Source organism: Mytilus galloprovincialis, chromosome 5 (assembly GCF_965363235.1).
Source record: "Mytilus galloprovincialis chromosome 5, xbMytGall1.hap1.1, whole genome shotgun sequence".
Classification (NCBI taxonomy): Eukaryota; Metazoa; Mollusca; class Bivalvia; order Mytilida; family Mytilidae; genus Mytilus; species Mytilus galloprovincialis.
In genome coordinates, this window is record NC_134842.1 from 84,635,284 (window position 1) to 84,707,372 (window position 72,089).

Consider the following 72,089-nt stretch of genomic DNA (forward strand, 5'->3'; position numbering starts at 1 on the left):
CAGAATCCATATATTTTGTCATATAGATACATAAACTGATTACTGAAGACTAAAAATGACTTCCAACAAACCGGAAGTGACCATGTATCTCCCATTCTAAATACAAAAGTATATAGAAACTATATATTTTTGGAATCAGTGTGAAAGAAGCTATCATATTAGACCGGAAGTGACATTCATTTCACCGGAAGTAGCATATTATCTCCTTTATATCACTTAAAAATATGATTAAACCATTATTTATCGTATCAGTATGAACAACTATCTTCTTATCAAAATTTCTTTGATATGGAAAGACCTTCAATTGTTCTCTGAACAATTGGTTTTTAATTATTATTATTTTTTTTTTTTTTTTTTTTTTCTTCCGCCAAATTTTGTTCTTGCGATAAATGTTTGTTTCGCAATATGTCGCTTAGATATTTCTCATATGGTATCGTATAGTTTATGCGCTTTTAAATTTCACCCTGCTAAGGCGAACCATTTTCTTTGTAAGAGTTATCTCCCCTTTCACTGTTTATCATCAGAGTGCATCTCCTCCGTAACCGTAGAAAAATGCGACAAATTTATTTTATAAAATTGCTCGTTATATCCTTCGCATGATTTGTCCTATTTTAACCGAAGCGATATGAACACTCCTTATGAGAGTTATTCCCCCTTTTGCATTTGATATTAGTAATATGCATTTCTAACTGGTAAACCATAGGTAATAGAGACCTAGGGTCTTTTGATTTAAGGTCCTTGGTCCAAAAAAATGAAAATTAGGTCAAGGTCAAAGGTCAAGGTCATATTCTAAATTTTGATTTTGGCTTATTTTCACTCATTTTCATTAACCTTATCAGATATCGACAAATTATTTTTACTAAATTGTTAGTTGCGACATGTCGTAACATAATAATTTTGGTTGAAAGGGTGCGTAGACAATAAATGGGAGTTTTAGCCCCTACCACATCTAAAATTATGCGTAAAGTGATATTACTTATTAACCATACATATTAGAGACCTAGGGTCTTTTGATTTGAGACCCTCAGTTTGTGACCTTGAAATTGAGGTCAAGGTCATAGGTAAATTTGGCGTTTTAGATTATGACCTTTGGTTAAAATTCATATCTATACATCATAAAGCCATAGGAACTGACATTTTAGACTGATTTTTAATATTTTAATATCAAAATAGATATTTACTGGTGGAAAGACCTTCAATTGTTCTCTGAACAATTGGTTTTTAATTGTAACTGTTATGCTGTAAGAACCAACAATACATAATATACAAATGAACGATACTTGTATATAAAATGTAAGAGTTAGTAAACCATGATCAAACTGATTGCATTGATTTCCTGCCTTGAAAAGTACTTAATTTGAACCTTTTTAACTGTTTCTAAACGTTAATACACTGACACATAACAATTTAAGCTCATTTAACACATACGCACTCGAATAACCCGGACTGCTCTCGAAAAACCCTAACATATAGATATTAATTTAGTATAAAAATGTATTTTTCAATGCAATTACAAGAATCTGTGTAAAGTGTCTGTAAATCAAAGGAAATATAGTTTCCGTGTATGCATTTTCTTCGACATTTAAATTGGAATGTGTATCAAAATGGTTTATTCTGTATTTTTGAATAAAACATTGTTAGCTTAATTTAACTTTTAAACAAAAAATAACGTCTTGTTAGAAAAGAAGACTGTTTGTTTACATTTTTTTATCATGTTCACTCGAAAAAAGTGGTCACACTCGAAAACTCAAATCACTCTGAAAACCGCGATCCTAGTCGGAATTTAGACCTACCTTGATCAGTGTTTATTAGAGATTTCCAATAAAATGACATACGTACCTAACTCGACGTACGCACGTAACGGGACCGGTTATTGCTAACCAATTTATTATGTTAAATGCGTTATTCAGGTTTTAATTAAGTATTTCTAAACTATGATACCCATTCGTAATAAATTTTATCAACATCAAATATTTCTAAGATGATGAAAAACGAAAGAAATCATGATTTTTATGTATCACGTGATTATTGAGTTTCCCGCCTAAACTTCACTGTCATAAGACCACGTATATATACGCATCTTTACCTATCATACGATTCATTTGAGTTGTCTTTCATGGTTTTGACCATGACTTTGTTTTTCCGTTATACTTTTGCAAAATTTAATGAACCTTTCATTATTTGATATTTTTTATTGCTTTTGTTTGTCGTTATCAGATTAATGTCTCTTCTTCTTTTCGTTTTTTAATGTTTTATAATATTTAACTTCCGTGGGTTTTTATTATAAGATCGATTTTTTTTAGCAATTTCAGAAAAAGTGAACTCAAAGTGTTAATCAGAATGCGTCTCTGTTAAAGTTGATAATTGGGATGGCATCATACTTTATTAAGCATCATTTCAAACACTCGCTTCTTCTGCAGTTAGTCTCCTTAATTTACCATCTCCGATTTTTTTTTTCGATAGGGAAAACATACGTCAACGGGAAGTGTATATTTAAAAAAAAAATAATACAGATCTTGTACTTTTTTAAATTCTAATAGTTGACATACACTTTTCTTTCAAATGAAAGTCAACGAACATTAAAAAAAAAGAATATTGTAATTGAAAATAATGTATGTAAATACATATGTACATCAATCGTTATATAGATTGTAATTTGGAAGGTGTACTTGATTCGCAACTGATAACTAATAATCCGCATATAAACATTGACCACTGTGGATAGTAAACTATCAATTTATAGTACATAATAATTGGCTAAAAAATATCCTGTCCCCAAGTATCTCTGATTAAAAATGAATGAAAATGCCAATTTACATAGTTGTTACATTTTTCAGTCTTTACGTGACTTTTTTTTGTACTCTAACTTGTCCAAATAGAAGTAGATTTTAAAGTATTACGTATATTGATTGATTTTGCGGAATTTTTTAGTTTCCCTTTTTGTTTCGCTTTGCGGGTATATATATAAAAAAAGTGACAACTATGCCACAGTTCCATGGACAGGATCACCAGTGAAGGTGTTACACGACTGAACAAAACTTCTTATATTCATAATTATATACTTGTACATGGGATTGACTGGTAGCAGGCTGGCTGGTTTACTCGTAGAAAGACAAGTGTGTTTTTATAGTGGTTACGCTCTCTTGTTAATACCTAAGCATATGAAAATGCTGCTCTAGGTGTTGGGCATGTATAAAAAGGGATATGCATTTATCATTATCATTTCATCATCCTTAATATATGCTAGTATGTAATATTTGTCGCTGGATAAAAGACATACATAAGTATGATCATCCTCATAAGTACTATAGCTTGAGGCTAAATCTCCGTCGTAAGTACATAGAGAATAATAAATGGCAAAATCCGTATCATATGTCGTATCATCCCGAGACATCAATATCAGCCCAAGGGCCTTTAGGCCCGAGGGATGATATTGGTCGAGGGTGATACGACATGTGATACGGATTTTGCCATGTATTATACACTTTATCATATATTTCAACAGAAGAGTATTATATTATATGAACTGTTTTCTGATCCATAGCACTGAGTTACCTTCAGTTCTACTTTTGTCTTGTTTCAATGGCATTAAAAGAACTGCTCAATTACTTATCCGAAGCACCTGGGTTACCTTACAATTTGCGTGCTGTTGTTTTAAAAATATTTTGTTTATTATTGTATTAATTTGTGTGTTTTGTATTTTTCATAGTTGCATTTAGAGTGCCAAAAATATGAAAACTTGACGTTCGTGACGTCACATACAATATGAAAACTCGACGTTCGTGACGTCACATAAAAAAAAACCAAAACTGACTTTATGTAAAAAAAAAAAAAAAAAAAAAAAAAAGTAGGGGTGTGATAAAGGGTATGCGATAAAGGGTGCGCATCAAAGTTGCGTGATATGGATTAAACAGCAGGCTATTTATCACATATGCAAAATTACTTTATCATATGTTTAGTACAAAATACAGCAATTTTGTATATCTAATAAAGGTTCTTTTTTCCAGTCTGTATCACCTACCCTGTATCGCATACCCCGTATCGCATGGCTAAACCCGTATCGCATACCCCGTATCGCATGGCAAAACCCGTATCGCATACCTCGCATGACGTCACAATTTGAATGACGTCAACGTTTGACATATGACGTTTAGTTGCTGTATTTCCTGGCATAGGAACAAAAATTATGAGTTCCGATTAAAAAAAAAAGTCCTATCATTTCCAAAAATTATTACCCAGTAACTTTACGATCGATTTTTACATATAAAAAAGACACAATAAGATATAGAAATACATGTATATGAAGTTTTATTGTTTATTTGGTCATAATTTTGGTGAAGTTTGTTTTCATTACCTGATGGATTAAACACAAATGTTAATTTTTGCGGTTTAAGTTATAGATATTTCATATCTTTTGGACAGTTTTGTGGTGTTTCGTAAATTATACCATAGCTTTTGTTGAAACCCCGGCATTAACCTCACGAGACGAAGTCGAGTGAGGTTGCCGAGGGGTTTCAACAAAAACTATGGTATAATTTACGAAACACCACAAAACTTTCCAAAAAATATGAAATATCTGTTTTAACCTATTGTATCTTTCGCTGTAAAAAAAAATGTGTATTTCATATATTTTTGTTTGTTTACATCGAAATCATTTAAATAAGAATCTGTAAAATAACCCTTTTCGGACCTTACACTTAAGGCTCCGCCTACTTTTTAAAACAAGCGCGGGCTTCAGAAGCAGCGGGTATTCAGTTTGAAAATATTTTTTGACCGCGATGGGTGCATCTTTACAGTGGTAGCGAAAAAACTGTTAAAGATGTTCTGGATAAGGACACCAGAACTTTCTAGTACAGATTTCTGATATTTTGGAAGACCGCTGCAATCCCAAACTTACGTACAATTGAACTGCAAAGGGTAGGTTTTTTTAATTTTATTATTTGTTTTAAAAATGTTCTAAATGTTTTATTTTTTTTAAATTAATGATTTTGAGGAAATTAACTTCACAAGAATCTGTCTGAGAGTTTGTATGAATTATGCCACTTTTAACATTAAACCAGAAGTCAATGAGGGAGTCCTGATCCCGCATTCCCGAGCTTTAAAACACGAAATCCCGAAATGCCAGGCTTAAAAACACGAAATCCCGAGGTTCCGAAATTCGAAAAAAAAAGAATTCCTGGACCCCGAAAGTGTCAATTCCGAAATCCCGGGTTTAAAAACACCCGATCCCGGAGTGCCGATAAAGGTCATATCCACCCTTGCTTTGGCGTACATTAATTAAATGGGATTTCAAAATATTCTCGATTAAATTCATTGACATGCGACGATATAATTTAAAAAAAAAGAAATCACTTCAGTATATCTAATATATATATAACTCGTCTAAACATCAACCCAACAATGTTAGATATATATTCCTGTTTAGAGTAAACAGACGTTGTCTAATTTTAACGGTCAAACATAGAGTATAGCCTCATGAAAAGTCTAAATGTCAGCAGTGTTTAATAAACCGGGTGTGGATCAAACACTTTTAAAGTGGGTGTGGGGTAAAGCATGCCATCATTTGAAAATATTGTTAAATAGATTATCCGTTTACCATATTTAATGTTCTTTAGGAGGCGCGTGCTTCCTCCCCCCCCCCCCCCCCCCCCATCCCCCCAAAAAATCACCTAAAAACTAAACCGCCTTGCCAAACAAACGGTTAGATGTGATTCATGTAAATGTAGCTGTACAGTTGAGCCTATAGAAAGTTAACCATTTAATTTCCGAAAATCAACATATTTTTTAACCTTTTTTTGTTAGTTCTAGGAGCGAATCTTGGTTCATTTAAAATATAGGACAACAGAGTTGGTGTATGTGGGTTCGATTCCCACCCTAAGCAATCATTTATTTCAGCTGGTGCAAAGCGGGCAGTTTAGCTTAGTGGCCCCACACTAACTTTGTTGCTTCTATCAAAAAATTCAGGCGGCCGCGTCCAGGTCCTGACATTTTTTTCTTTTGAATTCCTTATACAACAAAACCATGGTATAATTGTGAAAATTATACCATGGATAGCTATGGTATAATTTTCGGTTATTGGGATTTATACTCGAGTTGCACTCCCATAGGTTACATTGTACAGCTATAGGTTAATGAGAAAAAACATCATAAGTTTAGACGGACAGGAATATTAAATTTCCGTATTATATGTATAGTGTATCAAAATATTACGGAACCAAATTAAGGTTACAGCTAAAAAATATTTTTTGAAGAACTAGCAAATAATTAAGTTAACTCACGCAGTATGCAGTTTTTTTTACAAAAAAAGTGAAAAAAAAGATAAAAAGAACAACATAAGAAGGATCCAAATTTCTTTCTGATTTCTTATGTTACCCAGCCACCCCACACTAATTGACACGTCAGAGAATCAAACGTATTATACAACCATACGATTAGATGATTTAAATATATATGGTCAAATACTTTCAATCTAACCTAGATTGTCAAAATCTTTTCCGTATGAACTTGGTGAATATACTGAATGTATGGTTGGTTAGCCCAAGGTATAGTTCATATTTAAAGTACAATCTACGTACTTGTTCATATTAGAAAACGGATTCACTCAACATGTATTTTCAAATGTTTTTCATTTCATATAAAGAGAAACGCATCTGATATTCAAAATTGTTTTTACTGGAATACGAGATATCTGAGTATGCCGTGTGTATATATCAATGGAAAGTCTGTTAAAAAGAAACTTCAAATATAAGTATCTATAAAAATTTCGGATAACAAGTATCCTTCATTAGTATATGATTATGATGATGTGAAATGAAATGAATCACATCAATCTATTCTGATTTAACTATAACAATATAATATTATACGTCAATTAAAAACCAAACAACGCTTATATTTCTAAATTCATAAATAGTCGATTTCAATACCTTTCTACTGTCCACACGAACCCAAAGTGAAAAAGAAGAGTGATTTTCTGCCTTATAACATTGAATAGCATTTCAATTGAAAAGCACGAATTTAGTAAAAATAATCAATGAAAACTTTACAGGTATTTACCTATCTTATATTCAGTTCGGGTTTTTTTAATAGGACATCACGGACGGAATGAATAAATAGAATAAATAATCGTATTACGTATGTCAATGGTATGTATTAGACCGGCCGCGATTCTATTAATATCAGTGATAATTCTTCAATCTGTTATGGACCGACTGCGATTCTATTTATATCAGTGAGAACTCCTCAATCCGAAAAACCGCAATTCTATTAGTATTAAATTCATCAATCTGTAATACCGGCCGCTATTCTATATATATATCAATATTTATCAATCCGTAATACCTGCCGCGATTCTATTTATATCAGAATTCATCAATCTGTAATACCGGCCGCGATTCTATTTACATTTATATCAAAATTCATCAATCCGTAATACCGGCCGCGATTCTATTTATATCAGAATTCATCGATCTGTAATACCGGCCGCGATTCTATATATATCAAAATTCATCAATCTGTAATACCGGCCGCGATTCTATTTATATCAGAATTCAACATTGTTTAAAAATACGTTAGGGATATCTCAGGATATTGACTTTTTTACAGGTATTAAAGTGTGGAGGAAAAACAAATACAGTCTTTGCGGCATAACACAGTACATCAAACAATTTAAACAATTTAAAGATGTCATTGGAAAAAAATCCTCGCATCTTTCGAAAATTCCACATCAGAGTAGTGATAGTTCATCGCATCTATAGTTAAAATGGATCGCTTTCAATATCGATATGCTATATTATGTTGCTTTTATAACACTTATTTGAAGAATAATGCTTTTGTACATTAAAAAGACATATCACAATGAAAATATGTTGAAAATTACCTTCAAATCAATTACATTGGTATTTTCAAAACGTAAACAAATGCAGTTTCCCCTTGATCCTTTATTCTACAATAGACATGATAGATATACTCGCATATGATAGTGAAAATGAACTAGCTGGATTCGCACTTTACAGGATGTGTTTGCAAGGTGGTAAGATCTCCAGAGCGACAGGTTAATAGAGTAGAAGACGAACAAGAAGACGTAGACAACATTGGGCACCGAGATGTCTAAGTGAGGCAGTGGCTGACACGGCGACAATTGTATGGGCAGAATGAGAGACTTACATCAGCTCAACAAGGAAGATCCCAATGGTAGTAAAAACTTCTTTCTAAAAATGACACCACCAACAGAGATTTGTTACCGGATTGGTACTTAAGTTGGATAGCAATATACATAAATTTTATAACCCCTTTTCCCCTGCTTCCTTACAAATTAAGCTTACTGTATGTAGCATATATCTGCTTATGTATGTAATCAGTATTTTCCATAGATTTTATATCCAGTATTTGAATATTTGAAGATAATTTCTTTTTGGTGTATCCATGGCAAAAACCTGCATGTATTTGCTAAAACATTTTGAAAAGGGGGATTAAGCTGTCACATATTTCCCCAAAAATCTGGCCAAAGTAGAATGTCAATTCCTTGGAAGATTTTTTTTGAAACTGTTAACATATATCTATCAAGAAAAATCATTTGTCATTTTTCTCATCATTTGTAAAATTGCGTAAAAAAAATAAAGATTGTTTGTGAACATTTATTTAGGCCGCGCCGCATTTGTGTCATTGTCCCAGTTCAAGAACCGCTGGCCTTTGTAGTCTTGTATAAATTTTTTATTTTCAATGAACCAGTCCACATTTTTTATCTAGGGGCCAGCTGAAACCCGGCTTCGGCTCCGGGTGCAGTATTTTCTCGCTGTGATTTTGATCGATTCGGTGTCTCTCTGACATATTCCCCATTTCCATTTTTAATTTTATTTGACCATACGAACGGTGACCTATAGTTGTTAATTTCTGATTCATTTGGTGTCGTGTAAAGAGTTGTTTCATTGGCAATACTTTTTTTTATACAGGTAAAACATAAACGTGATATTCTTATAAACCCACTCCGAAGGCTAAACTAGTTATTAGCTTTCTAAATATTAGTGTTATTGCACAATTACTTTCATTATGACAAATCTTCCGTAGCCAAAATGCAAGATAAACTCCCCTTCCGGAGGACCTGAGATCGTCCTAGGTTTTTTATGGGTTTCGTGTTGGTACGTTTAGAGTTTTCAGTGTTGTGTTATGTTGTCTTCTCGTCGGTTTTCGTTTTTCGCCATGGCAGTGTCAGTTTGTTTTTTACCTTTGAATTTTATATCTTTTTTTTTTTTTTATCTTTTTGTTAATTTTCACCCACCTTGTAAACGTACACACACGGACTCAATCTTTCGTACAGTTGAAATAAACAGTGACAATATAGTTTTGTTAAAGCTAGGTTCACACTACCGATCAGATCAACTCGACCAATCCCGATCAAGACAAATAACGTGATTGGGAGACTGGTCTGACTCAATCGACAAGAATGTTCGGGATAGTCTACCTTGCTCGTCATCGATCTGTCTTTCTACCCGAGAGTTTTTGACGTGTCAAAAACATTCGAGTAAGGATCGAGAAGCATGTCACTCGAGAAGAGATCGAGAACTCGTCGAGTAGCCGTCGAATTGATCGGGAAAGGATCGTGTAGAGATTATGTTTGGTCGAAATACAAAACTTTTACGGAAGAGTACTCGATCATTTCAACCTTTACTTGACTAATTTCCGATCATTTCCAGATTAACTCGACCAATGCCCGATCGCTTCCAAAAAACTGCGACTTGTGTATTTATTTTATCCCAGACAAACTCGACCAATACCCGATCCCTTAGCGACCACATTAGACCACTCTTCGATCTCTACCCGGCCATACACAATCACAAAACTGCTACACGATTATCTAAAAGTGTGTGCAGATCTGATTAACTCGTATAACTCTGCTTCCGCGAAAATATATTGGCAACATTATTTTTAACTGTACATAAAATCCTCCATGGACAGTACGAGTCTTTACTTTAGCAAGGAAAGGTAACATTTTAAAAGAGAGATAAACGACACCAAAGGAACAATCAAACTCAGAGGTCGAAAACAAACCGACATAGGCAGCCATAGCAAATAACGGTAACCGGCGAGAAGACAAATAGCAGTCTACATAACATAAAAAACAAAAAACTTAGCAACACGTAACCCAACAAAACCTGGAATGATCTCAAATGTTCCGGAAGGGAAGAAAATCCTGCAATTTTGGCACCGGTGGATTTTTCAAATATTACTTGAAATAATTATGCAATAATATTCATTGTTAGACTGCTGATGGCTATGTTATGTTTCAAAATTGGTTTATAAGAACATCAAGATTATATTTTACCTGTGCTATTTACTATTTTGTCTGTCCGTATTTTCCGTTTGTCCAGAAATGTTTGTAGCATACAAAAAGAAGTTGAGGTACAATTGCCAACGAGACGGACAGACAAACAATACTACACAAAAATAAAGTCTGAGTCACACGAACGCCACCTAAAACTAGAATTGATCTTGTGTGCTCCAGGAGGGTAAGCGGATCCTGCTCGACATGTGGCACCCGTAATGTTGCTCATGTAGGTACAAACCCGGTTATAAGTTGAATTCTGTAGGTCATATTCGAGAAAGACCAGATTGTAGTAACGACATTACAGGCGGAAACCCAGATAAAATAGAACAAAAGAATCGAAGCTCTTTGTTAGAGAAGGCGATAAATGCTTACTGTAATGTTTACTATAGTAACACATTTTTTTTTTAAAGTTAATAGAAACAAATAAAACGATAATTTTCTTCTCAATTACAAAGTGTTTTATCTTAAAAACACCATTTGCATAAGTTTTCAATTTATCTATTACATAGTAATGCAGAACAATTAGATATCAAGTCGACGCCATGGGTATCTATCATGTTGGATGTAGAAAATGCATAACTTCCGATTTTTTTTTTAAATTACCACGGACGGAGAACATATTTATCTTGTAGTTCAGTAATTTTCGCGTCTGCCCTTTCCATTATTAAAGAATTCCGAAAATGGGTAACAATTGTATTGAGGTGTATATTATAATTTGTCTTTTAAACGTCCAAAGCAAGAGTATTTGATATATCATCTCGCTTCAGATTCTATCGTTTTTATATATCAAAGCTACAGTTTGACTTTACAACATAAAAAAATCACAGTACGAAAAGATGAAATATATGGGTCAAGTGAAATACCTATCTAATGAGTTACCAAAACAGAGTAGGTGTGTTCGAATAGCTATTGTTTTTATTAAAAGTACTTGACGACAGTCTTTTAAGTTGGATGATAAAAATGCATATCTTCGAAAAAATATATTTTTTGTGTGTGATAACTAACTAAGGGTTTATAATCTTCAACCACTGAAAATTTTAGACTGCCCTTCCACGAAATATTTAATTAGAATTTTTTTAAATGTTTAAGAATTTTCGAGAATTCCACCCGACAACCGATCAGACAATAATTTTAAGTTGAATCAATGCAGACAAGATCATTAACTGATGCTCATTATCCAGTAGATACAGTTGTCTTTTAGAAAACAACTGACATATAAAAGGATCGTAATGGTGGTATGTGGATTTTATCGGTTTTCAAGAGCAAAACTGGCAGCGCGTCATCCCTACAATGGCTTCCATTTCTACGATTGTGAAAATGAACTGGCGTAATGGGGAGATAATTTTTACGAAGAAGAATGATCAATCCTGACTGATTAGGAATATATCAACTGTTAAACGGATATTCCATAACGGTCAACCAACATTTAATGGTGTCCGAATAATTTATGAATGAAATATTTCAACTTAACCTCTTGGAACTCTTGATTTAGTAGCTTCCTTGTGATCAGCAACCATCTATCAAGGAAATCATGGTAAGATATACAAGCCTTCACAACTCACTAACTTGTCACCAAGACAGTCTTATTGACCAAAAGTTTTCCTATCAAATTAGGTAGTCGCTTAGAAATCTGAATGCACACGTTTTGCCGTTATTCATATATTTACATTCTTCTCTAAACACTAAGGTTATATACTATAAATACTTACAGGAGGTGTAATACAATTGGTTATAGCTGTAAATTTTCTCATTTTTAATATGTATGTTTGAAGGTATTCACAGGGCCATAACTACATTGAGGCAAATGAGGCAAATGCCTCATGTTAGAAATTTCAAAAAAATGAAACAAAAGATTGTCTAAATATCAAATTGTTTTCACGGAAAGTGTCTAAGCAGAAGCAAGTTCTCTTCACTCGCTGGTGTCGCCCCTGCATGTATTTCGTGATCTACGTTTCTGTTTTACTTTTAGTTTTCGGAGTTGATGGTCTGCTGTTTGAACTTCTGTGTCCCGGGTTTGTCTTTTGCTCATTTATTGTCCTACTTTATGACAATAGTCAGAGTGTTGATTTTCATTTGTAAACGTGTGGTTTTGCAATGTTGCATGCCCACCGATCGGGGATGATTCCACTATATAGTTTAGGGCCGCTCAGCGGCCCTTTTAGCGGCCCTTAAATCGGCCAGCGGCCCCAAAAAATGTACATGAAAATGAATTCCCAATTCAGGAAAATAAAATAAAAATCGATATTTTCGGAGAAGTTTCTGAAACCGATTAAGGCAACTATAATTTTTCAAAGTTTGTTGTCAAAACGTTTTAAAATCCGGATAAGAATGCTAGCTGTTTACATCGCATTTTATTAACAACGATTTAATTATGCCAGTCAAAATGTGGCAAACAATTTTATCAGCCGAATTCAATTGATTAATATGTTATAGGAGTATTCGATCTTTTAAAAGCAGATCGCCCAGCAGATTGATAAAAAGAGGTGTCAAAGCAGACCTCGGCAGAGAGAAAATTCAAATTTTGATATAACATTGATGGATAAAGTTTAATGGGCGCCGATCTCGTAAAAGCAGATCGCCCAGCAGAGCCGGTTATATGATATGATGAAAACTTGTTTTGTAAAAGAAATTATTTCCTCAAAAGACAAAAGTTTGAGCGCTTTTTTTGAAAATAATGTTGATGATAGACCATTCATGAAATACGATGTCATCATTATGGAACTATTTCAAAAGGTTTGAAGATGATTCAAAATAATTTTAAAGAATACTGATTCATGCTTTAAATATCTTATCAATTGAGTATATGGACTTTTGTAATTGCTTTTCTGAATTTGATAATTGACGAGTCCAATTTGAAATCCATTTTAATAAAGGTAAATTTATAGAGATAACCTTCTGTTGAAAAAATAACCGATGAATGATTTTTTCAGTGGTTTATGTTAGCTGAAATATATGTGTTTGTAATAAGCCTAGGTGACTATAGCTAAGATGATAGACTAGTGCATCATGTTCAATGATATTCATGTAATAACAGTAGCCCATCCAGAATTATTCAAACTGTTACAACTTACATGAACACCAGTGTACAGGTTAAACTTAATAATATACATTTTCCGTTTTTACAGGTAAATAATGTTATTTCGACTTAGATTTTATGCTTAAAAAATTCCCAATTAGAATAAAAATTCCCAATTTGGTGTTCAAGGGACCCATTTGAAAACACCTAGAATCATCCGTGCCGATGTCCAGATATTGTGCGAGAAAATATTTTAAGAATATACAAGACACAGAAAAAAAGGGTCGTTTCTGCATGGAGAATTGAATTTGATATCAAAGAATTCACAACTGGCTTCTTTTGGTTGATAAAACTAGATAGCTGACATGGTTTAAATTAAAGTAAGGTCACCAATTTTCTGGTATCAAATAATTTGAAAAAAAGCAATAATGTATTGCCATATGACCATTTCCATTGATGGGTTAAACTTGCATTAAGTCATGTTCAGACCCTTTTACAGAAAATAAAGGAATATGGAGTAATTGTGCACGAAACCTAATCGCACACCAAGTCAATGCATAAAAAAATACAAATAATCATTCATTTGGTCAAAGTTGCTAAAAGGTCTTTAACAATAAAATAATCATTAATACCGTAAAACAGGGTCAAGATGCATGCATGGGTCCTAGTGTCGACTTAAGCAGTACTAGTATTTAAAGCATAATACTGCACTGTCACTATATTTCAATCTAGACATAAAAATATCACCAGTCTAAGCACAATACAAGACTAAAACAGACAGACAGATCCGTTAATGATTATGAGAATTACGAATTTTGCTTTGTACTACATATCGGTCTTTTAATGTTGTCCATAAAACCTTAAAGTCTTAAATTACAATGAGTCTATGTTTTTGCTTTCAGACCAGAATATTGTCAAACAAAAAGCTATAAATTAGTTGCGTTTCAATGTCAGAAAGAGTCCGGGAAACGCTCAGAATGCTCGATTTTACGTTATTTTTCTCAGAGCTTCTGGGGGGCTTGGGCGGCCCCAGTCCCCTCGCCAAAGATTTTTCGCATCGCTCCGCTCGGCGATATATTTTGCCTCACTATTTGAAGAGGCTAGTTACGGCCCTGATTCCTATAGGTAACAGACTTTTCCCTGTACTGATGTGAGTAAAATTGTACGGCAAAAGTTCATTTAATTGATAAATTATACAACACTCACCTGTTGTGTTGATGACATTTATCGTAAAAACTCATTAATACTCTAAATATACTTAAAAAATAACTCCAAAGGACTTACTTTGAACAACTAGTAATATAAACACCAATAGCTGCCCTTTCATACCCCTCATTGGGGAATCCAGAAGGGGTCCGGGGATTGGAACCCCCTTTTTTTGGGGCCGATCAGTGCATTTGAATGGGGACATATAGTTTGAACCCTGCCCTTTTTATCCTGGTTTGGGACCCTATTTTTAAAATGGCTGGATCCGCCTAACTCTAGATATTTCAGTTTTATAATTTTCCACGAGAAACTCTACACATCAATTTAAAACAGAAGGTAAATTGTTTGTTCCCTATTGTGAAATCCGTCCTTTTGTATAACAATGATTTTCTTTAGAATCATTTAACGTGGTATACATATATATCCGAAGGCGTTCGCAATGTCCGTGTCTGTAGGGATGTTTTGGATTCAAATCAATGTAATCTATACATAAAATTTAGAATGGAAATGGGGAATACGCAAAAGAGACAACAACGCGACCAAAGAGCAGATAACAGCTGGAGGACACTTATAGCTCTTCATCACAGTGAGAAAATCCCGCACTCGGAGGTGGTCCTCAGCTGACCCCTAAATTAAATTGTGTACTAGTTCAGTGAAAATAGATGTCATACTAAACTCCAAAGCGTAACTGGTCAAGAAATTCGTTACGACAAATTACAAAATAAAATTGAGAATGGAAATTGTGACAATATCAAAGCGACAACAACCCGACAAAAGAGCAAACAAAATCTAAATCATATAGATAAACTAAAATTTAAAAAAACATAAAAGACTAACAAATACCAGAGGCTCCTGACTTGGGACAGTGCAAACATTCAACGAGGTTGATCATGTTTTGTGAGATCTAAACCCTCCCATTATACATCCAGCCAATGTAGAATAGAGAAATACACAAAATCCGCACAGTAAAACTCAGTTTAAAGAATTCCGAGTCTAATGTCGGAAGAGGTAACAAAACGAACTAAGCAAAAAGACAATGATATACATAAAGAAAGAAAGGACTACTAGCAGTTACTGATATGAAAGCTCCGAACCTCAATTAAATTGATTGAATAATTGTGTCTTCATCATATGAAAGCCAAGCACAATACCTTTACTAAAGTCTTTCATAGATTCAAATATTTGGTTTACAAGTTTTGCTATACATGTACACATATGTATATTAACTGTCCTACATTTCAATACCTACATTTTGGCAAGGCAAAGGACATATTTCTCTCTGACTGTTAATAAAGACGTCTTTACACAAAATCCATTAGGAGTTGGATGTGTACTTATTCAGATCTGTAGTCTTAGATACGTGATTTTAATTAATTGTAATACACATATATACTTATTGGTTTTGAACTAGCTTTGAGTAACTGCGAGTACGCTCAATTCTGTAAAGTGTGTCTTTTGTTGATGTTGCTTTGTGTCGATCTCAAGAGTTAAGCACTTTTTAACTGATTCTTATAGTTTGTGCTTATGCAGTGGCGTAGCTTGCATGTATGCTCAGATGCTCAAGCATCCACATCATTTTGACAAACAAAAATAGCAGCAGTTCAACTCGAATGTATCCAAATGTAACACGACTGAGGATATGAGGATAACACCCATTCATTTTCGAAGCAGTATGCCTGGTCTTTCATTTAGGATAATTTTAGTTTATGTAAACAAGATAGTCCAATCGTAGAATAGTGTTTGAAGTTAACTTTTGCTCGTAAAAAAAAAGTCTACGTCATCGGCTAAGGCAAGCGGAGAGGATGATGATACGCAGACCCGTGGACATGTTTCATCTGAAATTGAACCTAGTGGAGTGATGGCTTCTCATCTGTCTATAACAATTAACAACTAAAACACCATATATATATCCTGATATCGTTTCTTGTGATATGCTGAACGACGTGATACAAAAAATCAATTTGTAATAGATCGTGATGATTCCTAGGCTTATGAATTTCCGTTTCTATTTAAGTCCAAATACTAATTTTATTTTCAATCAGTAATGAACAAAGATCCAATGTTCCCCGCCATGCACATTACACGTCATATGTTATCTATCAAAGAGCAAGGAACAAGGGAATAACTAAAAATAAAAACACTTTGTTTTTTCTTTTTCTTTTTTATTTTCAATATCTTAAGAGAAATAAAAGCTTCACAGCAAACGAAATGGGATTTCCATTACAATTTATATTACAAAGGGTCATAACTGGTTAAAAATATTTGGTTACGACTTATTTTCGAAAGTGTCAAAGACATTGCTGATAATATAAGTTTCACTAAATCTGGCAAAAATTGTACACATGACTAAGAGTGCTAACAAGACCGGACGGTCGACGCCCGGTATTTTTTTTATGTCTCCTGCAACGCGTTTTGCTAACTAATCAAGAATCAAAAACACAAGGTTGTAGACTCAAAATCCTGGAAAGGGGAGTCACTTCAGTTCCTATATTCCGAAGTTCCTTAATTACACAGAGGTGCCGCTGTAATGGGGCCGTTTTTGATATGTCATATATAAGATTGGGTGGCAAACTTTTACATCAAATATTTATGATTTGAATGATTGTAGTTTCGAGGAAGCAATAAAATTCGGTGGAAAATATAAATATAGGAATTGGTGGGTATTTTGAATTTAAACAAAAATCTAACAAGTGTCTGATTGTGAGTGAGTACATGTGCTTAAAAAAAAAATCTGCATAAAAAGGTCCAAAAATTTTTCGCATCGCTCCGCTCGGCGAAACATCCACATCATTTCAATCCTGGCTACGCCACTGTTATGTTTTGGAGATTCACCGCTGTCTTAGGTTTGTGGAAAATAGAGAGGATTATGCATTGATTATCATTTGTTGTTGTATGTCTTATTTGTTTTTCGTTTATATTAATTGATTTGTATGCTAATGAGTCCGATTTTTTCTCGGTTACAATGTTTCACATTTCTCATTTTGTGGCCTTTCATTACCTACTATGCGGTATGGGTTTTGGTCATTGTTGAATGATGCATGGTAACATACATGTAACTAACTTCTAGGTCAATTTGGTCCGAGAGTTGTTTCATTGGCAACCATAACACATCTTATGTTATAAAAAAGATATATGCACGTAATAAAACTTTATCTTTAATCATCAGATAAAAACGCAACAGAAAACATAGATGTGCGTCCTTTTTGTATAGCCTCATTTTCAGCTCTACGGTACATATGTTTTATATACAGCTGGTCCCCTTTCTTCAGCTTTCTGACAATATGGACGGTACCAGTATTCATATTACTTCCGTAAAGAAAGGCTAGTTTTTCGTTGTTTTTCCATAGATAGCAATGAAATCGGATTATATTGTATGATCTCAAAGTGCTTGAAATAATATAAACTCCGGGTCTGGGTACTGTGAACACTCCCGTTTTAGGATCATAACCATCGCCTCTGTTTATGTCCACTGCAGTAAATTTAATTACTTCATCACTGTAAAGTCTTAGAAGTCCACCGTTCTTGAAGGCACCACTAAATACAGGTCCTTTGGCTATAAATATTAAAACAATTATAAAAGGCCTTTTTTTGGTGCAATACGATGGAGGGCTATAATGTAAGCAGAATTTTGTTGTGTATGATAGTAAAACATCAACCCTAAAGAAGAAATTTTGTAAGTACTCATTGTGTTGTACACTGGAGGCTGATTAATTATAATATTATCACATGGTATTTGAATTCAATGATTTCGACCTCCATACAATTGTGGGAACTATATTTTTTTTTTTAGACAGTGTTAGAGTTTATATATCACAACTCATTCTATTCTTTATGCCCGTGGTGTCTGTATTCAATGAGCGTAATTATTTATTGAGGCAGGGCTTTGTTAACCACATGACTTAAAACCTTTTCTAAATTATACCATATCAAAATACATACAGATGAAAATGAATTTTTGAGAATTTTTTTAATTTTTTTACGGGAATGCTGTTTACCGAGTTATGAAATTTAGATATGACCCAGGTACATTTACTTTACGTGGTTTCTGTTTTGTTGTTTGATGTTTAAATACTCTGCCACATCCAGTCTGTGTTTTCGTATTAGACATTTTCTGCTTTGTATCGATCTGATGAGTTAAACACTTTTCAACTGATGTTTATAGTTTCTTCTTCTGTTGTACTGTTACTTATTGTGTCTGTAGGTATTTTGGTATTTATAGGTATTCTGATTCATACTCATGGTAACATATATCAATACTATAATGCACCACATAATATAGTAGATGTCTTACTACCAAAATAAATACATGTACATATAATCAGTTAACTCACTTACATAACAGAATACAAAGTTTAACGTTTTAAGTGAAAATACCAAATACATGTATGTTTTTTTTCTTCAGAAAATGGCGATGTACAAATTACGCAATATTCTTACTCATGTTTAACGTTCCTCTTCTCTCGGTGTTAAAACAAAACAAAATGCCATTATCATACATATGTTTTTCAGTGGGAAGATATCGACCATTGTTTACTTACACGTTACACTAATCTTTGCCAAGTTCTTCGTAAGAGCAGAAAGTTCTTTACTCATCTTACTCCTGTATGACGTCACCATTGTTTTCTGTTTGTCTGATTCGGAATTCAAACTTTTGATGGTATCCTTATTTTTTTGAATCTGGGATCTCAGTTGGTTTTGCACACCTACGATTTTCTTTAAACTTTTGCTGAATTGTTTTTCTTGACCACTTTCAAGACTCGAGATCTTTTCCTGGAGCTGCTTTTGAGCCGTTTCCAGTCTGTCCAACTGTTTGATAATCATCCAAAATATGGGGTTGTTATTTACATTACCAGGCACATCACGATTAAGGCGTCGTCCGTTTATTGGAGCCGCCTGTACAAGTACCAGGACAAAAGCAATAGATAAGATCTGCATCTTCTTAATTCAGATGCTCAAAATATTCCAAAAACAACAGTAAAATTGAATATTTATCCAGATTTTGCAGATCGCGTGACAATTTCAAACATGGTACTCCAAAGATATTGTATTGGATGACATTTGAATTTACATGTACCTATTTGATTTCAAAATTTTATCAATATTCTTTTATTTATTGTTTTCATTTAAAGCAACAATACGAATTGAATTAACATATACATTAACTTTTTGATTTCATAAACAAAGTCCCGAACTAAAAGTAAGTAAATACAATGTGTATAGCTTAGTAATGGATGGCAAAAACTGTTTAAAAATGACAGTCCATTGGCGGATCCAGGGGGTCCGGGGGTTAGAACCCCTCTTTTTTGGTCGATCAATGCATTTGAATGGGAACATACAGTTGGACCCCCCCCCCCCCCCACCCCCTTTGTCCTGGGTTGGGACCCCTTTTAAAATGGCTGGATCCGCCCCTGCAGTGGAACCTAAACATGGTTGTCGCATTTTCCAAATTAGTATAAGAAAACATCACTGATTTCGTCATGCCAATTAAATTACTTTCAAACTCTGGATCAGTGAATTTTGATTCATAAAAACCTAGTGGACTGACGGTTCATCGCCTGTGGTAAATTTAGGTTAAATTTCAAATTTAGCTGTGCTCGATTTGGATTTAGGGAAAACGGTAGTATTTTTTCGGATTTCAGGGAAAACTGTATACTATTTATTTTTCTATAGCCGTTAATACTAACATTCTCAAATTACCAATTTTCATAATAAAAACAGTTACAAGTGGTATTAGTACTTTAGTATTCTAGTTAACAAATTGAAGTCAGATACAACCATGGTCATATTCCAACGGAGCTTTTTAATGCCATAGTCATTTTACATGAAATTTATGAAAAGTTTGAAGTCGTTTCGAATAATTCTCCAAAAAATATTTCAATGGCTTTCAAAATTTACATTGTAAATATAGAATAAAGGCCTTTTTGTTTTTGATACTGACTTTATCACGGCGAATATCAGGTGAGCCCGAAGGGCGAGCCTGATATTCGCCGTGATAAAGTCAGTATCAAAAACAAAAAGGCCTTTATTCTGTTTATCGGTAATTTATCAAAATTGTAAAAAAAAAATATCAAAAATCTGTTTTAATAAGCAAATAACTTTTGGCACTATTTTACTGCGCATTTTTATAAGTAGTGCGTCGCCCATTCATTTGGCGCGTGACGTCAATCAAGTTTAAACTGCCTTGCTGACAAGATGGAAGAAGCTGTCGGAGATTTTCTTCAGAGAAAAACAAGATTTTATCCATTGAACGGTAATGTCATGCAGAACAATATGAATTAAAAAGAAGAAGAGCATCAATGTAAGTGAACATAGCAACCTTTATTCAGTAAATATCACGTTCAAATCCAACAATGCCAAAATTTCACTTTGAGTTGACCTACTTCCCCATCGGCATTTTTGCCTCCAAAATGTACACATGTGACTTTTACGGCGATAATATAAAGATAATTTAATTAAGAATTTGAACATTTGCATTAAAAAATCAGACGAGAGGCAAACATACTTCCCTTGTTATTGTTTGTATTTACAAAATGGCTAGCCACTATAGTCTATAGATTTCATCACATTTTTAAAAAGTCTAATAAGGTCACTATTCAAAAAAGCAATGACCCCAATGTTATTTTTAAACGACTGGAAAATATTATTATTTAGATAGTCCCCCTCCCCCTCACAAAAAAAACAAAACACAATACAAGTTATTTCAGTGTAAATATAAATAAAAATAAACTTTCTTAACTGGTATTTCATTTTCAATATTCAGTAATTATATAAATTTTTTGCAAATCAACAGAAGTCAGAACTAATATTGGTCCCTAATTATAACACAATTTTTTTATTCATCATCACTGTCAGATTCGATAACAAATTTTCTCTTGCGTTTCAAATGTTTGGAATAAGAAGGATCATTTTCTTTGTCAGGTTGTGCCATTTGTGGGTTTTGTCCAAAATACATATTGAAAGTTCCACCTTGAATTATAGTACCAGCTGGAAAAAGTTGATTATAGTTCATTTGGCTAGAATTTTTCATTTTCTGTTGAAAATTATTGTTACATGTATTTGTATTTGAGCTGTCCATATTATCGGCAACATTTTGTCCATTGTTTTGTACATTAAAAATTGTCTTATCTTGAATTGGAAGAACGGCAGTTTCATTTTCATTAGTTGCAGTATATGGCCGGCATGGTTTATTACAACTTGAGACAGGTGCAGTTTGTTGTTCATTTGGACAAGTTGGTTGTGCAGTGAGAGTTGACACAGTACATTCATTGGTGTTGGTTGAAGTACATGTAGATGATATATTTCGACACAAGATGGACAACATTTTCTTTTGGGTCTTAAGACTGTTTTTGGCATAATTGTTCAAGCTTTGAACTGACTTATGGCCAGTGTGTTGCTGTACCGAAGTTATCAGCACACCTTCATCCAATAGTCTTGTAATGGCAGTTTTTCGGCCAGAATGATTGGTCAATTTTTTATTTTTTTCAACATTTGATTTAGCCACAGCTTGTTTCATTAAATTTTTCAGGGATTTTTCACCCAAAGGTTGATTTTTATACCAATGTTTTGCATTATCAGATCTGTTGACACCTAAATAGAAAGGTGAATCAGGTTGGCAGGTTTCTGTTGGTCTATTGCTATGATACTGAAAAAGAAGGAATATTTATAAGTGGACATTCATAAAGAATAATTTTAATGGTATTTTTAGATTTTCTGTACTTGTCAGAATTGTTACGATAACACATAATAATGTTTGTACAACAATGATGTGACAAGGATTTTTTTTTTATACTGGGAGCAAAATTGTTTCTTTATTAGTGCTTGTTTTCAACTGTGAGTGTCACAGCTTTCCAAATAAGGATCAGGTTTTTAGGCCAAACAAAAAAGTATAAGTGTTTACTGTTACAAGCTGAGAAAAAGAGGGTTGGTAGTAATTTTTTTCCATTCGACTATGTGATCAAAGGTGTTATTATAATAGTGATTTGAATCAAAAACAGTAAAAAATGAAATGGAAGGGGATAAAAATAAGGTTACAGTAAACACCTTTACATTTTTGGTCTGCACTACATGTATCACAGATCTGCTAGTAATAGAAAAACAACAATGAAAGTTTTCTCGTTTGAATTGTTTTACAATGTCATACGGCAGTGTTTTATAGCTGACTATGTGGTATGGGCTTTGCTCATTGTTGAAGGCCGAATGGTGACTTATAGTTAGTTACTTATGCCTGTGTCATTTGGTCTTTTGTGGACAGTTGTCTCATTTGCAATCATACCACATATATTTTTTATAATGAATGAAAAGTTTGAAATCTAATCATTGTCAGTTTTCTAAATTTTCTTTTGGTTGCATAATTATATAACATTGAATATAAATGGTTTTCACAAGTTTGTGTCAAACTTCTACAATTGTCAATTCTTCCTGGTTACTGTTTATGTGCTGCATTTATATTTGATTGTAGTACTTCTCAGTTACTGGATAGATTGCAATTTTTCATCAAAGGAGTTATATGTTGATAATAAATGGAGTTTCAAATGTATTGGTTTGAGTAATAGGACGTGGCAACAGGTCATTTCATGTACATGTAATTTCTACTTGATTTAAATTTGCTGTTTAATGGATATGGATGTTCATTGGATTTTTGTGGTTTACGTGATGACTAGTTGTCTTATTTGTATTCACATAACATACATGTATATATTTTTTGAGTTATTGATATTTATGAATGTTTTTTTTTTGTATGCATACCTTGGCAAATAATTTTTTTACTGAAATATATTGATAATAATGACCTTTAGATATGTTGATATATGACATTTCCTCTCATCTTCGGGATTGCTCCAGGATTTAGGAGCATATGCTCTTGTATTTTTTGTATTTGAGCCATCTCTTGTTTTAGTTAGTCTTTCATTGAAGCTTAAGCACTGGTTTTCATTTCTGTCAGTTTCCAGTTTCAAATCTCCCCACTTCAATTGTCTATGTTCGTGAGAACCACGTAGTCCGAAATGAATGGTATTCATATACCAAATTGTACTTAACAAACTGTCCGGATCATCAGTACCAAAACCCCCTGATCTGTACAATTCCTCCTCGTCTTCAGACTCCAAAGCTTCTGCAGCATTGGGATGGTTTCCAAGGCCTAGCTGTTTCAAATGCTTTTTTTTAGCGGTTAAGCAATCCCGCGATTTCTTGAATTGGTCATCCCTCATGATATCCAATGGATATTCTTTCATTTTTAGGTGTTTGTTGATCATTGACTGAAAGCCATCAAGACTTCCAGGTTGATATTCTCTTTCAATTTCTTGAATGTCATTATTGTTTTTATACGACCGCAAAATTTGAAAAATTTTTCGTCGTATATTGCTATCACGTCGTCGTCGTCCGGCGTCCGAATACTTTTAGTTTTCGCACTCTAACTTTAGTAAAAGTGAATGGAAATCTATGAAATTTTAACACAAGGTTTATGACCACAAAAGGAAGGTTGGTTTTGGTCCCAACGTTTTAGGAATTAGGGGCCAAAAAGGGCCCAAATAAGCATTTTCTTGGTTTTCGCACTATAACTTTAGTTTAAGTTAATAGAAATCTATGAAATTTTGACACAAGGTTTATGACCACAAAAGAACGGTTGGGATTGATTTTGGGAGTTTAGGTTTCAACAGTTTAGGAATTAGGGGCCAAAAAAGGGCCCAAATAAGCATTTTTCTTGGTTTTCGCACAATAACTTTAGTTTAAGTAAATAGAAATCAATGAAATTTAAACACAATGTTAATGACTACAAAAGGAAGGTTGGTATTGATTTTGGGAGTTTAAGTCCCAACAGTTTAGGAATTAGGGGCCAAAAAGGGACCCAAATAAGCATTTTTCTTGGTTTTCGCACCATAACGTTAGTATAAGTAAATAGAAATCTATGAAATTTAAACACAAGGTTTATGACCATAAAAGGAAGGTTGGTATTGATTTTGGGAGTTTTGGTCCCAACAGAATAAGGGGCCCAAAGGGTCCAAAATTAAACTTTGTTTGATTTCATCAAAATTGAATAATTGGGGTTCTTTGATATGCCGAATCTAACTGTCATGACTGTGTATGTAGATTCTTAACTTTTGGTCCCGTTTTCAAATTGGTCTACATTAAGGTCCAAAGGGTCCAAAATTAAACTTAGTTTGATTTTGACAAAAAATGAATCAGTTAGGTTCTTTGATATGCTGAATCTAAAAATGTACTTAGATTCTTGATTATTGGCCCAGTTTTCAAGTTGGTCCAAATCGGGGTCCAAAATTAAACTTTGTTTGATTTCATCAAAAATTGAATAAATGGGGTTCTTTGATATACCAAATCTAACTGTGTATGTAGATTCTTCATTTTTGGTCCTGTTTTCAAATTGGTCTACACTAAAGTCCAAAGGGTCCAAAATTAAACTTAGTCTGATTTCAACAAAAATTGAAATCTTGGGGTTCTTTGATATGCTGAATCCAAAAATGTACTTAGATTTTTTATTATGGGCCCAGTTTTCAAGTTGGTCCAAATCAGGATCTAAAATTATTATATTAAGTATTGTGCAATAGCAAGTCTTTTCAATTGCACAGTATTGCGCAATGGCAAGAAATATCTAATTGCACAATATTGTGAAATAGCAAATTTTTTTTTAATTAGAGTTATCTTTCTTTGTCCAGAATAGTAAGCAAGAAATATCTAATTGCAAAATATTGTGCAATAGCAAGATTTTTTTTTAATTGGAGTTATCTTTCTTTGTCCAGAATCAACTTAAATCTTTGTTATATACAATATACAATGTATATTCACTTTTTACTACCAACTGATCAGAGTTCGCGAAAACTTCGTTTGACCCGTCGGTCATGGGACCGACAAAGCAAGATTATTTGTCAGTCCTACAAAATTTTAGCCAGTCCTAAAAAAATCTGTCAATTTGATCCTAAAATAAAAATAATAACATATTTTATCCTAAAATATCTTTATTATTATTTGTTTTATTTTTCACAGCTACGAACAAATTGATAATGAAGGACCAGTTCTGTTCTTCTGATTGTTCTTAATTAAAGTCATCTTCACTATCTATTTCATCAAATGAATCATTTTCTTAGTATTTGTTAACTCCATCTAAGATTTCAATCGCCGATTGTTTGCCAAGAACAAATTTAGCAGGCCACGTGTAGATAGGCACTTCGGTTTCCATAAGTTTCAGTTTGTTTATAACAGGAAACCAGTACCGGAAATTAGCAGCAGGTACATCTGAAGACCGATGTAAACACATATTGGAATTAGTTGCGTACAACTAATTACCGATAAAATAGGAACTACAACGGCCGTTTTTACATCGGTCATCAGGACCGGCACTAGGTTTCAAAATACTGGTCCGAGCCTCATTTTGACCGATAGGACCGACAGGACCGACCATTTTCGTGAACTCTGACTGATAAATTATAATAAATAACATTCAGTGATAACAAGCAGTTTTTTTTACATCTTAATATTTTATGATGTATTTAAATGAGTAGTTATTGTTGCAAACTCCATTAGAAATTTTAATTGAGATTAGTTTTGGAATAAGGGAAAGGGGGATGTGATTAAAAAAATTGGGTTCAATTTTTCTCATTTGAAATTTCATAAATAAAAAAGAAAATTTCTTCAAACATTTTTATGCCCCACCTACGATAGTAGAGGGGCATTATGTTTTCTGGTCTGTGCGTTCGTTCGTCCGTCCGTCTGTCTGTCCCGCTTCAGGTTAAAGTTTTTGGTCAAGGTAGTTTTTGATGAAGTTTAAGTCCAATCGACTTCAAACTTAGTACACATGTCCCCTATGATATGATCTTTCTAATTTTAATGCCAAATTAGAGTTTTTACCCCAATTTCACGGTCCACTGAACATGGAAAATGATAGTGCGAGTGGGGCATTCGTGTACTGAGGACACATTCTAGTTTTGAGAGGATTAATATTCAACAGCATAGTGAATTGCTCTAAGAGAAAACAAAAATTTTAAGTTCATTAGAACACATTCATTCTGTGTCAGAAACCTATGCTGTGTCAACTATTTAATCACAATCCAAATTTAGAGCTGAATCCAGCTTGAATGTTGTGTCCATACTTGCCCCAACCGTTCAGGGTTCAACCTCTGCGGTCGTATAAAGCTACGCCCTGCGGAGCATCTGGTTTACTTTTACTTCTTTCCGAATACCTACAAAAAATTCTTGCAGGTACTGGTCTAACTCTTGCGGTTGCATCGTATGTATTTCTCTAAATTCTGCCTTGACATTTATAAGATATTGTTGGAAAGTTTTAACAGCTGAGTTCATTTTCCTAATGGTATTTGAATTTTCTCTTTGTTCAATAAAAGTTGCCCTTTCATTTTCATCATTTGTAACAAATCTACTGTGAAATTTTGCGTTTTGTTCAGCCATACTGTTGAGATTTTCTTCAGATATATTGCTTAAAAACTTTTCAAAATCACAATTTGGTAGCTCTGAAATTTGTGCTGTAAAACTATCATCAAGGAAATCTAGATCAGGTATTTGTTGGAGTTGTAATGTTTGTGGCTGGGTTTCAGTTTCAGTAATATTGACTTCATTTTCTTTATTTTCATTTGGTTTTATTGGCGAGGGGGTTTTAGCTGGTTTAAAGGTGTAATAATTAATTTGTGGTTGTGTATATTGGACATCAAATTGTGGAACTTCATAGTCTTCCAAGTATAGTGGGTCAAGATATTCGTTAAAGACGGCAGAGTAGGGATCCATGTTTATGAAAGCAGACGATTTTTTTAGAACGTGACTTACAATACTATTTAGGTTTTTTTTAATTATAAGTATTTTTGGTGTTTAATTTTAAAGAAAATATCTTTTTCGTATCATGAAGCATTTTATTTAAATACTTTTTGTCTTCGTTGGAAGTAACACGATGTTTCGATTTGTTTACATTAGTTGCGAGAATGACATAACTTTATAGTTCCGGCAAAGCGGTTAATGATATGCGTGACGTAACGCGTTTTCATTGGTTACCAAAAAAAACATATTCTTCCGCACTACTTTAGCGCATGTCAATTGCGAACTGACCCAATAATTTTCATATCAAGGACAGTACACTGATACTGACATAAGCGAGTACACATCAAAGGAAAAATGCCCAAATTACCGATAAATATAGTTACACAGTTGGAGTTATTCATTAATAAACCAATTGTAATTATTACCCTATTATCCAATCTTAGCGCTCCCAAGTTGACTTCATTCACCTACAAAAGGCCAAACCTAAATCCGGGAAAATGAACTACTAGTACCACTTTATTTTCATTCAGTATATTCCTTCATTGTTAAATTCTGAGCATAAGTAGATAAACAACAACATAAAAACCCAACAAAAAGATCAAGAGGTATATATCCGAACTGTTATTCGCTTTGGAAGATTCTGTATACCGTAAGGTTGTCGGAATACCAATGGGAACTAACTGTGCAATACTTACTGTGACCTGTTTATGTATTGTTATGAGTTACAATTTATGACTACATTTAGCAAAGACCATTCGAAACAACAAAATCTAATTACACTTTTAGATATTTGGATGATATATTGACTTTCAATAATGACGACCTCAGTATTTTTACTAAAGAGATTTATCCTTCTGAAAATACTTTAAATAAAGCTAGTACTTACAATGATCACTGCTCTTACCAAAAAAATATATTTTGCTTCTAGAAGTGTTAACAAAGATGTAAATGTGCCACAATTTTTGGTAAAACCTTTGTTCACATTCCTGTTCTAAAAGTATTTACTAGAACTTTTGACATGTTCATGACCCAATAGTGAAAAATATTTGATACCTTATCAACATATATCAGGCCACACCAATTAAATTTCTTGTTCAACGGATTTTTGGACTCCAAAATTTGGGGCGAGCGAGCGATTTCAAAATTTTGATAAAAAAATATTTAATTTGCAAATTTTTGAGGCGAAGCTTGAAAAGTAAAGGCGAGCGATTATAATTTTTTTTTGTAAACATAAAATGGTAGGTTTTGACAATATTAAAGCTTGATTTATCACTTGTACTTTGACATTTCTTTAATTTCTGAAGTATTTTTTCCCTGTTCACCAAGAAATAATTAAATCTGGTCTATGTATGTGTGACTAACAATGAGATAATTCTCCATCCAAGTCATAATCAGTTTGGGGACAACCCCTTAATGTTATAAATATCCCTTTTACATGTTTTATGAGGGATCAATATAAGTTATAATATATTTGTTTGTACAAAAGGGCTCATATTTTCTCAAATAACTATATATCTATCTGGTATTAAATGGTCAAAACATGTCCAAGAATTTTGTAATATTCCTGGACTTTAACCATGTTAACACATTTACTTTAACAGTTTAATATTATTCAAGATAAGTGGGCCCCTCTTTTAGAAAAAGTTGTTTAAAATATGATGTAACTCTCCTCTTTTTGAGTACAAAATTCTAAGTTTTCAAAGGTTTTGTATCTAAGAACTATACAAATCCTTGGTATTTCTATTTTCTTTTCTACATCAGTAAAATGACCCCTTGTCTGAGGGAGGGTTGTTCTCAACCTGATAATAACAAACACAGGTAAAAGTACGGCCTTTTACACAGGGCTTTGATACAGACCAAACAGCAGGCTATAAAGGACCCCAAAATTATAGCAAATCAAATCAAATCAAATATTTTATTGCCATATAAACTTTACAGTTTGTGACCAACATATATTAATACAATAAACACAATAAACATAAATACATACATATTAAACATACAAAATATCAACAGCATTAAAATTTATAACAACAAACAAGTTGTTGAGTCAATTAGCGTACACAATTCGAACAGGAAAACCAACGATCTAATTTATATATCATGTATATATCCAAACGGGAAAATACCAATGAACAACATCAACAAACGATAACTGCTGAACGACAGGCCCCTCAATCAATCAGGACAGGTGCATAAACATGCAGCGGTTATGGATAGTTTTGTTTCGCCAGCATACAATATAATTGCAGTTGAAGGCAAATCCTTCAGAAGTTCTTTGTACTTTATTCTAACAACGAACATTGTTTGATAGGGAATATAAGTAACGGGGAAAGTAACCAATTTTTTGTTCTTTACAGGTATTTCCGCTGTTATAAATTTATATCGGAGCACTCCCGCTTTGGATAAATAGGTTTCATGCTGAAACAAATATTCTCACAGATATTTACAAAGTGTGGTGGGGTGCTTTTATGTTTGAAATCGTTATATACAGGTTAGACTGTGATTTTAAAAACAAATGTTGATATCTTTTTATAATATTTACAAAAATAAACAGTGCGGGAAATGGACATGATAACATTTCCGGATGCGGGAAGCGGGAATATAAAAAAAATTAAAAAAATCTGTTTTGAAAAAAATAGGTGCGGGCGGGTCCGTCGAACAAGAAATCAAATTGGTGTGGCCTAACATAGTTTTAAAAGTCTTGAATATGTATTTTTTCTATTTTACCAAAATAAATGTTTTTTGAAGACTTGTACTTTGCGTTGTATTTGACTTCATAACTTTTTGATTCGAGCCGTCACTGATGAGTCATTTGCTGACGAAACGCTCGCCTGGAATACAACATTTTAATCCTGTTATACATCTTTGATGCGTTTATTGTATATCTCTGTAAAAATTACTTTGTTTTCCAAATCTAATGGTCGTTATTTAACCAGACTAAAGCTGGCTGCTCTCTTGATTGGCTGCTAAGAGCGGCTGCCAGCTCGAGTCTAGTCGTTATGACGAATAAAATTGAACACGCCGACGGAAATCATACCTGTTTTGATAGGTATCTGAGAACAACAAAATATAATTTTAATGAAGGATCGTATTTTTTGTAGTTTTTTTTTCAATTGTCACAACCTTTGTCGATGTTTCAGTTGCAAGCTTGAACATAGCGGACTGCTACTCTGAAATTCATGTTTAATAACTTAATTTTTCTCAAATGCAATTATCTTTTTTATACAGTAACACGTAGACGAGTGTCTGTGATAAATGATCGAACGTTGTTACATAAATAAACTCCATTAATGTCTAGAAATTGAAATTGAGAATGGAAACGGGGAATGTGTAAAAGAGACAACAACTCGACCAATACAAAGACAACAGCCGAAGGCAACCAATAGGTATTCAATGCAGCGAGAACTCCCGTACCATTCCTAATGGCACAGGAAATGTCATTTACATTGCAGATTTAGGAAACGTATTATCTTTCTTTTGATATTTCCCTATTATTCTTTACATTTAGAAACCTTTTCTTATATCATATGAACACACACATCGTTAGGATTTATTTTCTGTCAATATTGCTGTTTCCAATTCATTCATTGTAGTAAAAGAACCAACAACCGAGGAACCACTCGAATTAGAAACCTTACTTGACAAATTATGATCGTCAAAATCCGAGGAGTACAAAGAAGCATCCTCCTTTACACTGAATACCGACTGCATTTCTATTGGAGAAAGAGCCATTCTGTTCGGAGTTAGTATGTCCGATGGGGTTATAGAGTTTCTTTTTAAAATAGGTTCTGATATTTTAAATTTTTTTGTCTCATTTTGCTGGTTCATCCCCTCAGATATGGTATCAATACTAACAGAATGATTGTTTTCAGATATACAGTCACTCACACCAGATGACGTCATGTCTGATGTACTGGTCTTGTGTAGTGACGTCGAATGACCAACTTTCGATGACGCATTAAGAGTTTTCTGCTGACGAAAAAGACTCATCAAATTTTTCCAAGGACGTTTCTTCGTTTCTCTAATAGGTTCTTGTTTTTTAATAGTGTCTGTGTTTTTTATTTGAGGAAACGCCAGTCTTTTACGTCGCCCATAATGATAAAATTTATAAATTTTCTTTTCACGTCCATCACGTTTCCGCTTCCGGTATACACAAAAATCAGCAGAAATCCATACAGCCACAATTATGACTGTTATTCCCATGATTAACACAACAAGTACGTCTTTCTCCATTTTTGGTAGATCATTGACTCATAAAGGTTGATATAAAGATGCCTTTATTCTGGAAAAAAAAGAAATTTTAAATAACAACTACAAAGGCTACAAATGATGTCTTTAACTAGTATGAACGTATTTCATATACTATTGAATTAAAAACTATTGATTTCACACAAAAAAAGGTATTTTAATTTACATGTAACTAGTTTCACAAATATCATACAAAATACATGTACATCGTTTGGCAGGTTTAAGCTATACATGTACTTAGCTTTACAGGTATCCGATATACTTGTACGTAGTTTCGCAGATGTCAAATATACATGTTCTCAGTACCACAGATGTCAGATTTACATGTACTAAATATCACATATGTCAGATAAAAATGAAAATGGAAATGGGGAATGTGTCAAAGAGACAACAACTCGACCATAGAACAGACAACAGATATATACTTATACTTTTTATCACAGATATCAAATACTAGTATACATGTTCATGTACTAAAGTTAAGCAATTTTCAGCTAAATAGACGTTCTTAGTCTCGTAAATGTCAGATATACTTGTACTTAGTTTCGAAAGACGCATGTGAGATTGATATATGTACTAAGTATATCTCAGATGTCTGATGAACATGTAATTTGTATTACAGATATCATATATACATGTATTTAGTTTAACAGACATCGGATATATACATGTACTAAGTATCCCAGATGTCAGATATACATGTAACTAATATCACAGACATCAGATATACATGTACTTAGTTTAACAGATATCAACTACATTTATACATGTACTTAGGTTCACAGATATCAGATAGAGATGTAGGTAGTTTAGCAGATGTCAGGCACACGTGTGCGTAGTATCATATATATATATATATCAGATATACACGACTGTACTTAGTTTCACAGATGTAAGAAAATTATGTACTTACTTTCGCAAATGTAAAATTACCCGGGATGTCAGCTTACTTGTATAATGTAATGGAGTTTCATATTAGATTTCTATATATCCATGATTTATACCTTAAAAAATAGCAATAACATTGACATTTATTTATGAAATATTAACAAAACATAATTCAGAGAAATGAAATTGTCTTATAATAAATTTAATTCAATGTTTGATAAAGTATATCTTAATGTCAGGTAATACCGTATTCTCTTGTTAATTCGTATAGAGGAGATGATAGAAATAAGAAGATGTGTAATGAGTGCCAATGAAACAAGTCTCCATCCACGTCACAATGTGTAAAAAGTAAAAAAAAAATGAAATCAATACGTTGTAATTTCATGCGTCCGAAGCGCTTTTTTGGATTTGCCTTCATTAGAAACGCTCAAAGCCGAATATTTGATAACCAATGATGCATAACGACCGAACACGTTAAAGGGCTTTTTGTCAACACAGGCTTGCTCGGTTTGATGGGATGAAATAATGACAAACAGACAAATATTTAAGAATTGAAAACTGTCATTTATTTTTAAAATGACGAAGAAGCAACACAATAAAAACATGTTTAATGAAATAAATAAATCATATTTATAAACAACATATATGGTTATAATAACAAAACCTTATTGACCCATCCCATCAAAGATGGGGTTACATTCGCCCATCAGAGTTGGTGTTACATTCGAATATAAACACTGACATATTGTTTAACCAAATAAAACATGAATACTCAATACCCATTATTAAACAAAAATGAAATATTTCAATTTAAATTGGTTAAAAAATAATGAAAAATCCGAATTAGCTACATTTGTATCCAGGGAGGGATGGTAAGTATAATTTTTAGTTTTAAAATTTTTCTGCCACTTCTAACTGCAACTGAAGCGCCTTCTGGTATTATATAACATGATCAGGGGAAGGAATAACTTGGTATTTGCGTTTCTCTCCCGAATAAGGACAAAGAGTTATGCCGCTTTCCATAGTACCGCCTAGTTTGCCAAAAAATCATTTTGAATAAAATTAGCATTTTTGTCAACACATGCTTGCTCAGTTTGATGGGATGAAATAATGACAAACAAACAAATATTTAAGAATTGTAAACTGTCATAAAGGGCTATAAAGTATCAACAAAAAAAGGACTTAGACAATAGCCAAATCCATGTAAGGCTAACTTTGCCTGATGGTTATGAAACCTTAGTTTCTGTATAGTTTCAAAATTTTTAATCGGAAAATTGTAAAAGAATTTATACCAATGTAGATAGATTGTTTAGATAGGTCAACTACTATCAAAGTAAACAATTTCTATAGGTCAAAGCACGGTCTTTAACACGGAGCCTTGGCTAACACCGCACAGCAAATTATAATTAAAGGGTCCAACATAACCAGTGCAAAATATATTAAAAAAGGATTCAACGGTCTAATCTATAAAAAAAAAAACGAGAAACGAGAAAGAAGAAACATGCAATAAAAAAAATACTTACATAGGTATTCAATGCATTAAGTATTTTTTCCAGATAAAACAGTATTCCTTTTAATTTCTATGAGAAATTTACAAACATATATACATAAAAACTTGTTAATTTAATATACAAATTGTTTATATATTAAACATTTAATCATTCCACTCGATCACTACTTATTTGAAAAGAATTTATGTTGCTACATTTGTACCTAATCCGCTTTATCTGAATTTTTAAGAACTTCAAATCAATAATTTATTTGTATTAAAAGTTAAACCTTAAACTATTTCACAACACATGTGTTGCTTTTACAATACGTCCATAAAGCTAAATAAATAATCTATTTTTTCCTGATCAATTTTGAATTTAAATTTTTATTATACTACAAGTGCACGGGTGTCATTCGGTTTAACGAGAGAAATGATCGTGAAAGAATATCTAACGGCGGTCAAGTATTGAGAGACGATCGTGAAAGCTCTGGTAACGGATCGCGAAAGACATTTCATGTAAATTCTAGTTCAGAATCTTTGAAAAAATCGCTTAATTTTCAAACGCGGAACAAATCCGAACAAAAAATTATGTCTGTCAAAATGGTTTAACTTCCTCATCATAACTGTGAAATAAGATAAAGAAAATATGCAGTACTTTATGAAAAAAACACAAAAGGCGCAATGCATGTCTATGAAATTAATTACAAATAACACACTTTATATATGTACCTATAATTGTCATATTTCAGTTTATTATGATATATTTGAAATTTAATCTTTTGTGTATCTGATTGTTCAGTAAAATTAAAGTATAAACACTGGACACTTTTAATTTGCAAAACACTCATTTGCAAATCCGCCGCCGCCTCAAACAAGAGCTACAATATCATGTATACAACCAAAATGTGCGGAATTACATGGGATTCAATAATTTCATTGGTTTTATACTGTTACTTTCATATTTATTTTGCAATTTGAATTATAAAAACATGGGATTTTCAATATCCCATGGGACAGGGCAAAATCCCATGGGATTTACCATTATCCCATGGGATTTTGGTTAAATCCTATGGGATTTTTTTTGGTCCCATGGGATTATTGTAGTCCCATGGGATATTTGTTGTCCCATGGGACAAAAAAAATCCCATGGGACTATAATTATCCCATGGGATTTTTAATATCCCATGGGACAAAATAAAATCCTATGGGATTAAAATTATAAATATATATATATAAATATAAAGTTATGTGTATGTTACAATGAATGCTGTTTGGTAGTAAAATGTTTTAAATGTATACGAGTTTTTTTTATATTTTTTATATATACATATATATAATTTTTTTTAAATTTTGTCACAAACATGTTTTTTATTTGTTTATATGACAATAAAGATTATTCTTATTTTGGAATGTATAATAATAATATTTTACAGTCAAAGAATAAAGTTCTTTCACTGAAACAAAATGATGAAATTTCTAAATAAATGAAAAAATATTGTTTTGAAATCTTTGTCTTGTTTATTCTATTATGAAAAATAGAACTGAAAAAATATTTCATATTCTGACTGAATAGTTCACTCTTTTCATGAGGTAAGATTTTCTTTGTTATAGGTTCATTGCAATACTTGTATAGGCAAACGATTTGAATTATATATAACTTTGTGGTGTACATAATAGTATGCTTATATTTGCAAATTTATAATATAAACACTTTTTGTTAAAGTTTTTGCTTTCTTTATTCACAACTTGCTATGTACAATTATTCAGTCCACTATATAAGAGTGAAGTCAATAAATAATTTCATTCACTAGAATATTCCTGCAATTCTTAGACAAAACATTTTTTCAATCTGTTCTTCAAAGATCTTCCTCTGTACATCTTTATTGAATGGAGAGATTCAAATGAGAAGACAAAGCAAGTTTATTTAGACAACAACATTCTAATATCTTGTTCATTCGTTCCATCTTTCAATTGATAATTACATTGTTGTATTTATATGATCAAGTTCTTGTGCATCAATGATCGTGATGATATGACTCCTTTTTGTTTATAGTCATCATGTTGAAATTTCCTCTTTCAAATAAATGTAGGAAAAAACATGTTCCATTTCAAATTAATAAAAAAGTCGCACTATGGAGAAAAATATCAGCTTTAAGTTTTCCATTCAGTATTGATCTGTGAATGATGACCATGAAAATCCAGATTTCTGACCTACAAATACACAAACTCAAAAATTATCAGTGAAGAGATCAATAAAATGGCTATTTTATCATGTTTATGATTAATATGATAAACTTTCATTTAAATATTCAAGTACTAAATTACAGAAATCGCTTAAATTTTATAATAGTTTAGTTAAAGTACAGCTTATTTAAAATTATAATAAAAAAATATAGGCCACCGTTGAGTTAAATAAGATATTACATTTTTAATGCCAAAAAATGGCATTTTTGCACCAAAGGCAGATAATTTGGAGCTTTTTCAATGATATATGCATTTTAAAAGTCATCTGGGGCCAAACCAAATTGATTGTTTTGAATGATTTGGTGTACCATATGATAAAGATATAAATAAATTGAGTTATGAAAAAAAAATATTAAAACATTTTTCTGAAATTGTTATACCCTAGAGCCTCCTTAAATGTCATTTGATCTCTATTGGAGAAATGTCTCATTGGAAATCAGACTGCTAAGTGTTTCTTATTTTTATATCAACCCAGCCATATTATACCTGTCTAATATCAGGAGCTTGTACATAGTTCAGTGGTTGATGTTGGTTCATACCCGTCATTTTTATTTTTCATAATTTTTTGTTTTTATAAATTAGTCTGGTATATTTGACGTTTGAATTGATGCTCTGTTTCAAATTTGGTTAGTGTTGACTTTTATAGATTACTATAACATGTATAGGGTATGGGTTTTCTCATTACTTACAGGTCATCAATGGCCTCTAATAAATAATTACAATGCTTACATCCACTAAATTGAACTCTGATGGATAGTTTTATCTTTAATCATACCACATCTTATTTTAATAAATATTTAATTATTATTCAAGGACAAAATTTTTTATAACAGTGGACTTACCATTTAGGCTTTGTAGACCTCTGTAAATCTTATTTTGTTGATAATTTCTTCTGTTTATAGTTTCCCCTTTATCTTTCATGTTCTTGCCCTACACATAAAAGGGTAAACATCATTTAATGACAAAAATAACTACTACATGTATTACATAATTAGTAGGCAACTGAAAATTTTGTCTTATTTGTATATAACATCAACTTACTCATCATTCTTGCTGTTCAATATCATGAATATTATCATTATTCTATGAATATGAGGTCACAGTAAAATTAACCTTGGCAGGCAGACATCTTTTTTTATTTGATACCTTGTAGTCATTCCATACAACAAGTAGACCTATGCTTAAAAAATCTAAGGCCAAAATTAAAAATATGTTTGTTTCCCCTCCCCCCACACGGGTCAAAAATAAGCGCCCGAGTCAAAAAATTATTTTCACAAAAAATCGAAATTAATTTTTTCCTGAAAATAATTTGTTTCCATTTTTGGAAAGTGCTTGAAAGCAGAAGGATTGATAATCTAAATAAATATACTCAAATTGAGCACAAACAACTGATAAGTGGCCTGGACTGGACAAGTCAAACCATTCATGTGACCATGCTATGACAATCACATCCAGTTAAAAAAAACTAGAGGCTCTCAAGAGCCTGTGTCGCTCACCTGTTAATGTGTTTACTGATGTCGGCCATCTTCGTTGGTAGGCGGGGTCATTAGACACTTTTTTTTTTAAATAGATACCCTAGTATTATGATTGTGGCCAAGTTTGATTAAATTTGGCCAAGTAGTTTTAGAAATGATTTTTATACAAGTTACAAAAATGACGAAAAGATGTTCAATATTGACTATAAAGGGCAATAACTCCTTAAGGGGTCCTCTAACAATTTTGATCATGCTGACTTATTTGTAGATCTTACTTTGCTGAACATTATTGCTGTCTACAGTTTATCTCTATCTATAATAGTATTCAAGATAATAACCAAAAACTGCAAAATTACCTTAAAATCACCAATTTTAGGGCAGCAACCCAACAACAGGTTGTCCAATTCAACTGAAAATTTGAGAGGGGATATATCTTATTCTGATGGAAATTTAAATCTTGAAAGATTTGCCCTAAATGTCTTAGTTTCAAAGATATAAAGCAAAACCTGCATTTTACCACTATGTTCTAATTTTAGCCATGTCGGCCATTTTGTTTGGTAGGCTGGGTCAGCGGACACATTTTTTAAACTACAAACCACAATGATAATTGTGGCCAAGTTTGGTTAAATTTGGCCAAGTAGTTTCAGAGAAGAAGATTTTTAAAAAAGTTACAAAAAATTATGAAAAGTTGTTAAAAATTGACTATAAAGGGCAATAACTCCTTAAGGGGTCGACTGACAATTTTGGTCATGTTGACTTATTTGTAGGTCTTACTTTGCTGAACATTATTGCTTTTACAGTTTATCTCTATCTATAATAGTATTCAAGATAATAACCAAAAACTGCAAAATTTCCTTAAAATAACCATTTCACAGGCAGCAACCCATCAACAGGTTGTCCGATTCGTCTGAAAATTTCAGGGCAGATAGATCTTGACCTGATCAACAATTTTACCCCTGTCAGATTTGCTCTAAATGCTTTGGTTTTTGAGTTATAAGCCAAAAACTGCATTTTACCCCTATGTTCTATTTTTAGCCATGGCGGCCATCTTGGTTGGTTTGACAGGTCACGCCACACATTTTTTAAACTAGATACCCCAAAGATGATTGTGGCCAAGTTTGGTAGAATTTGGCCAAGTAGTTTCAGAGGAGAAGATTTTTGTAAAAGTTTACGGACGACGGACGCAGGACGACAGACGACGAACGCCAAGTGATGAGAAAAGCTCACTTGACCTTTCAGGTCAGGTGAGCTAAAAAAAACCTGCCTTCCTGGTCTGTTTACAAAGGGTAGACCCGGGGGAGGGGAAACAGACATTCTTTTAAATGTGGCCTGATAAAATGACAAAACCAAGAAAACTTATCATTGACCAAAGAACAATAAAATGCGGTCATGGTTTATATATGAATCTGCCATTCAGACATGCACACCTTACAATTGTTTCATATCTACCAAATATAATCTACCTGTAACTTTAAACATATGATAAACTGACAAAACAATGCAGTGTTTCATTGACCAATGAACCATGCATGAAAATGAGGTCAAGTTCATATAAAATATGACAGACAGCTAAGTGCATCTTACAATTATTTCATTCACTAAATAAAGTGGCCTCATTGCTTACAGTATCCGGAAAATAGACCAAACCACAAAAACTAAATATTTTCAAAGTTCCTTATACCCTGCCAATTTGTTATGGTTGTGCCTGTTCCAAGTCAGGATCCGATAATTCAGTGATTGTCGTTTGTTTATGTGTAACATATCTGTTTTTCAATTTTTTTGTACATAAATTAGGTTGTTAGTTTTCAACTTTCAACTTGGCTAACATGTGTAAAATCATACAAGTGTTGGGAAAACAGGAAGTTGTCGAGTGATGAATCTGAAAATGCATCACACGGTATAGCTGACTTATTTAACCCTGAAACCAAATTTCAGAAATCCTTCTATTGTAGTTCCTAAGGAAAATGGGACGAAAAATATTCATCGGACAAACTGACTGACGCAAGGATGGATGGACAGACAGGGGTAAAACAGTATACCCCCCCTTTTTTTGAAGTGGGGGCATAATTTTAATACGGGGCTATAAAAACCCATGCAAGATGTCAAAACAAAAAGAAGTAACCTAATTCTTACTTGTTAGGGGCTATTTATTTATTGTCGGTTATACATATAACAATACAACATATTAAAAAGGTCTGTAGAGCTTTTATCCGACATACATATATGACAAGCACAATACATTTGTACATGAAACATAAAGCTCATCACTGAGATAGTAGTCTCAGATAGAGGGAGGCGGGGTCAACCAAACTCCCCTATTCAATCTGAATGCAGGACAGAAAGTCACAGTCAAAAAGTCACACACTGTCACAGGACAAAAAGTCACAATTTAGTTTTGAGATTATTTTTCTTTGAACAAGAAAACACTCTTTTTGAATTTTTCTTGAAGTTTTATACATGAACATGATGTAGCAACTTTAAATTAAAATTTATTAAAAACAAATAAATCAGTGCATTAGGTTTGCGCACATTACCATTACATTTGCGCACAAAAATCATTACGTTTGTGTGCAGCTTTTGATTACATTTGCTCGCATTTTTTAACATGTAAATATAAAAAAAAAGATATAGTATGATTGCCTTTTACAGCTGACTATGCGGTATGGGCTTTACCTCGGGCTTTGCTCATTGTTGAAGGCTGTTTGGTGACCTATGGTTGTTAATGTCTGTGTCATTTTGGTTTCTTGTGGACAGTTGTCTCATTGGCAATCATACCACATCTTCTTTTTTATATTATGAACAATTTCCTAAAATTAAAAATGAATATATGTAATAAAAAGAAGATATTTCAAAATCTTTTTTCATTTATATTCAATCAATTGTCAACAAATTGTTTGTGACTTTTTATCCTATCAACTTTGTTACTTTATGCCTGAGCACAGGGGCTTGTTTAGTGGGTCAGACGAGGTTTTACTGTCAATGGCGATATAGGATAGCGATCGCCATTGACAGTAAAACCTCGTCTGACCCACTAAACAAGCCATAGGATAGCGATCGCCATTGACAGTAAAACCTCGTCTGACCCACTAAACAAGCCCCTGTGGCCTGAGTTTGACATGTGTTTGACTTTTTGTCCTGTGACTTTTTGTCGGAATGTCCTGTGACTTTCTGTTCGTTTACCTTCCATCTAAATCAGTGAACTGAATAATTGTTTTTTGCAGAAGTTCGGGGAGTGTTAAAAAATCACATGTGCAAGTTGAGAGTCAACACTTACACAGGGACTACACAATACACTCATATGCGGCTTAGCTTAGCGAAAGGTAGTGCGACGTAATCAGTCAAACAAACTTTATTAGATTAACTCTCTAAGGAACGATCGTTTCCATTGGTCAATTCAAACCTTCGACCTCACACCTTCGAAAATAGAACACACGTACTATAACGTTGAATGGACTGATTAATATTCACGTATCTGGTCAAGGTCGTTTAAAGCTTCCATCGACGTATTCTCATAAATGATTCCAATCACAATTCTAGCTTTTATAAATGTGCATGTGAAATTCATTGGTTTTATAGTTTTCTGCAATTGGTAGTTAAGTTTAAACTTTAAAATCTTAACAGTTTTCACATCTAAATATTCAATTTAAATTAAATGTCTCCTCTAGATCAAGTGACGACATCAATGTAGGATAAAAAAAAACTCTATTCAGATATTTTTTTCATTTACTCCCCCCCCCCCTCCCCAAGTTGCTTATCCTGCATTTTCTTTTACTCAATGATCCTCAATGGACTCGATGAATTAACGTTGTACTTGAAAAATGAAACCGTACTTTACTACAAACACTTCATATTCTTTTCCAAGTTTTATGTATTCGACATAGGATAGCGATTTTTTCTGATTCCGTTTACTTGAAGAAAAAAAAATCCCGAAATTGTAAGTAAATTCATAACATGTAACCAACCATGCTTTCTTAAGAAAAAACGGAGATGGCCAATCATGGCACAGGTGATGATTAAATGTAGTTTATAAACTCCAACGATATATTTCATTAGGTTTTGCTATTCTCGGTTGAAAAACGAACGTAAATTATATATTGTAAATATTTATAGACCGTTGGTTTTCCCGTTTAGATGGTTTTACACTAGTAATTTTGGGGACCTTTATAGCTTGTTGTTCAGTGGCTCCGTGTTGAAGGCCGTACATTGACCTATGATGGTTTACATTTATAAACTGTTATTTGGATGGGGAGTTGTCTCATTGGCACTCACACCACATCTTCCTATATCTATGTAAAAAGAAACAAACAGTTTTTTAAAAAGTGTTTATTCATTAAATCATTTAAATGTATCGATAAAAAGGTAAGTTTCTTCTTGTACATGCATTTAGTCATCCTTAATTTCTTGATATTTTGTTTATCAGTTTATCATACACGTTTCGTTTTGTATTTCATTTTAAATACGAATACATACTACATATATACTTTAGCGGATAGTTCAACAATGTTATGCAGCTCTATTCTTACAGTATAAAATTGAAGGATAAATGTTCATCCATTTAAAATCGAAAACAGTACATTTATATTTAAAAAAGAAGGTGTGGCATGATTGCCAATGAGACAACTCTCCACAAGAGACAAAAAATGACACAGAAATTAACAACTATAGGTCACCGTACGGCTTTCAATAATGAGCAAAGCCCATACCGCATAGTCAGCTATAAATGGCCCCGAATTCAAACAAGAGAATTGTTCCTTATAAACTACGATTTCTCACAAGTATTCATTTACTATTTAGTTCCACACATGCATAAGAAATAATCTTCGCCGATGTAACATTTCAATTTATTACAACCTGCCTTCACTGAATTCATTCAGGTGCACCAATGATACGATTAAAGTTATTTTGTTTCTATCTTTGGGGGACAATTTCCTCCGTTTATGGTACGCTTATAGCTACATTTTTGTACTGTGTGTATGTTTTATAGCATGAAAATAATAAATTTAAAGAGGGAATGTCAGTGCAACCCCTGATTAATTATTGTAATGGATCAGTATTGTGAGATACTTATTGTAAGTGACTACGACATTGTTATGATTATAACCTATCGTCAGTATGAAAGAAATTAAAAGTGGTTCATATATTCATCCGTATAAAAGCGGCACATGTATTTTATTTTATCCTTATATTTCTCATCATGCCGGGTACAAGATAATTGAGTTGCTGCATGCAAAGAACTTAGAATATTACTTAAAACAAAATATCAGTATAATATTTCGACCCCACTATTTGAAGTTAACAAAACATTTATTTATTTCTTTTGACCAAAGGTTTGTAAACTATACAAATCATTGTTTTTACGTTCGTAGTAACATAGTAAATTCCATTGTCGGTCGCCTGTGTCAATTCACATTGCTGATGTATTTAAATCTTTCGGCCAATGAAATGAGACGTAACAAGTTGTTTGTTTGTTGTACGCCAAAATGTTATCAATGAACTATCAAACGCTAAAGTCGACTGCATTTCAGTATACTTTTTCAGAATGTCAGCAAAAAAGAATCACTGGTAACCGATGAATTGATCCTGAATCAGATAAGATTTCCCCGGTACGTCTAAACACCGCTCAGGAGGACCTCCTGGGTGCACACATGCAGGACATACAAAGTGCACTCATGGCAGACCCTATATAGTCGCCGTCGTATCTGCACACATGATGGATGTATATATTCGTTATAGATCGTCATACACTTCTCATTTTAGAGTTAAATTTGCAAGCAACCTCTTAAGATTTTAAAATAATAATGCTACTAAAAATATATTATTTCCCCCAATTTTCGCAATTTTTTCGCCATATAAAATATTTAGGCGACTGTGCTTTTAGTGAATATAAACGATTACGAGGCCTCACGAATAAATATATGTGTCTCTGAAAAAATCAAACCATCTTTAAAGAATTTATTTCAGTTTGAATCGACTGTCTTTTGCATTAGAATTCCAAAACGTTAATGTTATTTACAAATGCCAATTTGTTTTCCGAAATAATAATTAAAGACGTTTAGAAATAACAAATTTTCACAGTTGGGAAATTTTCAATTCAAGTTATTTCATTTTGAAAACGTTGAGAAATATAGATCTTATTATATTTTAAATGTGGGCCGCTTGGAGATCAACTTGTGAAACCCTGCATAATTAGGGTTTGTCTACTTTCGTCTTTTTATATTGCCAAACATTCTATAATCAAGGATTTGTACAAGGCCTTGTTATAATGAATATTATCGCCAATATCACCATAATTAAATAAAGAACAGATACAATATTCGCCTAAAGAGTTTGCCATCTAACAATTCAAAATGAAATGTTGAGTCGAAACTGAGGTACCAAATCTATAAAAAGAATCACTATTTTAGTCGAAATTAAACTGTATATATTCTTTTTTTCAAAACTCCTGAAATAATTTAACATTATCTATAGAGAGCTTACATATGCAAATCTGTTTAGAAGTATGTGAGCGTAAATAAAATTTGTTTATTACCCCCCCCCCCTTTTTCCTTCTATAAAATTTAATTGTAAACGATTTTCCTTCTTAATTTGTGTTTGCTCATTAACTGGGGTTCATGCTGTCAAAAAACAAAAATGTCTCCTTCCTTGTGTAAAAGTTATTGATAAAAAAAAAGAAGCTTCCAGAAGAATAACGGTACGCCTAAACACCGCTTGAAGGACCTCCTGATTGCACTCATGACATACGAAGTGCACTCAGGACCCTTTATAGTCATCGCACACAGGATGGATGCATATATTCTTTATACGCTTCTTATTTTAGAGTTAAATTTGGTAGAATTTGAAATCGAACTTAGATAGATATGTTACATTTGTAATTCACAGAAAATAATAAGGGCACGTGTCACTTATTACACAACTACTGAGCCATGAATTATCCAATCAACAAAATTAATTGGATTATCTTTATTGTTGTTTTATACATTGTGTTGTTAGTACAGTGTGACCATGCGGGAAGTAATATTGTGACGTCTAGAATGAATATCACGATGTTTTAAGATTTTCGTCTTTTATTAAAATTTCGTTCCATAAATTTTTAAGTTTTATTCTTAATTTTATTATCATGTCCTGGACCAGTAATTAATTCTTTGCACGAGTTTGAAAAGGGAAATAAATGTTCATACTTTAAAAGAATTTATATTAATTAAAGTTTTGTATATGGAATCCGTTCTAAACGATAAAAGCCGTACTTTTCAAACAATCAAACTCATATACATGTAGTTAGATGTTATTTCTCATTTTTATCGAACTTGTCCAGGAATTTTATTTTTGAGTTATACGAATATTTTAAGAAATCCGTTTTTATTAAGTTTTTTTTCTCTAATTCAAGTCGTTTTGTCCAGTTTCACAAGCCTGAAACGAATTTCAATGCGAAAATAAATTCTGAAAATGAACTTGTCTCCGTTTTCGTCTCCGTTTTTTTTTTAAATTATGATATTTTGGGTATAATTATTTCTAAAAAAATATGTAAGTTAGATTGTAGTAGCGAGAAATTATAAAAAAGAAGATGTGGTATGATTTCTAATGAGACAACTATCCAAAAAAGACCAAAATGACACAAACATTAACAAAGAAAGACTATTTCGAAGACAGTTTATTGACACGAAATCCGTTTAAGGTGTCAGACCACCAATTACTCCCTCCAATTTAGAACGTATGTAAAAGTAGTCCTACTTTGACACAAAATAGTGCTTTTGATGTCATTGTTTACTTAAACTAACCAACAAATTTGCAGAAATGAAACTTTTGGTGAAAGGGAAATATATTAAGACCATTTTGAGCCAAAATTCACTTGTCTATGAGTTTGCATTAAAAATTCAGGATTAATGCGCTACATAGTACACTAATTTAAGATTTCCAGAAAACCGGGAGTTATTTTGGTAGTACCTGTCTTTTCAAAATCAGAAATTTATTACAAGACTTTAAACATTGGTTGAAAATTGGCATGTAGGAAGGTGATACATGTACAATTCAGGATATACCTGGTTTCCTTGAAGTTAAACTTAAGGTAAAATATTTAGAAAGCTGTGAAAATTGCAAAATTTGGTTGAACAGATAGGGATTTTTAATTGGTGGTCTGACACTAAGTCTTCGTGCACAGATTTCCGTTAAGGTTGAACTGAATATAATTGTACATAATTGTCTTCTCTTGTATAATGGTTTGTTGAGAATAAAGATATACAAATGTCATAAAATTTGATATTCAGTCAACATTGTGTTTGTTTAAAAACTTGATTTAGATAGAGAGAGAGAAAAGAATCACACTGAAAAACAAAAATCGAACTTGTTACAGAAAAAAAACGCAACTATAAAATAATTTTCTTTATTCGTGAACTGCAAAACACAACAAATTAATTTACCCGTCATCATGAAAAATAAACTGAAAAAGCACATCGAATGAGATATATATTTTATTTTTCTATATGCAAATTCATGTTAAAGGTAAAACTGAACTAAACAATACAATTCCTAAAAAACAATAAAGATAATCCATTAAGGATTTGTATACTATACAAATCCTTGGATAATCCAATCAATTTTGTTGATTGGATAATTCATGGCTCAGTAGTTGTGTAATCAGTGACACGTGCCCTCATTATTTTATAAGAATTAACATATCTATCTAAGTTCGATTCAGGCGCGGATCCAGAGGGGGGAGGGGGTTCGGGGGGGTGGGGGGGGGGGTGGAACCCCCCATTTTTTGGCCGATCAATGCATTTGAATGGGGACATGTAGTTGAACCCCCCCTTTTTTTGCCCTGGGTTAGGACCCCCCCCCCCTTTTTTTAAATGTCTGGATCCGCCCCTGCGATTTCAACTTCTACCAAAATTTAACTCTAAAATAAGAAGCGTATAACGAATATAAACATCCATCATGTGTGCAGATATGATTACGGTAATGGGTCCTGAGTGCACTTTGTATGTCCTGAGCAGTTGTTTAGACGTACCCGAAGAATAAATCATTTCCTGAACCTAAAATACATTTATCTGTAATTAAAGAAAATTCGCCTAAAACATTCTCTCATATAAAAATTCGCCTAAAACATTCTCTCATATATTTAAACAATTAATTGTAAAATAATTAATTCAACGTCAGACTTTCTGTCTGTTTACTAATACTTTTCTTGTTCAGTTTAGTTTATACCCTTAATAGATGAACGGAAATAAGTACTTTTTTTAGGAAAATTTACAACTAGATGAACGGAATTAAGTACTTTTTAGGAAAATTTACAACTCAAATTTTTAAAAACAAAATTCTACACTTTTTACCTGGATGTTTTTCTCTGTCTCGAAGCCGCAATCAAACGTAGCGACCAACACCTCACATGACGTATTCTCGATGTTGAGGTATTGACAATATACAATCACATTTATCAATATACAGCAAGTAAGTAATTTGGTGTTGAATGCCAGTAGATCAGAATTTGTTAATTGAACTTTACCTGTTTAAGGGGCACTAGCTGCCAAATTCATGTTCTTCATCGATTTTAATAAAATTCACATTAAACGTGTATATAGTGTTGAATAGTTTATTAAAATGTTGCGCACAATCTTGGCTGATATGCATAAAACCATTATATTTCATGACACTGCATGAAAAAGAAATTGACTTATCGTATACCAGAACCAGAGACATATATATTGTATCTAATATCTCTGCCAGAACTAAAAAATAAACTACAGTAAGTCCACATACACATAAGAGGGTATGGATGTTAATTAACAGAATAGAGAACAATTAAGGACAAAGAAAAAAAAAGGAATAAAGAATAGCGAAAGAAAGAGAATAATGGAAAAAAGTGTAAGTTATTAAAAATATAACTAAAAAAAGAAGACAGAAAAAAGACACCCCTCCGAGACGAGCCTTACATGCACTGTTATTACCCAAGGTTAATTTTACGGCGGCTCATTTTATTTTGGCTTAGAAATAAACATAATTGACAAGTTTCCTTCCCCTGCATTCTCGATCCCACATGTAAATAGCACGGTGATTTTCAAAAAGACATTGATACATCATTACAACACTTGCCGTCAGTATTTGAATATATGATTAAGAAGGTATAGAAGATTAATGCACGCACACTATTATCCACCACTGGCCTAAATAGTTAGTCCGCAAACAACGAGGGTAATAAAAACCCAGCACTTTGAACACAGCCACCGGCATGGTGTGAATCTGAAAGCTTCCCACTATCCATTTCTACCCTTAGAAAACTTTTGCCTTTCATTTATCAAAAAGAAATATGTTGATATTAATGGTATATAAGAATTATTGGGGAATTCAAACCATTCCTATTGTAAGTGATAAAACTAAATTTATATCAGGGTGATTGAAATGAGGAAAAAAAAAGGGGGGATCAGGAGTTCAGGGCCCCCTGTTTGGGAAAAGAATTGGTTGATTATATATGGAATCACTGAGTCATGGCAGGAGCAGGCCCCTCTTAGGCAGTCGGTGGGCCCCACTTATGAAAAATTCTGGATCCACCACTGTGGTCATGGTGGTCTTCAGTTGTATTATCTTTTTAAAAAAAAATTACACCTGTATCTATAGTGTATATTCTTTAGTGTAAATCAAGGGAAAATACTGTGAACTATCTGTGCATTGGGGCTTATTAAAAGGTATTTCGGGGCGGAAGAAAGAAGGGAGGGGGAGTCCATGGTAGGTAATCCCCACCCCTTTCAATTTGAGAATATGCTATTATCTTGTAAACGGTCCAGATCCCCATCCCTAAACCATATATATTCTTGAATGGGACGATAAAACAAATCAAATGAAATTAAAAGGAGGTTTTTGGGGGTTTCACCACTCTGTTCAATTTGAGAATGTGCTATTATCTTGTGAACGATCCAGATCCCCACCCCTAAACCATATATATTCTTGTCAGGGACAATAAAATTAATAATGAAATAAAATAAAAGTGAAGTCCCACCCCCTCTAGTTTGAAAACTTGTAAACGGTCAAGATCCCCACCCCTAAACCATATTTATATATTCTTGTATAGAACAATAAAACAAATAAAAGGAAATATAGGTTCACCCCCACCCCCACATGTTTGAGAAACTTTTAAATGGTTGAGATCCCCTGTCATCCAGTGGTTAGGTGAATCCCTGATCCCCACCGTCAAACTATATATATTCTTGTATGAGACAATAAAACAAATCAAATGAATATAGGATCATCCCCTTTGTCTTGGGTTGGGAACCCCCCTTTTTAAAATGGCTGGATCCGCCCCGGCATACCATCTAGCTAGCTATAAAGGCTTTAAAAATATGAAATCAAACAAGGAAATTAACAGTGTAGGCAACTGTTTTGAATTAAAAAAAAAGTCTTTTACATATATAACAATGTTAAATTTTTTGTGCATTTATTTTTGCTTATCGTATTTTCAATAATGGACAAAATTGCATGATTGAATATTGTAATTTAAGAAAAATCAGCATACATGATATAAAATGGGAAGTGGAAACTGGGAATTTGACAAAGAGACAACAACCCAATCAAAGAGCAGACAACGGCCGAAGGTCACCTATGGGTCTTCAATGCAGTGAGAAAAAATCGGCACTGGTCTTCAGCTCATAAATATGTATCAGAAATGAAAACGAGATACAGCTTTCAGTTGTATTAATAAAAACCTCACAATAAGTTCTGAATATCAGAATATACAGTATTGCAAGATTCTCTCAAAATGTACACATAGAGCTGAAAAACTGTCAGCGACTGTAAAATTAATCATGCTTACATTAAAGTCCATGGAGTCCATCTTAATATGCATACTCTCGTACAAAGGAATATAAGTATGCAATAGACATCAAGTTTTCAAAAATAAGAGTATCTATGCCATTAATTTACGACAAGATCTTAATCAAGTAATAATTTCGGTTTGTTTAAATATTTCGGAGGTTAGTATGACCTCCTCTTTGGTGATGATGTTTTCGTTTTAAAGTTGGGAAAATTGTTTGTACATGTACCAACAAAAATAAAAACACAAAGTCAATCTAGAATTATGTTTTTATCATTTTTTTATGTTTAGGTTGTCAGCAAGATGAAAAGGACAAGTATGCAGTTCAAAATTCAAAATGTGGATAAGTTGAGGTTCTAGGTCTTACCTTTGCAGATTTTCATATTTTGCATGAATGAAATCAAAGGTTATATGATGGACAGCAGAGAAAGAAAAAAACAACTTTTCAATTATCCTGCTCCTGGATAAATGTAAAACATCTTGTTTTTCGGTAAGTTTTATGCTCTGTTTTGATAGTGTTAGTGCATTCATCTTTCCAGTCTTTCCTCTAAATTGTAAGTTTTTGGTGAGTGTTCACCATGAATTTCAGTAAGTAACTTGTGGATTTACATGTATATACTCAAAATTTAGTACTAATATTAATGGGATTTTAGCATGACATCCTGCCAAATGCTTGTTAATCATGTTTATGTTCCAGAACAAACAAGTATTTGGACTGTACGCATACAGTTTGCCCAATTTTAAGAAGTTGGTCAAGTTTATTACAAACAAATGTACAGTACAGATCAACATAACTGAAATCTTTAATAGATTAATACAAAAAGTTTAATTGCAGTTAAAATAAAAACACAGGTTTGGTCGAGCTGGTACCAGACAGTACAAATATACTTAAATGGTCTGACTGTACACATATGGTGGGACTGTAAGTTCTGGACCGTAAAAGTAACATCCGAATACTGATATGGTCTGGAACAACTATAATGTTTTGGGATATCAAAATCAAAAATATCCCATTTTACTTTTAATAAAGAAGAAGATTATTGATGTATGTTTAAATGTATATTAAAATGAGACAGCAAGCTAACAACACAAAAAATAAGGATAAAACATACATATATTTTTTGTATCAATGTTATAATTTCCAATATGTTCAAGGTATTTTTTCATTGAAATAAAACACAAATTGAAATCTGTCTGAACTTCAAAAGCTTAAAGAAATATTGTTTCTGTTGTCTGCATTTTGTATAATATATTGCAAATTCTTGTGAATAATGGAATGTTATTATACTTGTCTAAAGTTTTAACATTGATCTTTATACTGTAAATTCATAAATTATTGGGTGCATTTATTATTGCGATTCTGTCATTTTAGACTTAAATGCGATTTTAAATTTTACGATTTTGAGAAAAATCCTGTTTAATCCATATAAATTATTGCGTTTACAACTCCGTTGCATTTTTCGCAATAAAAAAAAAACTCGCATTAATTCCGAATTTACAGTATATATATATTATGTATATAACTTGGGAAAATACCCAAATGTTATAAAGAAGAATAAATTAATTGATTGTTATATGGTATTAGAATAGGAAGATGTGGTATATATTGCTAATTTGACAACCCTCCATCAGAGACCAAGGGATGTAGGCCGTTAGCAACTGATGACACTGGACAACCTTTAACAATCAGTAAAATCCATATCGCATAGCTATTTTTATTGAAAATCATATTATTGCTACATGTATGAAAACAATTTTGTATAATCCATTACTTTAGATTTTATTGGTTCTTTTTCAGAAGGATTGAAATTCACCACCTAGAATAAATGGAGAAAACATAGAAACAAGACCAGAATCAATTCAAAGACAAAAGTTGGATCAGTTATTATTTTCATCACTCAGTCAATGATTTGAAGTTCTTTTAAATTCAAAAAAATATTGAAACCACAATAATGTCAAAGTTCTGTGCTGAATGTCCAAAAAGTGGACTATACCATCAAACAATGCTGGATGATAAGAAACTATTAATGTTTTGTGTTGAGGGATATTGTGAAAAAAATAGATTTACTTAAATAGCTACTAGTATGTTAAGCCTAACAATAGAGTTTTTATTGATTTCAAATGGCAAATAATTGTGTTTCAAGAAAGTATTCTATAATTCATGAATAAACATATATTGATACTTACATTATCTGCTTTGTTGTTTAAAAGTTTAGTTTTGAACAGTTAAAGAACAATATGCTAAATTAACATTTCCCAAGAAAAAAAGATATTCAATTAAAAAGATTCATCTTATAATAATTTACTACCAAATAGAAAACATTGTAACATACACATTACTGTTTATTTATATCTATATATTTACAATTAGAATCCCATAGGATTTTAATTTGTCCCATGGGATATTAAAAATCCCATGGGATTTTTTTGTCCCATGGGACAACAAATATCCCATGGGACTACAATAATCCCATGGGACAAAAAAAAATCCCATGGGATTTAACCAAAATCCCATGGGATAATGGTAAATCCCATGGGATTTTGCCCTGTCCCATGGGATATTGAAAATCCCATGTTTTTATAATTCAAATTGCAAAATAAATATGAAAGTAACTGTAGAAAACCAATGAAATTATTGAATCCCATGTAATTCCGCACATTTTGGTTATATACATGATATTGTAGCTCTTGTTTGAGGCGGCGGCGGATTTGCAAATGAGTGTTTTGCAAATTAAAAGTGTCCAGTGTTTATAATATGTTCTTCCCTTAAAAGCATTAATTTGTATATGAAAACCTTGAATTTGTTGAATTTCCATCAAACTTGATCGTGAAAGATCAGGCAACGTATTATTTTGATCGTGAAAGATAATGCGTGACCAGACTTTATACTAGTTATCAGAAATCTGTATTTCTTTAACCATTTGATAAACCTGCAACTGGTTGAAGCCTGTAACTATTTTGATAAGGATAAACATTAAATCTATTATTTTTTTCTATTCAACACTTTACCTCGAAAGTAAAAAAAAAACAACAACTAAAAACGTGTCTTAATAAGTGTGAAAGATTCAGCTCTTAGAATCGGTCAAGTGCAATTCAGGCAGACCGACACTATTTAGCCAACAATATTGATATGCAACGTTTAAACCAAAATGATATCCATCAAACAAAAAATTACAGTAAAACAGCATCTTTCATGAGTAATTTGAGATTGAACGATAACCAACATTTTGTGCAACAGTACTTTCTTAAGTTCTTTGTATACAACGCAGATCTGGATTGATTTAACCATATACTACAGACTATATAATGACAAATGCTGTAATGTCTCGTCTGCTTTACTTATGATAGTATATTTGCTGACCGTCTATAATATCAAGGCCGGTTTTACTAGAAATGTCAAATGCGCTTAAGATTGTCAATGGTTCATAAAAAGAATTCAAGGTCGGAATACCATGCCATAGAGATCTCTACAAATATCCTGTACACCAAATAAATGTGTTCCTATTCTTACAGTGACAACTGACAAATGTTAAAGTTATGCTTGGCCAATTAATTCGGAACATAAGGTCAAAAGTATATGAACCCTGACCGACAGCTAGACATAGACATCTTACTATTATGCAATATATCAAATACAATTGAAGTCATCATGGTCATATATGAAACATGCAGACAGACATGTACACCATACACGAAATACCTTGGCGCTATAGCATACAGGTATATATCCAAAAGGCTAAACAACATAAAACGAACATTGCCGAATGATGCATGGTAATGAGTTCGATGTTATTTGAAACGTTGCAGAAGTCGAAAATGTACATCTTACAATCATAACAACAGACAGTTATCATAAAGCTTAACGAATCCGCGATACGGACTTGACCACAAAATGAATCTTCATCCATGAAATGAGGCAAATTCGGGGTCAGGTGAATCCTGTCTGACGGACATGTAGTTTATAGGATCCAATATACAAAATGTGGGTATCCTATAACTCGTGATAAGTGAGTACTCCACATGACTATAAAAAGCTTCATCCTACAGTCATCCAACTATTTTACATTTCATTTTCTGAAAATATTAATACTTTGAAATGCTTAAACCTATTGAGGATGTTGAGCTATCTAGCTTTTCTCAATACCAATAACAAATATTAATTATGATACAATTGAAGAAGAAAAATTTGAACATCTTCGTAGCATCAGATCTTTCACGATCCTTTTCACGATCTTCAAAAATGCGGTACGTGATCTTTCACGATCCGAAAAATCAATTTTTGTGTAAATAATTCTTTATTTACCAAGTTTCAGATTATGTTTATACTAAATACTTATGAGAACCATTTGATTAATTCAAATCGAATGCCCTTATTCGGATAAAAGTAGTTTTTCTAGTCGAATTTGTGAAAAAATCATGTTTGTTTACATTTTTTATGTCATTGAAATATCGAGAAGCAATCTGCCTTTTGTTGTTTTGTAATAACTATGTACTTTTAAAACTGGATGTTCTCACATACTGATCATATTGTTGAACCATTTTGACAGACAGTTTTATTTTGTCGTTAAATTGTCTGTGTAATTAATTAAATTAGAATATTTATTGACCTTTCATATGTCTTCTCGATTAAATGTCTTTCACGATCCGTTACTAGAACTTTCACGATTGTCTCCCAATACTTGACCGCCGTTAGATATTCGTTCACGATCATTTCTCTCGTTAAACCGAATGACACCCGTAAAGTGTGAACACATATCAGTGTGGATATATATAGTTTGTTTGGATGTGTGACAGTATTTTCTGACAAAAAGAGTTCTCTACCATATTGAATGGTTAGACTACAAGTATTATTATTGGAATTTGATATAACTTACAAAATACCAAATTAAACAACTGATATTAAATATTTATTCTACACATATGCACGCAAAAAAACCCCAGTATTTATCGATGTTTTGCAGTATTTAAAATCTTATTTATAAAAGCACATCTTTTTTTCAAGAATGTCAATAATTCCTACTAACCACATGTCATTTTCTCTCAGTTGAAAAGAAATAATGGATATTGCAATTGGATTTTTATGCCTGCTTAATTTTTAACATGAAATTTTACAATAATTAACCCAACACAGATTTACTCAAATAATAAATCTATTCTTCAAAAACATCACCCGAATATCTAATTTGATGTCATCAATTTAGTTGATGCACGATGGTTCCATTTAAATTGAAAAACAACTCAATATTTTATGCAAATTTACTTTAAAAGATAAATTATCAGCACTGATTCCGGAAGTGAGCAACACTGGTTATTTCCGGTATGTTTCAGACTGTCAGTGCAAAGTCTGTGAACAGTACATGGAGATCTAAAATATTGTCAATATCTCAGTTTAATTCTAATGATTATTTACCACTTATATCGGTTAAGGGATTATTTTCGAGACAAATTATCTATCTGTTATCTTGTCTAATGTTGTCGATCAATGTTTGTTTAGAGGACTTTGCTATCAATTTGATTATATAAAAAAGAAGATGTGGTATGATTGCCAATGAGACAACTGTCCACAAGATGTCCATAAAATGACAAAGACATTAACAACTATAGGTCACCGCATGGCCTTCAAAAATGAGCAAAGCCCATACCACATAGTCAGCTATAAAAGGCCTCGATAAGACAATGTAAAACAATGCAAACGAGAAAACTAACGGCCTTATTTATATAAAAAAATAAACGAAAAACAAATATGAAACACATAAACAAACTACAACAACTGAATTACAGGCTCCTGACTTGGGACAGGCACATACATAAATAATGTGGCGGGGTTGAACATTTTAGCGGGATCCCAACCCTTCCCCTAACCGACGACAGTGGTATAACATTACAACATAAGAACAAACTATAAAAATCAGTTGAAAAAGACTTAACTCATCAGATGGACAAAATACAAGTGGACGTGTCCGGGTACTTATACATCTCGACACAAAAAGACACAATGAACAGATCTGAGAGTCCTCGTAGTTATCTGACAACTAGTTCAAAGGCACAAACAACTAATAAAAAAAATCATGCATCTAAGACTAAACTATCAATCCTTACACATCCAACATCCAATGGATTTACCGTAAAGACGTCATAAACAGCCAGAAAAAAAAACATGACCTTGTGCAATTCCAAGTTACAGGTATCGACAGATTGTAGATCCATGAATATATATATGTATATAACATACTAGTAATATTTAGTTAGCTTTTAATTTACTGATAACAAAATCAATATGTATACCAATAAAAACAATATTCAATGATCTTATTACAGTGTTGAATAGGTAACCTTTTAGAATAAGTTTATTTAAAGGAGCGACAAGTATACATGATTATGCATGCTTTCTTCATACAAATATAAAAAAAGAGTAGGTATCCCCCTAAATTTGCACTGTTGAAAAATCCCCCAAAAATAAAGCTCAGCGTTTGTCAGTACTTTTTGAAGGAACAAGATGCGACGTGTCTTCCTCGAATGCCAACATTTTATATGTTACCTATTCCTTGAATGCCAACAAAAATATTTCAATAGATGTTTATATAAGAACAATAGGTGTTTTTATAACTATATATCTAAATGATTTTATAAGTATTTCAATATAAAACTTAATTAGAGAACTTGCTAAAATTGCAACATTTTATCACTTTTTGATAAGAAAATATAGTAGATTTTGGGGTTAAAATTATCATGAATTTTAAAGAATTAAGAAAATAAAAATATTTTTATTACTTTTTTATTAAAAAAAAATATTTTGGAAATGGAAATGTTTCTTAACATAAGACATATTTAAAAAAAAATAAGAATTTCTAGATAAATACAACTATTTCAAAGTGAAAAAGGATATTAGAGATTTATCTAAATCCATATCATATTGAATATTTTATTAGTAAATATAAACTATATTTACTTTTTTGATTGAACAATTAATTTAATTTTACACTTGTAATAGACTGTTAAATAAAAATTACTTGTATAAAATATTCTACAATATTCACATATGAAGATTTATAGTGCTTTTTTCAATCTGCTTTTATGTTTACTTATGTTATAAGTATTGTTTTCTGTGTTCTCTGTCTGCGAACAAATAACATATTATTCAAAATATTCTTCTTTTTATGGTATGAAAAAAGTATGAGAATATACAAAGTTTGGAGAAATTCCATCAAATAAAATAGGAGAAAATCACAGCACACAAAACTATAGAAATAGTGAAAAAAAACATCAAAGTCTAGACTAAGTGATGCAACAATTTCAAAGTTTCATTTTTAGAGAAGAGCATATTGTTCAAGCAGTTACAGCAAAACAAATGAATTTTCAACAATTTTACAAACATGAAATTCAATGTGATTTAACTACCTGGAATTTACTTTTCTGTTTAATTAGAATAATTGTTTTGAAAAGCATCCACTTTTGTTGTGATAACTTCTTGCACCTATTCCTCGAATGCCAACATAATTTTACAGGTAAATTGTCGGTAGATCAAAGGATGTTGGCATTCAAGGAATAAACCATTGTAAACATGTATAAGAAAAACGGCAGGCAAACGATACCAAATGGATACTCAAACTCATATGGAAGTTGAAAACAAATATTGACAATGCCATGGCAAAAATAAAAATAAAACTTTCAAATGACAAACAACAGTACACATAACACAACATACCAAAGTAAGACTAAACAACACGAACCCCGCCAAAGTGAGAGTGATCTCATGTGATCGGGAATGGTATTAAAGCTGATAGCAGATTTCTTAAAAACACGTGTGATTCAAACCAAAAAAAAATATGTTTGCTTCTTTTACAGATGTGTATCATTCTTGCATTGATTCATGCAGCATTCCGGAATTAATTGTAAATATGAGTCCAGTGGAAACATTCGTTTTCATTCGTATCAATTTCGATAAATATCCAGCTTTTTTACAATACGAGTTTAAACATACATGGTACGATTTCTAGTGAGACCACCACTCCGTTATAGATCAAGAGACAGGGATGTTATCAAATACAGGTCAACGTACAGCTTTCAGCAATCAGCACAACCCAGGGTCACAAGATGTAAAACAAGTCAAAAGAGAACAAGAATGTGTCCACAGTACACGGATGCCTCATCCGCACTTTCATTTTCTATGTTCAGTAGACCGAGAAAAATGGGGGGAAATCTCTAAGTTGGCATTAAAATTAGAAAGATCATATTATCATAGGGGAAAATCATGTGTACTTAGTTTCAAGTTGATTAGACTTCAACTTCATCAAAAACTTCCTCGGCCAAAAACTTTAACCAAAACTTAACCTAAAGCGGGACGGACGAATGGACGAACGGAGGGACGAACGAAAGGACGAACGGATGCATAGACCAGAAAACATAATGCCCATAAATGTGACATAAAAATAACGGCCCTATGTATGCCAAAACAACAACATAGAAAATGCATAGCAGGCAAATACAATATGTGTTATCTGATACCTTTAAAACTGAATTCAAAGCATTTGAAACTGATTCCCTTAAAATTAAAAATCCTGTTGGAAAATTGAAGAAAATTCAGGTAGTGAATGAAGGCAGCTGTTGACATTGACTAATACTAAATACCAGCTTGTAACACTCATTGGTATAAGAAGACACATAGCCCCTTATACTTAATTTTTTTGGTAAGAAAAAATCAAATTATGAAACAACTCGGCCATTTGATCTGATCACGGAGTGCTTCACTACTTGTAACGATCGAATTTTTTTAATACAGGTCAGGATATCCACTAAGAGAAGTTATTTTTTATTTTAAGTGAAGTTATTTCATAAAATAACGGATTTCCAAAGCAAAATGTTCCATTATAGGAACTTGTATGTTCAATCTATAAATTGGTCAGACATGATAATTAGTTTTCTCGTTTGAATTGTTCTACAATGTCTTATCGGGGCCTTTTATAGCTGACTATGCGGTATTGGCTTTGCTCCGCATTGTTGAAGGTCGTACGGTGACCTATAGTTGTTAATCTCTTGTGGAGAGTTGTCTCATTAGCAATCATACCACATCTTTTTTTTTATATATATATAAAGGTGTTTGTATTATGAGAAAAGGAAAGAAACACAAGGTTTTTTTGATGAGTTGTGTATATCTAAATGATATCATACAGCTTGCCAATGCGGAAAACATGCGTCTTTTGAAAAACTTTTTGGAAAGACATATTCATATCATGTTTTAGGGTATTAAATCAAATTTCAATGGGCTAAAACAGACCAACAAACTATTCATGAGTTTATTCTTATTTGAGGAAATTGCAACAGAAGTATTGTATAATTACAAAATGTAATGAGACTAAAATTTATATACAATTGTAAAACAATGTCATTACATATCGACATTTTGACTCGATAAATCGAGACCAATTATTATAGCAATAAAACAATATTATAGATTTTAATTGTAAAGCGACTTAACAACTAGCGGTGGATCAAGTCAGACATTTCTTAAAAGGGTGCTGGTCCAAGCCATTATAAATTCCCCTCATTAAAGTGCATTAATCGCCAACAAAAGGTATTTTTTTCAACTCTCGAAACCTCCTACCCCCCCCCCCCCCTTTTTTTAACGGATATACCGCTGACAGCAAAGACAAATGATAATTGTTTTTTTTAATTAAATGTTCTTACCTGTACAGATTTACATTTCCAAAATTCATCTTCTTAGATGGTGAAATAGATTACTGAAGAAACGGATAATAAATCAATTGTAATCAATTTCTAAATCCCCTGCAACTTGTCCCACTTAAGGTTTGATGAAAATCATTGAATTAAAAAAAAAAAAGACAGACAAACTAGTTATAAAATGGATTTTGCATTGCATTTCGAGCGTAACTGTAATTACTGTTCTAAGCTGCTTTCGTGGTATCTTTTACATGTTTTATTCTCAACATGCATGACTGTTGTATTCTGATTACAAACACTTTCGTTTGTTTTTCTGGCATAATGTAAGCCTTCTGTGGCTTGTCTGTTTAATATTTCGATCGATTGATATAGATTTACCCACATGAAATGTTGAGAAAAGAAATTTAAAAAATCGAACTTAGGTTTCAACTCTCTCATGCAAAGTTGCGTTTTGTGGGTGTTAACTGTTTTTTTATCCATTGAGACAACTATTTACCATAGTTGAAATGAAGTAGATTTAAGCTATTGTAGGCAAACCATACTCCATTCAACCAACATCAAAAAATCATACCGTATAGTCGGTTATTAATGGCCCAAACATAGAAAATATAAACCAAATATATGACGGACATGAACTACAGATTGAATTACAGGCTCCTGACTTGGGGCTGACACATAAAGAAACGGTCAATCCTCCCTCTAACATGCATGGGACAGTGGTGTCACAGTTCGACAAATAAAAAACTTACTATAAATTCAGTTGAAAAAGGGATATTTTTTTTGTATGATACAATGCAGAATAACATCTAACTAGTACAACATTGTGTTACGGGGCCAACTGAAGTCCGAGAACAGGTGCGGGATTTGCTGTTTTCAATCAGTACTATGTCAAGTATACTTATATCCTTAAGCTTTTTGAATATTGTGTAATAATTATTGTAAATATAGTCACTAACAATCTAACAATGTTGTTTTCTTAGACGTTATCCTAAAATATTAACTCACGAATCGGGTCTCACTAGCCAGTCAACAGTTACACTGAGGTTGCGAGTTCGAACCCCGCTAGTACTGGCGAACTCGACTCCAATCTTAATTGACTGTGCACTCCGGCTTCATCCCCAATAAAAACTGCCCACCACGAAATATCCCAAAAGTGGCGATAAAACGCAGAAAAACAAATTTATCAATTGAAATCTAATTCGTAAACCATAAATTATGGAAATTTTTCAGAAAATGAAAATGTATATTGAATTATCTCCCGTGGCCTGTAAAATCGTTTTAATTAAGTTATACTAGAGTCATAAGCGACTGATCAATAAAGTGTTGTCAATTACTTTACGTACACTTTCAAATAACTATTGCTTTTCATGTGCAAGACAATTAAAGTGTAGATCCCAGAGGCGGATTTAGGGAGGGGGCCAGGGGGCCCGGGCCCCCCCCCTTTTTGGGAAAGAAAAATTGGTTGCTTATATAGGGAATCACTGAAGCGTGACTGGAGCGGGCCCCCTCTTAGGTCAGTCAGTGGGCCCCCACTTATGAAAATTTCTGGATCCGCCACTGGATCCAATGTAGGCTTCGTAAAAAAGGTTTAACGAAGTAAAATAATACTTATAAGGCCCAGTAGAAAAGAAAGATTTTGGATATTGACAGAAATTTTGCCTTAAACATTTAGTACTTCACCTACTAGTATTTATTCCTGAAAGTGTTATTGCAATGGATATTCAATGCATAGAATACGTAGTACACAAGGCATGCTAAGATTTGAACTCCCTATACAGACCTTACTAGCTTCGTATTTATACATTCCGTACAACCATACGGACGCCCCCCTTAAAAGTAAGATATTTCTGCATCTTTTTTCCTATAGGGACAGGGGCGGATCCAGCCATTTTAAAAAGGGGGGGTTCCCAACCCAGAGTAAAGGGGGGGTCCAGCTATATGCTCCCATTCAAATGCATTGATCGGCCAACCCCCGGAACCTCCCTCTGGATCCGCGCCTGAGGGACCCGGATGATATTGAAAAATGAAATTCTGCAGAATTATTCAAATGACTTTGAAATAAAAAGACAAAAAGACAAACAACACGAGGCTTTATGCATTAAAACAATGCCAATACTAGTACATGTACTATATTTTAATTTAGTACATTACAATTTTTTTTCTTGCTGTATGTTTTATCATTTTTAACGTTTTACTATGAATTAACTAAATAATCTTCCAATAAAGATTGAAAAATTAAAGCAATTTTTGTTTCTTAAGACTGTCCTGTCTCACCCTGATGTATAGTAAACCCTTTTTACATACTGTGACTTGGATAGAGAGTTGTTTCGTTGGTAATCATACCACATCTTTTTATATCTATTAAATTAAATAAATGTATGCAGCAATCAGGGAAAACAATACAGTAAGAGATATATTAGTAAGTTTGAGATCAAACAAATACTACATGTCTTCAAAGTTAATACAGGTGAAAAAAGGGGTGGGGGTACTGTGGGGAATGAAGATTGAAAATGGAAACGTTTTTGTTTTAGTTTACTTTGCAATACAAATAAAAGTACATCTAGCTACGATTAATCTTCCCGTGGGTAATTCTTGACAGAAAGATAAGCAATTATAATCTAAACTCAATAACCCTCTCAGTCATATGTCATAAACTGATTTAAAAGTACATCAAATGGAACTTTTAGAAGTGTGATGAACGTCAATAAGATAGGAACCAAACGCGAAAACAATAAGAAAATATAAAGGGCAACATATATACAATCAATATGTCAAGTTCTAAATCGTCACGAATTGATATAAAAATTATCAAAAACGATAAAAAATGTGCCTTTAAATCTCAATTCTCCAAATAGTGTAACCACTTAGGAGAATTCAAAGCCATCTTTGCTAGCTATGGGTTTCTACCAACCCCCTCCTGTGCAGAGGAGAGGGAGTGGATCGTAACCATATGCTAGCGAAAATTGGAGAAAGCCTGAATATCAAAACAGTAAATAATGTTTAAGCTACCAACCTTTTACTAATTATAGATGTATTTCCACCTATGTTTATCATACGAGCAAACATCTTCATGAGTCGTGGATTTCATATTGTCAGAATATTTCTAAACGTTCAGGTCAATGGATTGTGTCATGTGTTAAAAAATATATTGAATTAAAACAAATCGGTTTGTTATTACATAATCTACAGGGTCCGGTGAGCCTTTTACCCGACCCTCTACGTCGTTCGGGTCAAGAAGGGTCACCCGAGCCGTTCAAATTAAATGAAATATACCGATTTGCTTGTTCAATAACTTTTCATGACGTTTGTGTACATATTGTTGTGTGTTTGATGTTATGTAACATATGGTCATAAGTACGTAAGCATATATATTTGTTTAAAGAAAAATCGAATAAAACAAAACGAATTGATGAAATGTTAGTTGTGTGACCGTGTAGTAGATTTTTCTAATGAAATGGCGAATTAGAAATTAGACCTGTATTAAGTTAACATATATAAAACATTTATTCCTCCAAATACAGTAAATGAACAGCACATTATGGTACATGTATAAAGAACAGTACATCCTTTATGTTATAACTACTGTTTTAATGTGCACCAAATTAATATAATATGGCCGAGTGGTATCAACAGTGACAACTAGCCGGTGAACACTGTGGTTGTGGTTTCGAACCACGCACGTAGCAAGATGCGTTCGACTGCGATTTTAGTTGACATGGCTGCCAATTTTCTTGTCGATTGTCTTTGGTTCGCCGTAGCTTCATACGTTAACCAATCCTAGCCTCCCTGAAAGTCAGTGGCGTTAAAAACAAAACAAGAGGCTCTCAAGAGCCTGAATCGCTCACCTGAATTTTTTTGGTTTAATCTCTCATCAATGATTATTTTGGCTTTTCAATTTATTTAAATGTTCTTTAAATCGTCCTACATTCTCTTCAAAAGCCAAAAAAAAAATCAATTTCTCCTATGTTCTATTTTAGCCATAGGAGCTATGTTTCTTGACATACAAGGAAATGTAATATAAAATTTATACTAGATACTCTGAAACTCTGAAACTCATTTAGCCTAAGTTTGGCTGAAATTGATACAGCAGTTTCAAAGGAGAAGATTTTTTAAAGTAAGTCAACATGATGAACAAATTGTGAAAAAAGGTTTTAAAGGGCAATAACTCCTTAAGAGGTCAATTGACAATTTTGGTCAAATTGACTTATTTGTAGATCTTACTTTGCTGATCATTTTTGCTGTTTACAGTTTATCTTTATCTATAATAATATTCAAGATAATGACCAAAAACTGAAAAAATTCCTTAAAAATTACCAATTAAGTGGCAGGAACCCAACAATGGTTTGTTTGATTCATCTGAAAATTTCAGGGCTGATAGATCTTGACCTAATGAACATTTTTACCCCTGTCAGATTTGCTCTAAATGCTTCCGTTTTTGAGATATAAGCCAAAAACTTTATTTGACCCCTATGTTCTATTTTAGGTAACGGCGGCCATGTTTTTTGACGGATCAAAAATCTAAGCACACACTTTGTGCAGGATAATCTAAAGAACAATCATGCTAAGTTTCATCCAAATCCATTCAGTAGTTTCAGAGGAGAAGATTTTTTAAAGTTAGCAAATATGATGAACAAATTGTGAAAAATTGCCATTAAAGGACAATAACCCCTTAAGGGGTCAATTGACAATTTTGGTCATATGAACTTATTTGTAGATCTAACTTTGCTGATCATTTTTGCTGTTTACAGTTTATCTTTATCTATAATAATATTCAAGATAATGACCAAAAACTGAAAAAATTCCTTAAAAATTACCAATTAAGTGGCAGCAACCCAACAATGGTTTGTTTGATTCATCTGAAAATTTCAGGGCTGATAGATCTTGACCTAATGAACATTTTTAACCATGTCAGATTTGCTCTAAATGCTTTCGTTTTTGAGATATAAGCCAAAAACTGCATTTGACCCCTATGTTCTATTTTAAGTAACGGCGGCCATGTTTTTTGACGGATCAAAAATCGAAGCGCACACTTTGTGCAGGATACTCTAGGGAACAATCATGCTAAGTTTCATCCAAATCCATTCAGTAGTTTCAGAGGAGAAGATTTTTTAAAGTTAGCAAATATGATGAACAAATTGTGAAAACTTGCCATTAAAGGACAATAACCCCTTAAGGGGTCAATTGACAATTTTGGTCATATTGACTTATTTGTAGATCTTACTTTGCTGATCATTTTTGCTGTTACAGTTTAATCTTTATCTATTATAATTTTCAAGATAATGACCAAAAACAGCAAAATTTCCTTAAAATTACCAATTAAGTGCCAGCAACCCAACAATGGTTTGTTTGATTCATCTGAAAATTACAGGGCTGATAGATCTTGACCTAATGAACATTTTTACCCCATGTCAGATTTGCTCTAAATGCTTCCGTTTTTGAGATATAAGCCAAAAACTGCATTTGACCCCTATGTTCTATTTTAAGTAACGGCGGCCATGTTTTTTGACGGATCAAAAATCGAAGCGCACATTTTGTGCAGGATATACTAAGGAACAATCATGCTAAGTTTCATTCAAATCCATTCAGTAGTTTCAGAGGAGAAGATTTTTGAAAAATTGTTAACGACGACAGACGACGACGACGACGACGACGACGACGTCGACGACGACGACGACGACGACGGACGCCAAGTGATGAGAAAAGCTCACATGGCCTTTTAGGCCAGGTGAGCTAAAAAAGCAATCAATCAAACAATAAACATGGAGAATCAGTTTAATCGCAGCGTTCAGTCACTGCAAAATCACAAAAAGTTATTATTTTAGATCAATGTATTTACGTAGATCCCGCCGATTTCGGAACACTCCTCGAGAGCTGCAAGGGTACAGTGGAGTCCGTGTACATTCCTTATCCGGATTAATGGAGATGTGACACTATTTGTTTTAACTCAATGTTTACAAGGACTTCCAAGCACAAAGGGAGCGCAAGGACCGGTCAGAGTTTGTTTTTGTAGTGGAGGAAGCTGGAGTACTCGGAGAGAATCCCGAATCAGTCGGGGGGGGGGGGGGGGGGGGACACAAACCGAAGAAAAACGGGGGCAACTTTGACCAACCGAGGCGCCCCGAATCACAATTTAACATTACACCTTCAACACTGTAGCCATAGTTCTTGACCACTATAGACAACGAACCCACACAATTACACTTACAATGTTAGTACGTGTTCTTGCTTTGTTAAATAAGAGATGGGTTGAGCACCATGCTTTGCTTATTTTGGTTTTGTGTCATTGGTTTCTGTTCTTCATGTCAATCAGATGAGGCAAGCTGTTTCCAACTGAAATTGCGGTCTGTGTAGCTGTTACACCACTGTTTCTGGTAATAAAGAAGGTTATGCACACGGACTATTTTTTTAACTGCGCTACATGCTTTTTGTACCCGTCAGGATTTTGTGGTTGCTGCATGCATTAATTGCTTTTGTTTTATAGTTTTAGCATATATAAATTACTAGTATCTGGTTTATTCGTTTGAATTCGTTCACATTTTATCATGAATGTGTTTTTCTCATTGTTAAAGACCGAGAGGTTTTACAGTCTGATTGACTCTGTTGAAAGTCTGAGATGTGTCCATAGAACAGTGAAAGTTGTCTTTAATATATTTCTCATATTGATCAAATAACACAACATTCTTTATTTCTATTTAGAGTTGTCAACGAGTCCAGTTATCTTGCTCTCTAGCCTAGCTGAAAAAAAGAGGGGTGAAAGATACCACAGGGACAGTCGCACTCATAGATCGGAAATGAACTGACAACACCATAACTAAAAAATAAAAAGACAAACAGACAAATAATAGTACACAAGACACAACATAGAAAACTAAAGACTAAGCAAAACAATTGAAAACCCCACCAAAAACTTGGGGTTATCTCGGGTGTTCCGGATGGGTAAGCAGATCCTGCTTCACATTTGGCACCCGTCGTGTTGCTCATGTTATTACAAACTCGGTAAATAGTATAATTCAGTACGTCACATTCGTGATGAAAAGGGAAGTGGGTTGTACTTACGACACATGGAACATATCCGATTTCATCTATGAAACGGTTAATCGAATATGACAGATTAAAGTTAGTCATGAGTACCGACCACTTTTGACATAAAACGTAGATTTTTTTCGGAATATAGCCTCAAAAATGTTCGGAATATGATCTTTGACATATTATTTCAAGGAATGAGGACGTTAATTTAATTTTTATGATAAATCTCCAAAGATTTGAACTTTGTAATATGTATGATAGCAATGGAACCAGTAACGTAATCGATAGCTCAAACTTTTGAGTCAAAAAGAGAAGGCAAAAGTGCAACTAAATGATGACTACTTTCTTCTTTTTACTCCACTGGGGACAATATGAAGTTACACTGCCAGAAATAAAATTAGAAGGGAAAGAAAAGAAAAGAATAGTTTCATTTTCTGTGTTTGTAAAATATTACGATCACTTAAAGAAAGGAAAAAATAAAATTAAACATCAAAACTAAGGGCATTGACCTTTTTTCTAAATATTTATACATCATCTAATAAAAGAGAGAGAGAAAAGCAGCAAACATCCCAGACTTACCAATTTTCACATAAAAAATGCGACATTTTTTCAAATTTAAATTAAAAAAAATAATTAATAGAATATATGAAACCAAGGACATGAGACTCGTTTATAAAACATTTATTTTATCACATGGGAGATCTTTTACCTCCATTTGATGCGTTTAAAAGTTTGCTGCATAAAAAGACATTAGTACATGTTGCATAAAGATTAGATAACCCCTGAAGGCAATGATGTGTATTTCATATGGAAACTGACAGTTACGCGTTTGGTTCTTTGATCTTCACGAGCCTCGTTTCAGATTTTGCCGTGACTGTCTCCAATGTGTCTCAATTTACACCTAGATAAATTAAGCCACTTAAATATTCTTAAATTTTCACATGCGAATTACTTTAAAATTTATTATTTTTTTTATTTATTATCTAATTATTTTGGCAAGTAGTACAAAATAATCATTTATAATTTTCAATTAACGCTACATAAACCTCCATGCACGAAGTACTGTTTCACACACTGTTAAATAATCTAATTAAGTCCCATGCACGATCTAATATTTTCTTCTTCTGTTTTTTTTTATGCATACGTACTGTCCCAACTTTGTTTGCCAGTTTACCTGTCGGAATTTGTTGGATCTCTGGATTTCCTCCACCAAAAATAAACCTGGGCGATCAGGGACATCTAACAATCCAACCAAGAGTGCTGAAAGTGGCTTTAAACATTTGACAATCAATTCAGCAATCAAGAAGACAGAAATATTCATTCTAGGCAGTTTTACGAACGCTCAAATACAAATTGCTATTTTATATAATTTTTAAAATCTAATGATGTCTGGTACCAATATGCGTACAACCAATTTTCCCAGAAGTTAAATGACATGGGCAAAATCTGAAAGTTAAAATCTATCAGGATTTGGATATTAACGGTTTTTATAATGTGCCTAAAACTTAACAATTTCCCAAATGTATAATATATGCCATAAATGAAATCGTCATCAGATCTACGTGTTACTGTTGAAGCAGGTCTTAAATGTTTTTTGCAAAAGGTTGCTTCAAAGAACATATGTATTGACTCATTATTTGTTAAATTATCAAAAAGTTGTCAAAATCTGTTTTTTTAAACCCTTTTAATATACGGTAATATTTCAGCATCAATGAGAGTAAAAAAATAGACATAAACATGTTAAAAATTCAACTTGTTACTACAATTTGCTGATATAAATACTTTGTACAACGCACATGTAATAATTGGACGATATATGCGCATGCAAGTCAATGTTTGGTGCTTAAGTCTTATAGCTGCTAATTTCTCTCAATCCGACAAAAAGTATGTTGACTTAACATTGTTTCTGTGCTGTTACATGTTATACTGACTTACTTAATTATTCATTTATATATAATTATTACTGGTATGAAACGTGTATATACTTTTATCTTAAGACGGTCATGCGGCGGATGAAAAAAGGGGGGTATGTAGAAGGCGAATCCTTTGATAGTCAAACACAATTTTTGTAATTGACCATAGATTGATATGATATTGTAGCATAAAATCGTGTAAAATTGTTTGGCTCGCTTCGCTCGGTCGTATATAATCCGTGTTATGGAATTATGCACCCCCATTTTTAAAAGTTTTGGATGCTGGATCCCCCTGCGGCATTAATGGTTTCAAATGAATTCATGGTTTGAAACTTGTCCTACCAACACAAACACAGTGACAAAAGTCATACTCTGGTATATAATAGAAGTCATTGAAGTTATCAATAAAATAATTGTTCAAATGATATAAAATAAGTTGAAAGGAATAACGTTAGAACATTTGTGGACTGTATGTGTAAATAGAAAACATCAACTCCGACAACTGTCCACGTGTTATATCCTATATCAAATGAAATCAGATAATATAAAACAGAAGATGTGGTATGATTGCCAATGAGACAACTCTCCACAAGAGACTAAAATGACACAGAAATTCAGATCAACAGTTACCTTCATTACTAGAATTTTAATATTTTCCTATGAGAAAAAAATATCGAAAATGCAGGACATAAATTATTTACAAATGGCCTTTATACAGATTTGCAGATTTGCATACATGAAGGCTTTAAAACAATTAACATAATATAACTAATGTAATTTTCTCAACTATTCCTGTATTTTTTAGATTAAGCGAAGTCACACGTACCAAATTATGTTGTTAACAGAAATTTCCCCGCTGTGATTTAAAAATTCTCAACATTTTCAAAACCAATTCTTTACTTAACGTATCGCAGAGAGAATGACAAATGTGTGAAAATTCGTCAATTTGACATTTTTGTTTAAAATATTGAGAACATTTCGTTGAATATGCACAATCATATCTGTTTTATTAATCAGTTTCTGCAGTTGAAAAGAATATCATAACAGTGAAGTTAGATTACCTTCCACACCACCCAAACGCTATCGATACGGCATATCGGAAGCCAATGAACCGTTACTGAATGCGGAAACAGAAGACAACTACCACCGAGAACTACAGTTACGCATGCGCGCTAAACATGGCGTTACAGAAAACAACATGGAAACCACGTTTCATACGTGAGTAAAACAGACGTTGAAATGTTTGACATAGTTGTTACAAAGTTATTGATATCAGGTTTAGCAGTATATAAATAATGACACTGCCGTGTATTTTCACAACTGCAAACTCGTTAATGTGGAACTTCAACATCGTCTCAATTAGAGAGGAAATTAGTTACACACAACATAATTATACCAAAGTAGATTTCAGGATTTCCTTAATATTCTTGATTCTGTAATATTTTAAACTGTTGATGAATCAAATAAATGTTGGTTTGTAGCTCTAGTTTATTTGATACTTTTCTGTTGCTTTTAGAAACATTTTTAAGATATGAACGTCCCGCCGAAGGTGGAAATTCCGGGAATAAGTTCCAACGCAACATTATTCAAAATTTGCAACATTTATTTATTAATAAATCATTTACTTTTTATTTCATGCATATTTTTTTTACATAAGAATTTCTGGTCTTGATAACAGTAATAAAATATTGCCAAATAACACACCGGACAACAATCTGATGGTTCATCGTTTAATCCACCATTTTCTAGATTTGAAAATGCCTGTACCAAGTCAGGAATATGACAGTTCTTGTCCATTCGTTTGTGATGTGTTTTGTTATTTGATTTTGCCATGTGATAATGGACTTTCCGATTGGATTTTCCTCTGAGTTCAGTATTTTTGTGATTTTACTTTTCATCTTGTGTATGCTTATGCGACTTTTTCTTCTACAAGTGGTGTATGTAGACGTTTTAGAAAGTTGTTTTGTTCAGAATAATAAAACACGTACTTAATGACTGGTTATGAGTGTGATAACAATATTTTTTACCCTTTGATACAAGTTATTGTCCTCGTCTTCGCCTCGAGCAACATGTAGGACAACACAATTGTTGTTCCCTTCATACAGATCTGTATAAACCAGTCAATAGGTTCGTATCATTGTCCTTAATAATCATTTGGTTGACTGATTCGATCCACAAATAAAATAACTTACTTATTCAGGTAAAACCAATGATAAACATAAGCTTTAATCTACAATATGAAATCAAACAGACCTAGAAAAACCAATTGCACGTGGTCGCTATCTATTTATATATGTATCTATGATCGATTATATCGGGTTGTATGACCGTCTGCAGTCTTCTGTGGTAGTCTCAAAGGTTTATGTTTATTAGATGAAGTCTACACAAAAAAACACAAATCTCCTAAAAACAATTTATTGAGTCTTTGCATTGTTAATTGTTGAATTAAGACTTTATGAGGTGAATATATGAATACACATTTAGTAAATTCCTTGATTTCAGAACGTAAGGAAATTCGGGTTACAGATCTGAAAAGTTGGCAATATACTTTTATGATGTAAGTTTCCTTTCTAACTCAAGTTTTCCATTGACAGTAAAAATATCAATATACATTCTGCAGTGCCCTAAATATTGAAAATTTTACTAACGAATAAAGTGTGTACGTAATAACTTCTGTAATAGGCGTTACATATTTGCGACTGGACAATAGAGAAAAAAATAATAAACACGTTGATTTATGCACGTACATGTACAATAGAAACAAACAACAAGTAGTGCCTTGTTTGAGTATGTGTTTCCCACTAGGAACGTAAAAAGACTTTGCTATCAGATAAAAGGTACCAGTCTTGTATTACAACTCCAGTTTCCAGTGATAAACATGGAGTGAAATAAATTAAGTCCTTTTTCTGATTTTTTTTTCTGGACTCAATTGTTTGTTTGATTTAGTTTATGCTGAATTGAAACATTTATTTATATTATCATACATGATATGCACATTAACAAAAACGTTTTAAAAAATTTCAAAGATCAGCTGCTTTCCATGTAAGCATAATTTATGGAGCAGTCAATTACAAGACTGCTACCTAAAGGTATAGACAGAGAAGTTCTCACAGAAGTGTTCATCAATAATTAATGTCCAACAATAAATATCATACATGTATAATATACTCAGGACGATAACATGTCAATGAGATATGAGCATATTACCTTAAATGTTCGAGCTGGCAATTAAGTTGAAATAACGCATGCAGGAAAGACTATCCTTTACTTAAATACATAATTCTGATTCCGAGTCGACCAGTCTTTTCGGTTACTCGTAAAGGCTGGGTGTTGGGGAGAGCAAATTATTTTCTTTTACACAGCTTGCGATCGAACTATGGTCTTATAACTCGTTGCAAATATTTAACCGAATGGATACGGCTGCTCGTAGAATTATGTCTGGCAAAAATAAAAGATGCATCTACTAAAATAGATAAAATAGTACAATATCGATAATAAACAGAATGACCCTTGTATTCGTGGGGGTAATAACATATTCGGTATTTATCCAGAGATATAACATAAAATCACCATATTAATTTCAAATTTTCAGATCGTGAACAATCCTACTTTTATGCACCGAAATTTGGATTGAACATGGAGATTTCACATTGTAAATACATTTGTTAAACTTTCCTTGTGCATTCTTTTTAATATAGTGCACATTTACTGGTATATAAACAAACTATTAATAATATAGTAGATCCAAAATTCGATCAATTCGAAAAAAGTTTTAGACTGATGCAGTGTATTCGACTGTTCGGTCCTGTTGTGTAGATTGGAACTGAATTAATTGCTATGGTTTACTGCGACAGTCATATAATTGAGTGGTTTGGCTAGCTATAAAACAGTGTTAAATCCACCATTTTCTACATAATAAAATGCCTGTACCAAATCAGGAATATGACAGCTGTTATCCATTTGTTTAATGTGTTAGAGCTTTATGTTTTCAATTTGCCATTTCAGTGGGGA

The 72,089-nt window shown here is 32.9% G+C and overlaps 4 long non-coding RNA genes across 5 annotated transcripts; 1 reads left to right on the forward strand and 3 right to left on the reverse strand.

Moving 5' to 3' along the window:
- Window positions 1-17,688: 17,688 nt before the first annotated feature.
- Window positions 17,689-19,568, reverse strand: LOC143074785 (uncharacterized). Its single transcript, XR_012978082.1, has 2 exons — window positions 19,085-19,568; window positions 17,689-18,099 (listed from the first exon to the last, which is right to left on the reverse strand). It is a non-coding gene; the product is annotated as an uncharacterized LOC143074785 (long non-coding RNA).
- Window positions 19,569-30,856: 11,288 nt separating this feature from the next.
- LOC143076568 (uncharacterized) lies at window positions 30,857-34,137 on the reverse strand. The gene is made up of 3 exons (XR_012978697.1): window positions 33,980-34,137; window positions 32,482-32,572; window positions 30,857-31,602 (listed from the first exon to the last, which is right to left on the reverse strand). It is a non-coding gene; the product is annotated as an uncharacterized LOC143076568 (long non-coding RNA).
- Window positions 34,138-35,443: 1,306 nt separating this feature from the next.
- LOC143076569 (uncharacterized) lies at window positions 35,444-40,954 on the reverse strand. Its single transcript, XR_012978698.1, has 3 exons — window positions 40,848-40,954; window positions 37,035-37,122; window positions 35,444-36,159 (listed from the first exon to the last, which is right to left on the reverse strand). It is a non-coding gene; the product is annotated as an uncharacterized LOC143076569 (long non-coding RNA).
- Window positions 40,955-47,530: 6,576 nt separating this feature from the next.
- LOC143076570 (uncharacterized) lies at window positions 47,531-51,649 on the forward strand. Of its 2 annotated transcripts, XR_012978700.1 has the most exons (3): window positions 47,531-47,751; window positions 49,753-49,951; window positions 51,260-51,649. It is a non-coding gene; the product is annotated as an uncharacterized LOC143076570 (long non-coding RNA). The 2 variants fall into 2 exon arrangements; XR_012978699.1 differs by lacking the exon at window positions 47,531-47,751 and having other exon boundaries at window positions 47,966-49,951.
- The last annotated feature ends 20,440 nt before the right edge of the window (window positions 51,650-72,089 follow it).